Source organism: Girardinichthys multiradiatus, chromosome 2 (assembly GCF_021462225.1).
Source record: "Girardinichthys multiradiatus isolate DD_20200921_A chromosome 2, DD_fGirMul_XY1, whole genome shotgun sequence".
NCBI classification, from domain to species: domain Eukaryota; kingdom Metazoa; phylum Chordata; class Actinopteri; order Cyprinodontiformes; family Goodeidae; genus Girardinichthys; species Girardinichthys multiradiatus.
Window position 1 is genome coordinate 7,212,640 of NC_061795.1, and position 58,677 is coordinate 7,271,316.

General features: G+C 41.7%; 2 protein-coding genes across 3 annotated transcripts; one reads left to right on the forward strand and one right to left on the reverse strand.

Moving 5' to 3' along the window:
• Positions 1-2,622: 2,622 nt before the first annotated feature.
• Positions 2,623-18,783, reverse strand: LOC124879275 (bromodomain-containing protein 1-like). 2 transcript variants are annotated; one of them, XM_047383741.1, is made up of 12 exons: positions 18,478-18,783; positions 14,643-16,018; positions 14,313-14,472; positions 14,101-14,229; positions 13,214-13,342; positions 12,624-12,936; positions 9,019-9,750; positions 8,751-8,877; positions 8,470-8,600; positions 6,664-6,758; positions 6,220-6,374; positions 2,623-4,140 (listed from the first exon to the last, which is right to left on the reverse strand). In XM_047383741.1, the coding sequence occupies exons 2-12, from the start codon at positions 15,998-16,000 to the stop codon at positions 3,945-3,947; spliced, it is 3,525 nt and encodes a 1,174-aa protein (XP_047239697.1). In that variant the 5' UTR covers positions 16,001-16,018; positions 18,478-18,783; the 3' UTR covers positions 2,623-3,944. The 2 variants fall into 2 exon arrangements, with proteins under 2 accessions (XP_047239697.1, XP_047239704.1); XM_047383748.1 differs by lacking the exon at positions 6,664-6,758 and having other exon boundaries at positions 3,974-4,140.
• Positions 18,056-38,320, forward strand: ftsj1 (FtsJ RNA 2'-O-methyltransferase 1). Its single transcript, XM_047383761.1, has 12 exons — positions 18,056-18,073; positions 31,023-31,090; positions 32,153-32,280; positions 34,033-34,102; positions 34,208-34,328; positions 34,531-34,609; positions 34,695-34,747; positions 34,815-34,868; positions 36,269-36,371; positions 36,586-36,669; positions 36,965-37,068; positions 38,000-38,320. The coding sequence occupies exons 3-12, from the start codon at positions 32,160-32,162 to the stop codon at positions 38,171-38,173; spliced, it is 963 nt and encodes a 320-aa protein (XP_047239717.1). The 5' UTR covers positions 18,056-18,073; positions 31,023-31,090; positions 32,153-32,159; the 3' UTR covers positions 38,174-38,320.
• Positions 38,321-58,677: the final 20,357 nt, after the last annotated feature.

Genomic DNA, 58,677 nt, shown 5'->3' on the forward strand with positions numbered 1-58,677 from the left:
GAGCCGAAAACCAAAGTTCTCAATTTACCGGTCAATCTACGTTCCTACCCTCACTTATGGCCATGAACTTTGGGTCATGACCACGAGAACAAGGTCCTGGATACAAGAAGTGAAATGAGCTTCATCCAAAGGGTGGCCAGGCACTCCCTTAGAGATAGGGTCAGGCGCTCAGAGTAGAGCCACTGCTCCTTCACATCGAGAGGAGCCAGTTGAGGTGGCTCGGGCATCCCGGATGCCTCATGGACATCTTCCTTGGGAGGTGTTCCAGGCACGTCCCACCGGGAGGATGCCCAGAACACAGTCCAGGACATGCTGGAGGGACTGCGTCTCTCCTGGGAACGTCTTGGGCTCCCCCCGAAGGAGCTGGAGGAGGTGTCTGGGAAGAGGGAAGTCTGGGTGTCTTTACTGCCCTTGTGAGCCGGTCTCAGATGAAGCAGAAGACGAGTACGAGTAAATATTTATAATCAATAATGATAATTCCCTTACACAAGGGAAGTTAGTTTAGACCAAAAACAGGGAGCCTGATGTGAAAGCTAAAGAAAGGCTGAACCTTGTGCACACAGATCTTGCTGGCCCCATAAGCCCAAAGGCCAAAGATGAATTTAAGTACGCATTAGCATTTACAGATGACTATACAGGTGCAATGTTTATTACTTGAAAGCAAATAATGATGTTAAAGCCACAGAAAACTTCCATTGCTGATATTGTTCCTTACAGAAAAATGTAATGCTTAAGGTTAGATAATGGAAGAGTTCACATCCAAAGACTTCCAATCACTGATTTGCAGAAATGCCATAAAACATGAAACCATAGCACCTTATTCACCATATCAAATGGGACAGCCGAGAGAAGCTGGAGGGCATTATTTGAAATGGCGAGATGCATGTTGCTAGAGGGTTAAATATTTCAGTTAGTTTCCTTTAGCTTGCAGTTTTGGAATAAGTCTACCCAGAGGTCACACCCAACTTGTTCTCTGTGCGAAAATCTGAAGAAAGGATGAATATTTAATCTTGTCAATCATGGTACAACTGTGTGGCTGTTTAAGATTTGCCGCAGATGGATCATCTTCATGTTGTGTCCTGGTCAGTCTTTGATAGGCCTCAACACGCTATGTCTTAAATGAGGTGGAGCTGGAAAGAACCAGGAGCCAAGCGAGACCTAAATGGCTGCACATAATGAAACAGTAAAATACACCCTCACTCTCACAAGACAGAATTGAGAAATGAAGACACACACACAAATACAAGCAAAAGCATTTCAGAACCAAGGTGTACTAAAATGTTCTTCAGCAGCCAGAATGAATCAGTGTTAAGAGCAACCATTGTTCTCATTATGATGTAAACAGCTGCATGAATCCATGGCTTCATGTGGAGTTCCACATCCTCCTAAGGAGAGCTTGAGAGGAGCTGAATGTTTGGATTTTTTTCTGTTTTCTCTCAGCCTGTTTTTTATGTTATCTAATGAACATAGTTTGACCTGTGGAGCACTAATGGGCACAGATTTGTGGTTAGAAGTAAAGGCTCCATGTCTGATTTTAATTTTAGTGACAGAGCAACACCCCTCCCTTGTGGTTCACTAAAGAAATTCAGCCTGGATTGTACTGTTATATTTCAAGCTCTCCAGGTGTAACATTTTATAAACAACCTGCAGAAAATCTTGGACCATTGAAGACTTCTTGATGGTGAAAAAGCTCCAACATCGTTCCTGTAAAACAAATTATAAATAGCTGCTAGTAAAACTTTCAAGGATTTTATTTTTTTTTTGCAATGATGTAGAAAAGCAACTAAGCATGGTAGAGGATCTGTGATGCCGTGGGCCTGCTTTTCTTCCAAAGGCCCCAAGAACCCTGTAACAGGATACTGCTAGAGCACATACAGCCATAATCATCACAGATGTGCTCCACCAGCCATAACATCCACTTTCTGTCAAACTCCAGACCTAAACCCTGCAGAGAACCTGGGGAGAGTCTGGAATGGTCAAATATCCCTTTCTGCAGGGTCCAACCTTATGTGATCTTTACAGGGGAAGCAGTACAAGGTACTGACTGAGGTACTGAGGAGTTTGACTATAACAGTCATTTCTTAGATTGGGATTTTTCCACTGCTAATAAATTAGGTAAATTCAAGGGAGATTTTTCTAAAGGATCAAAAGATTATGCTGTTGCTATAGAATAAACACATCTTTACCAGTGGTGCCTTACAAGTGTGCCAGGATTGCATCCTTTTACAACTGAACAAAGAAACAATCAGGTGTAACTGGCTGATACCACCTGATTGAATCCAGTCTGTGGTATTCTGTTAGTATGCCAGATGTTTACTTGGTTATACCTGCCCACTCCACGTCTGTCCACAGGCCTCTTCGGGTGTTTATGGAATGGCCCAGGGGGAAGACTAGCAGAAACAATGATAAAAATAAACACCTAATAGTTTCAAACACCTATAAGAAAAAATTCATGCGTTCTAAAAATATTTTGATTAAAAGCTTAATAGCAAGAAAATATGTAAAAATATCAGTAAAAAAAAGTTGATAAAAAGAAAATGAAACCGCAAAAGTGTATTTAAAATGTTAAAAAAATTAATAAATACAATAAGTCAAAGTTGAGGAAACCCCAATGAGACAGGCTCAGTATTTCAATATATTTTATTTTTCAGTGTTTTAGTATAAAAATCCCAGCAGCCAGCTTTGGGCTGGGCTCTGCTCCCATTTGCTAGAACTGGGTGGGTTTTTTTTCTTCCCAGAGAATCGGCTAAAGTACCAAATCTATTTACAGCAAACATCCAGAAGGGCTGGACAATAAACAGGTAGTCTACACACTGCGACCCTGCCATGGAGATCTAGCACACCTCTTACATTTAATGCCATCAGTCCAAACACTAAAAACAAACAAGGAGGGCTCCGAGCAGCCGCAGTATTTTCTCACCACACCTTCTATATAAAGTGATGCATAAACATTTTCTGCTTTACAATAAATTAGTACAGGCACATTCTCTCCTCTCCTTCACTGCTGAGCTTCAGCTCCCCTGGAGAAGACGCTGATGTGACGTTTCAGAGATAGCTTGAATCCAACACAGCAAACCAACAAAGGCCAGAAACCTGAAACACGACTTCAGAGGGAAACGTGGGCAGCAATTGTTTTTTTTTTTTTTTTTTTCCTTTTGGTTTCGGTGTGAATGATGCACTTTAGACCTTTAAAACTTTAGGAGCTTTGATATAGATTTTTATATAAATATCTACAAACAAACAAAATAAGTAGTCCAGTAAAAACATTTAGATAAAAAAAAAAAAAGATGCACACTGAAATAATGCCATAAACAATAAGTTGATGCAGAACAGCTCAATAACTTAAAAAACAAAAAACAAATACAGTATGTATGTTTGTTTCTTCTCTCTGTGGAGATAGCACCAGCAGGAACACCAACACCATTGGTGGTAGTAGGAACTCATCAGGAACCACCTCTGAAGGTAGAAATATCAAACTGTGTACCAAATCAAACTGAGGAGTGAATAAATTAGTGTCAGGCCGTGTGTTAGAGGGAAATATTTACATGAGCTGCTGCTGTCACACTCACACACACTGACAGGTGGAGGACTTCATGGCAGTGATGTCATTGAAGCAGCATGTAGCACATTTAAAGTGGTCAGAAGTCAGGCTGTGACACATTCAACAGGTTCCCAGCTGACAGTGTTCAGTCCTTCCAGCTGAAGGTGGCCTCCTGGTGCAGCTGCTAACTGAGTTGTTCCATTGCATAGCTCTTTGACTAACTACAGTAAATCAGACACATGGTGAGGAGCTGTGGGACTCCAGTTTAGAGGATGTATAAAACATGAGTGTGTGTTGTGCGTATGAGGCAGAGTTTAGAACATCCTCTCTGCATGGACAGTGAAGTTGGAAGGTGATGTTTGATGGAGAACATTGGGTTGAGCTGGTGGGATGGACAGAGAGTTCAGCATGTGGCGGCGAGGCTGCCCCTGCGGTCCGGCTCCAGGACCTCACCGCCGCCGTTCAGTTGGTTCATGGCTCGATCGAAGGCAACCCGCACAGTTCTTCTGATTGAAGATGTGCGGGCCTCCATTAGCTTTATTCTGTCCAGGGTCTGGTTGACCCCAAACGGAGCTATTTTGGATCTAGGAAGCCATTGCCTGAAGAGAAAAAGGGGGATATTTATAGTTGAAGTTTAAAGGCATCTAATTCTACATTGGTCATGTTTTAAGGGAGGAAGGAAAGGAAACAGACTGATGGGAGGATGCTTCAGTCAAGCAGCCCTTCGTTATGGTAATACACATTGATGGTGTGATGACAATAGCAATCCCATCTACACTGCACACAAAAAGCAGGCTTTCAAGTGGAATTTATGGAAAACATAAAAGGTTCACTCTACGGCGATATTATATCATGAAAGCAGGGCATTTAAGTAGAAGCATGCAATGATAATTTCCTCATTTCAAACTAATTATTGAAACAAAAACCAACAACAGTGGCTGGTATACCACAACAAAATGTCTCAATAAAGTGTCATGTGCCCTTGAGCATCAAAGCTCGACAACAACGTCTCATGCTGTTCACAAGTCGACTTATTGTCTGCTGAGGTAGGGCATCTTCTCTTCTTGATGCCCTCAGGTCATTGAGGTTCTGGGGTCCAGAGTTACAGACCTCTAGATGGTGACTCAGCTGAGGTTTTCTATGGGATTCTAGTCTGGAGAACGTTCAGGCCATTCCTTTCCATTTACCCCAGTCTCCAGCAGTCGTTCTCTAATGATGCGACCTGGATGAGCTGGAGTATTGTCCATGAAGATGATATTAGGCCCGTGTTGTTCATGCAGGGACACTATGACTGGATTAATGATGTTATTCAGGTAGTACGGGCTAATCATTGTACCATTCACCAAGTGTAGGGCAGTTCTGTATTGACTAGACAACCTGTTCACACTGTGACACCACATGGCACAACATGGCTGTTCTGGTAACAACAGAGGCTGATACATAGAGATCTCCTTGACGTCTCCAACATGGTTGGCGGCCATCATTTCTGCTCAGTGGGAAACTTTTTCATCAGAGAACAGCACTGAGGCCCACTGGTCCCTCATCCAGCATAAATGCTCCACGGTCCAGGCAAGATGATGATGTCTGTGCCTGGTTGTGTGGTCAGGTACCCTTGTAGGTCATCTAGCATGCAGACTACTCTGATGTAAATGGTTTCTAATGGTCTGAGGTGACACTTGGGTGCCTCTCACCCCCTTATGCGCCTGGAATTCAGTGGCCTTCATCATCTGGTTCTGCAGGGCTCTGTTAAAAATGAAGTGGTCATCAGTGTGGGTTGTAGCCAAAGGACGTCCACTTCTATGACTTTCTGTGACTCTTCCACTCTCTGTTGCAACCTGCTGATGATTCTCAGTGACACTCTAAGCTCAGTGGTCTCTTCCGTCTGACAACATCCTGTTTGAAGCCTCGCAATGATGAGGTACTGTTGCTCATTTGTTATGGGTCATCTTGTTCTCATGATGTCAGAATGTGATGATGAGGAGAACTGTTTAAAACCCGGTTCTGATAGAACCAGGAAATGAATTGGTTGATTCATGCATCAAACATCTCCTGTTAACTTTGTCATTAAGCTCCTTGTTATAGAACAGCAAGTTGTGCAAATAGTACTGAAACGTTTAGAGAAGGTCACATTAAGCTGACCTGTAAAGTTTATATAGTGCATTTTAGCTTCATCCTGACATTTCATCTGAAAGCCAAATATCCCCAACTTTGTGTGAGTAGTGTTTTGTGCAGCAGCTGTAGAACCTTTCTACAAATACAGTTCTGTTGGCTTGATCAAAGATCATAATGTATTTTACAAGAGTTAACTGAGACAAACAGATCAAAGAGCTCCTTGCCCTGACATGTCAAACATCACTAAGTTTTTCTGTCTGCAGGATGCTGCCATGGAACAGCCTCTGTAATTAATCAAAATACCAAACTGTTACAAAAACAACCAACCGTGCCTTTTAAAAGTATTCATACCCCCTGAACTAGTCCCTCTTTGTTGAGTTACAACCATCAAAACAAATCTTATTGGGATTTTATGTGATGGACAAAAACAACACAGTGGATCATTCTCCCACGGAAATCTCCCACATAGTTTTTCCAAGCAACAATCGGAAAAGTGTAGCATGCATTTGTATTCAGCTATGTCCCGACAGCACCTTTACCAGCAACAAGTCTGGTAAGCTCCTCACCAGCTGCGCTTGCTGTCGAAGAAGCGGACGAGGAAGAGTTTCTCTGCGGACCTGAATTGCATCTGCTCTCCGGCTCTGAGAACGTCCAATGGCGGTATGGGAGGCTCCACCTTCCTGTGCCGAAACGATGTCCTCCGAACTCTGGGATTCACGATCTGTGAAAATCCACAATGAACAGTCAGAAAGAGGTGAATGAGTCGGCACATTTACAGAGGGAAAAAGTACATCATACTAAAGTTGCTTCACTGAAAACTTCCCATGAACAGAGAACAGCATGCAAGTCCAAGAGGAACATGAAGCGCTCAGAGCAAAACGACCCGCTACACACAGCCACGAGACAAACCCAGCAGTCCACAGCATGAACACACATCACAAGCTACAGCATGGAGAATGGCAAAGGGGCAGATGGGAAATGAGACACGGACGGGACTGACACGCACTCACCAGGGCGGGAAAGGAGGGATATCCACTACATTTAGCCCAAACTAGCTTAAGAGGCTCCAGAACAAATGGAGAAGCAGCGGTGGGATTCCACACTTCTACAGGAACAATAACAAGCAAGTTATGAAGGATTCAGAAAGGACAAGCTGTCTGCAGACACAGCCACACATACACAGAACGTCTCAGACCAAACACACAAGCGGTAAAATGGATCACAGTGGTGTGTTAAGAGGACCACTGCACTCCACTGCAAGGCCTGGGTGGCACTAATTTAGTCCTGTAAACATGTGAGTGTGTGCTCACCTGGGTCACAATCACATTCAGAAAAAGCAACAAAAAACACCACTCTAGACAAGTAAAAGAAAAGAACAATGCTGTTTTCCTGCTCCCTTTGTTCCAGTACAACCAGTAGGTGTGGACCTATTACTAGTATTCCATGGTTTCATCCAGTTACCACTTCAAAACACACATTGCTATGCATGGTGCATTAAAAAGAAATTTAACTCTGGAAATATCTCTGCTTATGAAAAACGGGGATAATTGAGGAGTGGAAACTAAAGGAACACCACTGTTGTCAAGGTAATGCCATTTTAGAATTACAATTGCTAAGCTACAGGCAATCATCTAAAGGTTATCCCTGAGCAGATAGCCTGACAAACTCAACAGCTAATATTAGTCTGTTACACCAGAAAGAGCAACACTCCAGGCACTCTCAAACTAGACAGCCCACAGCTCCAAGGAGAAGTATGATCAGAATCAAAAGACAACCAACTCGATTTACCACTCGGTTGGTTAACGGACCGTCTTAACATTTAAAGTTCCAGTAAGCAGCGTTTTGCTTTGCTCTTCACTCACTGGTGGTAGAGGTGAAACCCAACCTTTCCAGCAAGATTACTATTCTTACCATTTACAATTTCCTTCCAAAATCTAAGAGAGGAACCCACCAAGACATCTGAGGCCGGTTCCTGGAGAGATACGACTGACCAGTCTAAGGGGTGGCCTTCCTGGATCAACAACAGCTTTGTGTCAACATACCCACCCCCCTTCCCATCAGCAGCATACAAGATGGGAGCGGGACCTCCACCAGATGAGCACCAAATTCAGCTCCAACCACATAGTCTGACACTGGACCTAAGTTAGGAGTCATTTCATTAGTTTTAGTGTTAACTGATTATCAACTGATTTTTATTATCAGAACAACTGTTTATTTCTCTTTCCCTCCTACCATGACAGATCCCTGTGAGGGAGAATTTATTCATTCAGATAAGATTTTTGACCAATTACAGACTGAATTTAAGTTATAAGACTAGTAAGATTTCTGATACATAGAATTTTAGTAGCCATGTAACCTGTAATAATAATGTTACTACATCTGTAATAGAACTATGCTGAAGGATTTTTTTTGGGCATTGTCTTGAAGTAAACAGGTGAAATCATGCTGTATTTTCAGCTTGATATTTTCCCTCCTGGTTATCAGACCATGGGAATCTCGGACCGGTCCGAGCCTAATATGTCCTTATCCCTCCTCTGCTCCTCTTGAACCCATCTCAGCCTCAGCTGTCTCTCTGTCTTCAGCCATTTCACCTGTCCTTATTTTATGTATCATCATCAACCACACCGCTCAACGTCTCACACAGGAGAAACCATGGAATAAAGGAGATGTATCTGTGAGCAGAAGAAATTAAAATAAACTATACAGGTTTCCTAGCAACGTTACAGAAGGTAGGAATAAACAGATCCAAGCATGCAGTGCTGTTCAACACACACTTAGGAGGCTTATCTCAGGGATGCTGCTGGTAGTTTTCTCACCTGAGGAAATCGGAGCAGTTTTGGTAAACTCTCCGTTTTCAACGCAGGTCATCAGAGTGCTCCTGTCATCCACAGTGCTTCGCCGGGCCGCCGCAGGTCGCCCCTTAACACTTTTAGACACCATGAGCGTACTGAAAGAGATCAGATTGGACCTGGATGAGGGCAGCGTTTATGAAAACAGACGGGATGATATGATGAGTTTCCAATGGTCCCTGATCAGTTCTCCATTAAACTGCAGGTTGCAGAAAGGGCCTAGGAATTAAACTGGAACATAAAGCCACCTGGAGCCACATATAATGCTGTTGCTGGAGGATATGCTGGACTCTGAGGCACATCGGCGTCGTGGCTCCAATATGCGAGGTGACAGAGAATCCACCTTCTCCTCCACCACAAAACCATTTGTTAATCCTAAAGCAGTAACAGATTTAGAAAAAACACACACAGAACACCTGTTACTCAGTGTAAACATTGTGAAACTGAAGCTAAGTTTGTTTGGAATGAATGTCATCTTTTTTCCAACAGCATGATTGTGCTGCTTTGAATCTGAACCTGTGCCAAGACGTTTGATTGGCGTCCCCTCTTCTTCCTCATCCTCAGCGCTGCTGCTGCGCGTCCTTTTCTTCGGGAGAAGCAGGGTCTCCAGTCGGGGGATCACCACTGACAGGAAGGTTTTTGCGCCCAGGGGGGGTGGTGACACAGCAGGCTCCTGGGTCATTGGTGCTTTCTGAGGGCTGGCACTCTTGGACTTCCGGAAGAGGGTGTTGGTCTGTTGGTTGCAGTTTCCAGTTAACTCTGTGTGAAAGTCACTGTTAGGAAGCAGCTGATTTGGAAGGTGCTCGTTGGGGGTATATGGAGGTTTTGAGGTAGATGAGCTGGTGTTGTCATCAAGTTGCATGGGAGTCAGTTCTGAAACGGGGGTGACAGGCTTCGGAGAGGGGGGCACTGAGCTGTTTGGTGAGATCTCATGCTGAGATGATGTGGTTAAGCACTCTAACGTTGGTGGAGGTAAGGAGTCTGCTGGGCCTTCTGGAGATGGCTTCTCTTCAGACTGGCTGGGGGACGGTGGGAGATCTGGGACAGAGGGAGGTGGATGTGGAAGGGACTTCTTTAAGCTTATCTCACTGCGGACCTCCATGATGGTCTTCTTCAGTAGCTTGAGCCTCTTGGTGCGGGACGGGCTGTGCTTCATGGCAGTGCTCAGGTCCAGCTTTTCCAGAAGCTCTTTCAGCTGATCCTCCAGTGGTGTCTGCTGACGGTAGGATGGGGTCAGGAGTCGATCCACTGAGAAAGAACAACAAAACAAACACATAAGCTAATGCCAGCCATAACACTTTGACCCGTTATGACCCAACAGTATGGTCTGAGGTTCTATGAAAGATTAAAATAAAGTCTGAAGAGAGATCAGAAAAATCTAAATTGGTCCATTTATGACTTACATTCTGACGCTTCAAGCAGGAGGTGCAAAAATGATTAGCCACATGGGCTGATTGTCAGCTAATTCAACAAGCCACACGCAACGCTAACTAGCCACAACCTGATCACAGCGTTGGTTAAAAAAGAAACTTCCACAGTTTAACCTGAACACAAATGTGACTTATAACAAGCTTGTGCTAAATTCTGTAGACTAAAACAAGGAGTGTAGTGCTGATTGGGAAAAAAAAGTAACTCCTAAAAAAGTTCTTGTCACTGTGTCTTGTAAGTAGGTCCTGCTTCTCATTGAACAGCAGTGTTCTCTAGAAGACAGACAGTTAGGTTGGAGCAAGTATTACACAGATCCCTATTCCCTGATGTCACTGAGGAGACCATTTCTCACAATCTGAACTTGTTACTCATTCCATCTCTGTGAACTTTAACATAAGACCCATATCTGACTGTTTAAAACCCAAATTGTAATTTTGTCTAAAAAGCTAGTGACCTAAAAAAGTGTAGAAATAAATAAAACATTCATTTTCTTTAAATCGCTTTTCTACTGACAACAAATACATAAATCAACAGTGGAGAAGATGCCTTCACATTCTATAAAACACAGAACCCATCTTAGAACTAGAGTTGTATTAGATACTATTTGTACAAACAGCCATAACATTTTAATTCAGAGTTTCTCCTTCCATAAACAGAAAAATCCAACAATTAGTGCTAGCTTTAATTCAGCTCCTTCCTGGGTTCTTTCTGCTGCCTGATTGTTAGGAAAAAATATGAAGCAACAGTTTGTAGATATTTTTGTTACATTTTATAAAAACCAAGACGAAGACGAGAAAAGTCAACTATAACCAAACATTCCTACTAAAACTAAAGGCCAACCAATAAATAAGTTAAAGATCAGGTTTTCTCTAGTTGATCACTGTGTTGTTGCTGGTCTCACAAAAATATGGACTGAACAAGAAGAAACTAAGTGAGATTTTCAGCAGCTGCCATGTTTTTACCAATAAGCTGGATGGCGTGTGTGTGTGTGTGTGTGTGTGTGTGTGTGTCCTTGTACTTGCTGCTGAGTGAGAACCATTTTTCGTATTTTTATCGCAAAGTGAGGACATTTTGACAAAGTGAGGACATTTTCCTGGTCCTCACTTTTTCAAATTCCGTTCTTGGGACAGGGGTTAGGTTTAGGACTAGGGTATGAATTGAGTTATTGTTAGGGTTAGGTATTAACTGGTTAGGGTTAGTGTTTGGGTCAGGGTTAGGCACTAAAAATCAAGGAAAATGAATGGAAGTCAATGGAAGTAACCGAAAAGTCCTCATAAAGATAGTAAAACACGGATGTGTGTGTGTGTGTGGGATTAGCCAAGCAACAGTAATTCAAACTGCAGTAGCTCCTCATGACAACTGTGCAAACAATAAAACACTAAGTCTTCCTCACCTCACTGCTAGCTGAGGTCACTTAGCTAAAAAACTTGGATGTGCTGAGTAAAGTTCACAATCAAGTCAGCTGTGAACATATTAAACCTCAAGATGCTGTGCTTAAAGTGCTTTATACAGTGGTGTCGTATTAGCAGTGGTTCAGTGGTGGGCATGGTTCCGCTAATAGCAGAACAAATTTTCTGTTTAGCAGATTAGCGTTTTTGCTAATTTTGGAAACCATTTAGTTTCTGCTAAGTTAGGTTTCGCTGAAATTTAATTCAAATTCACAAGATTGTTCCTCTTTGTTGTGGGCATGTCTCAAAGAGTCTGTCAGGTTTATTAAGTGTACACGAACAAGATGTCATTGAGCGACGCAGCAGCAGCTAGCTAAACCAGTTTTGAATGACAGGCGGCTTAACGGTTAGCCTTCGCTTCTGCTAATTTGTTTTATCTGCTTGGCGTTAGCAAAGCTAAAATTTTAGCTAGTGAAATATGGGTTAGTGAATTCAACTTCTTGGTTAGCTGTGCCCACTACTGCAGTAGGGTATAGCAATTTGTCAATGCTTTGAGAAGCATAGATCATTGAGCCGACATGGATGATACAAACTTAAAAACTTAATTGTTATTTGTTAACTTTTCAAATTAAAATGTTAATTTATGAACCATTTTCAAAAGGCAAAACCCTAAATAATAAAAATGACAAACCTGGAAGGTTCCTCTGCAGTAGACAGAACATGACCTCAACTAGAACCACACCATATGCAGACTGAGTAACACTAAAAGTAAATCATATTACATAATAGGAATCATACTACATGCTTCCACCCAAAACAGAGAGAGAAAACAGGCGATCATTCTTGCTACCGTAAACCGCCAAACAAGAATCAGGCCTTTTTCTCTATGCAGTGTTCTTAGGAAATAAAACCCACCCAAGATATTTCACTGAAATCCTGATCTTCACCCTCTAGAATAAGACCCAAACAAAGCCAGGAGATCACTGAAAGCAGGTAGGATTTAGTTTTAGTTACAGAAGAAGTGAGACATTAAACTGATAGCTGTGGATAAGGTTCAGAATGTGCAGAGGAGCACCGTCCTATCAAGACAGGTGGGACAGAATGGGTATATATTCTTTGTCTAGATTTTTCTGTCTGGTTTTTTCCACTAAACATCTTGGGATCATATTGTATCTTTCTGAACTGTAACAGAATCATGAAGTGCCTAAAAAAGATAAACACTGCGTTCTCACTGTTTGGGTGACTTCATCACTTGCTTCCACAGCAATAAAAAAATTAATGTGATAACTAGATGGATTTCCTCACCTTCCTCCCAGGAGAAGGGAGGTGGTGGCTCCAGTTTTGGGGCTTCAAGTAATTGCAAGCAGCTGGGGAAGTCAAAGCCGATCCTTTCCACCTCTCTGCGAGCTCTCCGTAGGATGACTCCTCCGTGGTCCAGCATCCTCTGAGCTGCCTTGTAGAAAAACGTTTCCTTGGCATTGTACGTCATGCAGTTACTTATTATAAGGTTAAAATCATCCTCAAACTCATCCAAACTCCGGTAACTGTGAGAATCAATTTGTTTCCTCATAGTTGAGAAGTCCATGGGATTTTTGATGTGGTCCAGGTAGTCTGGGACCTGCGAGGGGCAAAGGAGACACAATAAGGCTTGATTACAAAAAAACTCAGTTTGATTAGAAAACTGTTTTAAAATAAACAGCTAAAATAAACTGTTATTTTGCCAAACACGCAGCAGACGGAAACATGTGTCCGTGGTTTACAGCGAGATGCCCACAAAAGCCACTGGCTAGCTCAGGTGTTCAGAACTGACTTATTTAAACTAAAGACTATAAATGAAACCTTCAGACAAAGAAAGCATTACATTTGATAATAAAGAATGAGCAACTGTTACAAACCTCCTTGATGCTGACTGGCTGTGCAAAGATACTGTACTGGTCCTTCTCCTGCAGCTGATTGAGCACAGCCCTCAGCAGGATGTTGAAAGGAGTCAGCTGCATCTCCAGCACTGACTGCTGCAGCTTCATCTGAAAGGGGATGAAAGAAAGTCACTCTGCTGTCCGACTGCAGCTATCTATTACTTGTACAAGTAAATCAGATAATGCAGGGCCTAACAAAAGTATTTACATCCTTAGAACATTTAGCCACATTACAACCACAAACCTCTTTGTATTTAAATAGGGTTTTATGGTACATGTCAACACAAAGTAGTGCATAACTGTCAAATGGATAGAACATGAAAAACGTTTTACAAATAAAATCTAAGAAATGTTTGCTGTACATTTATTTTCAGCTACCTAAATACTGAAATTTAAGATCATTCTTATCCTCATATGATGCTGTCACCACCGTGCTTCATAGTGGGAATTATGCGTTAATGGTGCTGGGCAATGTTAGTTAGAGCTTCTTCTCCCACATATTTTCTGTGTCCAACATGGCTGCTTAGGGTTTTCTTCTTTCTGCTATTCCATCAAGGCTAAATTTGTGGTGTGCACAGCTAACTGTTCTCCTGCTAAAAGACCCTCAGAAAAGCAGCCTCTACACTTTTTCTGCAACTGGTTATATATGTAAGGTTCCCTGAAACGGTGTGTTGTCAATTGGTTCTATATAAATAAACTGAACTGAATTAAGACAAATTAAAATGTAAGAGAAAATGTAGAAAAAGGGCTTAGAGTACTTCTGCAGATATTTAATCAGAAACGTGGAACTTAGTGAGCAGAAAGGCAACATAGCAACATTCATGCATTCCTGCTGCAAAAAAGACGGAGAAAGCTGAAGACTCTACCTCCTCCCTCTTCAGCTTCTCCCTCTTCCTGATGAGCTCCAGCAGCAACCGAGCTCGCTCCAGGTCATGGCGCAGACGGTGCCAAACTTTCAGCTGCTCCTTTAGCGCCTGGTTCGCCTCCATACGCTCCTGAAGGAATCACACAAGGGTTCTAATCAGTATCAAGTGGACTTGCGAACGTGAGCGGTCTCAGTGTTCTGGCCATCCCTGACCTTCTGCTGCTGTGCTTTTGAGGGCTGAGGGTTGGCCTGCAGTCGGCGGATCAGGGGCACATTGTTTCTCGACTGCCTCTTGAGAACCCAGTAGCTCAGCACCCGCTCAACAAACAGGCGCTTCCTCTGAACTGCTACCTGGTTCAGGATGGTGTCAAAACTGGACCACAAAGGAAGAGATATTTACCAATATAATACTTTGTACTGTGGATAAAACAGATTATAAACTTCTACTTCCCCAGATTATATTTGTCAAATTTTCACTCAATCTTTGGGCTCTTTGCTTTGAAAAGTTTCTATAAAAGAAACCAGAGGCGATGTGTCAATTACCTTGATGCAGTAATGCTCGGCCCAGGGTTAGCTTGTGTTTCAGGTTCAAGTTCAGGCTCTGATTCTGCTTTTTTAATCTTTTTCCTCTGCCAACCTTTGGACCGAGGCTTTGCCCTCTTCTCTGCCCTCTTGTGACAGCCTCCATTCTTGGGATGAAGCTCGTCATAAACATTGAGAGGCCGCCGGTCGCAGCCTTCTGGCGTGTGGCTGCAGCAGTAGGCCGTCTTTTTCACAGAGAAGGTGGTGGCGCCAGACTCGGTCAGCTCTTTGACAGGCTCCATCTTCATATAGAGGCCTGCCTTCTGGGCGCAGCTGACGTGAAAGGCAGCGTAACAGTTGATCTTGTCACACTGGATGCAAGCCCCAGCACCCTTGGCCTTGCACAGGTAACAGGTGAGCTTCCAGCGGGCAGGTGGAATATTGCAGACACCATCAATGGGCTCGATGAAAACTGTGTCAGAGAAGCCGACTTCCGGGACCCACATGGCGCATACCACGTGGCCCCAGCGGTCATCTTCTGTCTTTTTCAGAGCTCCTCCACGGTTCGGGCAGAATAGGCACTCGGCTGGCCGTGACGGACGCTGGAGGCAGTGGCGGCACAGCCACTGACCCTCTGGGATGTACGGCACGCCGTAACACTCTTGGTGCACGGCGATGTTACACGAGTCGCAGAAGAGGATGACGTTGCTATCGGCTCCATCTCCGTCCATGCAGATGCAGCAAACAGCGTCCTCATCCACCAGCGTCTGGAGGTCACTTTGGCCCTGCGTAGAGAAAAACGACTCCTTCTCAAAGCGGTCCATGAGGAACTCAAACAAATTGTGTGACACCTGGCCGATCCCCTCGCTCTTTCTCTTTTCGTTAAGAAGCTCGAGCCAGGCGTAGTCCTCCTCGTCCATGTCGTACTCCACCTCCTCATCCAGCTCCTCTGCCGTCCTCTCAGAGTATTTGTAATACACAGCCGGCCTCTTCGGCACCACTGGCAGATTGTACTCAACCATTCGAACTTTTGGCTCCAGGAGGCTGCCCGTGCTGCTGCCATGTGAAGCGGTAAGTGCAGCACTCTTCTTCTGCTGGTTAATTTTGAGGCGCACAGACCGAACCAGAACCTGCTGGGGCTTCTCGTTGTTTTCCTTGTTGCTATTGCACTCCAGGATCTCCTGAGCAGTGGGGTCGTCGTCTGTGATGACGTCGAGCTTGTCATAGATGCTAAGCCGGTGCACTCGGCCATCCACCTCCAGCTCCACCATCCGCTGGGCTTGTGCATAGGTGAGAGTCTCCCTGTTGGGGGAGGGCTTGATTGGAGAAGACTCCCTCTTTAGTGTAGTGGGGCGGCGATTTTTGCATTTTTTCTTCATAGTGAAGTTGGTAGAATTCTGAAAACAGAAGAGATCAGTAGAAATATCTATGTCAACGACTCATTGATCAATTGGTGTGGCAGGAAAAGCTGAATAACAACTGTGGCCGTTAACCAGCCTTGTCAAGCAATAACTCAGGCAAAGAGCCAAAGTATGAAAATATGGGATGACTGAACTGAATAAGAAGCAATGGTTAATTGCCTAAAACCTCGAATAGAATTCATCCTTGATGCAACCTTCAAAGAATAAAATCGACGTGAGAATGTGTTTAATAAAGACAGGCTGGAGATTTGGATGGGCTTCATTTATAGACATACAACTACGGTTACAGCTTCAAGCTTTTAGGGGTATGTGTTTACCAGCTTCGTGCTCTGCAAATTAACATCCATTAGAACAACAACTTTCAGATCGTACACAGACTAGTGCTGCACGATATTAGGAAAACATGCAACAATGTTGGTGAATGATGCTATGGCAATATGACTTTCATTTAACTAAACAGTGATGGTCTTTTTCACTTTGGGTTTATTGCAAACACAGACCACAGATATTGACTATCAAATTATTGGAAAATAATGAAGTTCATTAAATCCATTTGAACAATATTATTTCACTGCAAAAGCAGCATCTGACTACATCTGCTGTTTTGGCAATTTTAGTTATACTTTCTTAATGACTTCAGCAGAACATCTCAACGCCCTCAAATGTTTTTTGTTGTATTAATAAACAAAAATTAACAAACATATTGCTGGCTTTAGGAGTCTGAATGCATGGTACTCATTTAATTAGCGAATACTTATTGCAGTCTAAGCAGTTCATTACAATGTCTTGTGCAACCCTACCAGAAACTCAACAGGATTTAGGTCTGGACTTTGGTTAGGCCATTCTAACAAAATAATGTGCTTTGATCTAAACATTCCACTGGTCGCACGTTTAGGGTTGATGTCCTGCAGCAGGGGAACATTTGACCCAGTCTCAAGTCTAATGCAGCTTCTAAATGGTTTTCTTCCAGGATTGTCCTGGATCTAGTTAAGCAGAATTCAAACTAATTAGTTGAAATGAACACACATAAAAACATACATGAATACATCATCAAGTTGATCAGGTAAAGACTCAGCTCAGGTATGTCTGCATATCAGTCTTTGCTCATCGATTCACTAGATATATTAGTTAGAGGTTGCTCAGCTTCAGAGTCAGGGCAGGTTGCTACATCCTGACAAATAAAACATGCTTCCCTGATGCTTCTCCTATTTGAAACAACAAATGTACTAGATACATTAAGTAGTTAGCCTTGCAACAATCCATGACAAGAATAACCAAAGCACAGAGCAGGCTGCTGCAAACATGACCCTTTAAGTTCCTATCTGCGGCTATGACCTATTCTCTAGGAGGCTGTTTTTGACACAATCTGTTTGACAAGAGAGATCACAAGTTCTGATGTCATAAATGTTGTCTAAAACTCCTCTATACTGTCTTTCAAAAATCTGATTCATAAAAACTGTTTTATGAGGAGAATCCAAACTAGTTTATTCTTGTAATTCTCCTGTCAGGATCCAAACCATCAACAGTAGCTGCAAATTATAAACAAACGCTGCAAAGTTTTAAGCAAGATAATACTTTGGTTTGAGTTGTTCAATGAAATCCTGGCGCGATTTCTAGGATTTCCAGTTAGATGTTTCATTTTAAATAGGCAATGTACACATTTAATAGTGAAGTTAAATATTACAGTGAAAGTAAACAGGTGAGCGCTTTCAATAACAAAGTTTGGTAATTACATTCATAACAACTGCCTAAAACACAGTAAGCCTTCTAAAAACCCTCACATCACTTCGAGATGGAAGTTCCGCTTTAAAAGTACCGCTCCCATGTGTGCTCGTATACCTTTAACTTAAGGAATAAACAAGCTTTCAGTTGACTGCCGCAGAGTACAGTGGGCGGAAACCAAACGTTCACTGGATGAATGAAAGCCATGGAACCAAGAGCAGCCAGCCTCCAAATCCGCTTAAAGTGACCCTCCGGCAGGCTGCGGCTACCCTAACCAAAGCTGCTACGAGCTGACTGTTGCGGAATAACGTAAGCTAACAGCAATGTCTGCTTCACCTCCCAATTCTTCTCAGTCAGTTAACCACGAATAAATAAACCTCTGAATACAGCATCTAGAACATGTAATCTCTGTGAAAGGACAAACAAAGCTCAGAGTTAGAAGTCAGGACGCCTCGATATTGCCCTCCAAACAGTCAGTGGCGTCTCTGCACGCTACCTGCAAACATTAGGACACTCCGTCCATAAATCGGGCTAACCGTACCATGCTAGCAGCAAGGAGAAGAAATATGGCGACTAACACACAACAAGAGTCTGACTCAACTGAAGTAGTTTGTTTTCTTCACAGTAGAATGGATCTGCTTTGTTTTTTTCAGTTTCCCTGGAATATAACAGATACGTATAAGGATGTGATGAGGAAATGAAGGAAAACTTACCTCTGTGTTTTCACGAATTCAGTTTATAGAAACGGTAGTAATGGCGACGCGGCCTGCGGAGCACAGCAGCAGTTAAATCCACAGTCAGGCCGTTCCATCCAACGGTGGCCACGGCTCTTGTTGAACCGAGAGGAAGTGACCGACTGGTATCCAGGGCGACGGAGACTGTTTCTTTGGTTCTATGTATATACGGGGATAATTACCGACGGTCTGGACAACGAAATATCCGTTGGAAGTTGCACAGCTCAGCGGCAGCCTGGGCTTCTCTTCCCCCACAACAATGCGGCTGAGCCTCCACGCGCCTACGTCATCGCGTAAATGCGTATAGCAGGAAGTCTTTTCAAGATTTTATTTTTTTTTAATGGAACTTTATCTCAGTCTGTTTTGTTACAGACATGTACAAAGATTTATAATGCTAACATTGCACACACAAATAAATCACTCCTTTAAAAACAGGACGAAGAGAGTAACAGAGCAAAAAAAAAAAAAGGAATAAAAAAGTAAAAGTTACATAAATGCGAGTTACGGAGATGGATTGTATGCATTAACCGTGTTTAAAGTTTTTATAGTTTTTTTATTAGAGTCCGAAATTGCACCTAGATACAATTTTATATCTTTTCCAAATAGTTTAAAATGCTGTTTCCTCTTCATTCATTTGCTCTAAAGAATATGAAACTTTGCAAGAAACACAATAATGTTGGTATAGGGTTAGGGTGGCGCAGTTGTTAGCACTGTTGCCTTGGAGCAAGAAGGTCCTTCTGCATGTTTTCCCCGTGCATGCGTGGGTCCTCTCCGGGTACTCCGGCTTCCTCCCAGAAGCATGGCTGTTAGGTTAATTGGTCTCTCTAAATTGCCCTTAGGTGTGTGAATGAGTGTGTGCATGGTTGTTTGTGTGTTGCCATGCGATGGACTGGCGACCTGTCCGGGGTATATTCCGCCTCCCGCCCATAGACTGCTGCAGATAGGCACCACCAGCTTCCCCGTGACCCACTATAGAAGAAACGGTATCGAAAATGACTGACTGACTGACAATCAGGTTGGTAAGTATGGGGTTCCATTAGCGCCAGAAATATGTTTACGTGTCTATGTAAAGTGTATATGTAGTGTGTCTGTATAAGGTAAAAGGTGTCTATGTAGTGTCACACTTAATGTGTTATGCTGACCTATAGCAATTGTAAATAAGGACCCATGCTGTACACTTTTAAGTCTGTGTGAAGACTTAAGGCGAAGTTCAAGTGAATCCCCTCTTCTCTATACAACTGGAAACATTTTGTATTTTTGTGTGGTTAAAAACTACTCAGTTCAGTTCTTGATAAAATAAAAACAAAGGGAGAGCAAGTCATTACAGGTTTTATTCACTAAAACATGTAATTTGGGTTTCCCTGTTAGGGAAACCCAAGTGGAGGGATTGAGTCCAGTCCTGAAACGAACACTAAGATTTGTGTCACTGGTTACATTCCCTCTAAAAAACAGAAAGTAGAAAAAAAAAATTTATATTATAACTGTACCGTGGCTTCTGGGTATCCTTAATCCTATTCTTAAAATGGTCTTGTTACAATAGTTACATACATCAGAAGGACAGGACAATAAAACCAGGATGGCAACTGCAACAAGTTAATTATTGATCTTTTAATTCACTTAGTCTTGAAATACCATCTCAGCAAAGGAATAAATGTATGTTGCATAAGCAATAAAACATTTGAACAAGGGCATTTGGTCTTAAGGAGTTAATATATCTACTACATTAGGTCAAAATGTCATGTTTGAGATTACATTGTTATTTATGTTTATAGGGTTTCCTAATGTATTACACCCTGTAATACATTAGGAAATGCACACAAAACATTTACATTACAACATTCCTGGTGAAAGCAGGACATATAAGACCAGCGCAAGAAAGGGTCACATCCAGTTTTCCCACTTTGTCCATGAAACAAATATTCAACTTAAAGCCTAAAAATTATTTGTTTACTGCTACAAAGCTTTCTGCGTCCTTCCTTTGACATATGATGTAAGAGCTTGTTGCGTAAATGATTCCTTGACATCCACTCTTCAGAGACCCGAGGGACTGCCCACAAGACATAGAGAACCTGAAGCCTCCATTATGGTGTTCTGAGCTTCTTCCAGAGTTTCTGCAGCTATTAACTGTAACAACAAAAGAGACATAATGGACACTTAATCAGAGTAATTCATGAAGGCCTTAATAATGACTTGCTTGGCAGGACAGATGATAAAATGTGCCATTTGTGAACAATTTCAGTTCCAATCTCTGACTCCGCAGCTTATAAAAACTTTAGTACCCTCCTGATTTCACCTAATTCACCCAAAACTAAGAGATTACAGTATTACTTACCTTTCGTAGTCGCTTCCGAAGTTCCTGTCATCCACCTCCTCAAGAGTGACGAGAGGAGTGGGAAGACTTGCTATGCTGTAGTATAAACGCCAGAAGAGAAAATTTGTTGTCATCAAGTTGACATAGTTGGACCGGGGAGCTGTCCCTTCGTCCACCAAGAGTCTGTAGTATTGCAGCGGCATCTAGCCTGAACAAGATAAAACATTTAGGCATTATTATATTTGCATGCAAATTTTAATCACAGCTGGACTGGTGACCTGTGCAGGGCTGACAGCTTCGACAGACTCCTGGCCCCAGGGACCCTAAATTGGAATGTGTAAGAATAAGGCGACAGTGGCAACAGTGGTAAGGGTTTGTCCTGTAACTGGTGGGTTGCTGGTTGAACCCTCGCTCTGTCCCCTTCAGTCATTGTGTCCTTGGGCAAGACAATTCACCTGCCTTGCCTGCTGATGGTGGTCAGATGGCCCGGTGGCGGAGATTGTATGGCATCCTCACTTCTGTCAGTCTGTCCCAGGGCAGCTGTGGCTACATTGTAGCTCACTTCAGTCAGTGTGTGAATGTGTGTATGAATGGGTGAATGACTGATTGTAGTGTAAAGCACTTTGAGGTCCTTGAGGACTTTGTATTTTATTTTATTAGGTTTATTTGATAGGGACAGACACACAATGACATAGACAAACCGAATAAAACAGCAGTCCCATGTCTGTATCATGGTGCTTATAGCGTAAGCTAATTTGCACCACTTGTCCCTAGATGGGGTTTGATAGACAGTATATTTAAAGCCATTAGAAAGTGAAATAGTAATAATATTGTAAAATAAAACATGGTATTGACAACTTATGCAAAATCATATATATATCAATTAAGAGATAAATTAAAAACATGACAATATAGTTTGGTTAGTCTGTGACCAGACAGTAACTCCATAGGACAGATGTGAAAGAATCATTGAGTTGAAGAACATCTCCGTAAAGGGAAGTGTTAAACATTTTTTTTAATAATTTTAAAGCAATTTATGTTTGATCTAACAGTTTTGGAGATTTTATCAACATAGCTTTTAAAATTTAAAGCATTCAAAATCATTCCTAAGTATTTTTCCTGTTATACTTGTTCAATTGGATCCCCTTTGTTCCAAAGGACTGTGATGGAGTTTCTGTTTTTTTGAAAAGCAAATACACTTCATTTTCTTTGTATTAAGAGTTAAACAGGAGTCATTTAACCATGATGATATTCTCTGTAAGCTGTTTTTAAATTTTTTGCTAACTAAAGTACTGTTTTTATCCGACGCGTAGATGATAGTGTCATCAGAGTACATTCGCAGGTTAACTTCAGGACAAACTTCCGGCAAACTATTAACATATAGGCTGACAAGGATGGGACCTCAGATAGTTCCTTGAGGAATTCCCATTGCAATTTTGTAATAGGAAGATTTACTGTTATTGATGACGGCACATTGTTCACAATCTTTTAAGTATGACTGAATCCAAGACAGTGATCTTTCTGAAAAATAAAATAATGAAAGCTTTGAGATTAGTAAATTATGGTTCATGGTGTCAAAGGCCTATTTAAGATCAAGGAAGACTGCGCCAACAGTTTGTTTCCTGCCAAGTGATTGTTTAACCCATTTAAGCAACAAACATATGGCAGTCTCTGTCGAATGATTGTGTCTAAATCCAAATTGGAGAGGATGCAGAAGATTTTTATTTTTCAAATATGATAGTAATTGTTCTGAGAAAATCTTCCTCAACACCTTTGACATGACCAGGAGGAGGCTCATTGGCCTATAGTTGCTAATATCATGCGGGCTTTCTGATTTCAAAATTGGTTTCACCACAGCTCTTTTCCACGCATCCAGAAATTGTCCTGTTCTAATGGAAGTATTAATTATACAAGTTAAAGGTTCTATTAAAATATTCTCGTCTCGTCGTCTTCCGCTTATCCGGGACCGGGTCACGGGGGCAGCAGACTCAGCAGAGACGCCCAGACGTCCCTCTCTCCAGACACCTCCTCCAGCTCCTGCAGGGGGAGCCCAAGGCGTTCCCAGGCCAGCCGAGAGACATAGTCCCTCCAGTGTGTCCTGGGCCGTCCCCTGGGCCTCCTCCCGGTGGGACGTGCCTAGAACACTTCCCGAGGAAGGCGTCCAGGAGGCATCCGGTATAGATGCCCGAGCCACCTCAACTGGCTCCTCTCGATTGGGAGGAGCAGCGGCTCTACTCCGAGCCCCTCCCGGATGGCCGAGCTCCTCACCTTATCTCTAAGGGAGTGCCAGGCCACCCTACGGAGGAAGCTCATTTCAGCCGCTTGTATCCAGGATCTTGTTCTTTCGGTCATGACCCAAAGTTCATGGCCATAGGTGAGGGTAGGAACGTAGACCGACCGGTAAATTGAGAGCTTTGCTTTTCAGCTCAGCTCTCTCTTCACCACAACGGACCGGCACAGTGCCCCCATTACTGTGGCAGCCGCACCGATCCGTCTGTCGATCTCCCTCTCCATTCTTCCCTCACTCGTGAACAAGACCCCGAGAAACTTAAACTCCTCCACTTGAGGCAGGAACTCCCCTCCAACTTGAAGAGGAGAAGCCACCCTTTTCCGGTCGAGTACCATGGCCTCGGACTTGGAGGAGCTGATCCTCATCCCAGCCGCTTCACACTCGGCTGCGCACCGCCACAGCGCATGCTGTAGGTCTTGGCTAGAGGGGGCCAGCAGGACCACGTCATCTGCAAAAAGAAGAGACAAAATCCTCTGGTCCCCAAACCAGACCCCCTCTGGCCCTTGGCTGCGCCTAGAAATCCTGTCCATAAAAGTCATGAACAGGACCGGTGACAAAGAGCAGCCCTGCCGGAGTCCAACATGCACCGGGAACAGGTCCGACTTAGTGCCGGCAATGCGGACCAAACTCCTGCTCCGCTCATACAGGGACCGGATGGCCCCTAATAAAGGGCCCCTGATTCCATACTCCTGGAGCACCCCCCACAGGGCATCACGAGGGACACAGTCGAATGCCTTCTCCAGGTCCACAAAACACATGTGAACCGGTTGGGCAAACTCCCTTGAACCCTCGAGCACCCTGTAGAGGGTATAGAGCTGGTCCAGTGTTCCACGGCCGGGACAAAAACCACAATTCTCCTCCTGAAGCCGAGGTTCGACTATCGGTCGGACTCTCCTCTCCAATACCCTGGTGTAGGCCTTACCAGGGAGGCTGAGGAGTGTGATCCCCCTGTAGTTGGAACACACCCTCCGGTCCCCCTTTGACCACCACCCCAGTCTGCCAATCCAGAGGCACCGTCCCCGATGTCCACGCAATGTTGAAAAGGCGTGTCAGCCAAGACAGCCCCACAACATCCAGAGCCTTGAGGAACTCAGGGCGGATCTCATCCACCCCTGAAGCCTTGCCACCAAGGAGCTTTTTAACCACCTCGGTGACTTCAGCCTGGGTGATGAAAGAGTCCAACCCCGAGTCCCCGGCCTCTGTTTCCACCACGGAATGCGTGATGGCAAGATTGAGAAGGTCCTCAAAGTACTCCTTCCACCGCCCAATGACGTCTTCAGTCGAGGTCAGCAGTCTCCCACCCCCACTATAAACAGTGTTGGCGAAGCACTGCTTCCCCCTCCTGAGGCGCCGGACGGTTTGCCAGAATCGCTTCGAGGCCAACCGGTAGTCCTTCTCCATGGCTTCAACGAACTCCTCCCAGGCCCGAGTTTTTGCCTCTGCCACAGCCCGGGCCGCAGCACGCTTGGCCTCATGGTACCCGTCAGCCGCCTCAGGAGTCCCACAAGCCAACCACAGCCGATAGGACTCCTTCTTCAGCTTGACAGCATCCCTTACTGCCGGTGTCCACCACCGGGTTCTGGGATTGCCGCTGCGACAGGCTCCGCAGACCTTACGGCCGCAGCTATGGGCAGCAGCATCGACAATAGATGCGGAGAACATGGTCCACTCGGACTCTATGCCTCCAACATCCCCCGGGATCTGGTCGAAGCTCTCCCGGAGGTGGGAGTTGAATACATCCCTGGCCGAGGGCTCCGCCAGGCGTTCCCAGCAGACCCTCACTAAGCGCTTGGGCCTGCCAAGTCTGCCCGGCTTTCTCCTCCTCCAGCGGATCCAACTCACCACCAGGTGGTGATCAGTGGACAGCTCAGCCCCTCTCTTCACCCTAGTGTCCAAAACATGCGACCGAAGGTCTGATGATACAACAACAAAGTCGATCATCGACCTCCTGCCTAGGGTGTCCTGGTGCCAAGTGCACTGATGGACACCCTTATGTTTGAACATGGTGTTCGTTATGGACAATCTGTGACTAGCACAGAAGTCCAATAACAAAACACCACTCGGATTCAGATCGGGGAGGCCATTCCTCCCGATCACGCCTCTCCAGGTGTCACTGTTGTTTCCCACGTGGGCGTTGAAGTCCCCCAGCAGAATAATGGAGTCCCCGGGAGGGGCACTATCCAGCACCCCCGACAGGGACGCCAAGAAGGCAGGGTACTCTGCACTACCACTCGGCCCGTAGGCTGAAATGATAGTCAGAGACCTCTCCCCAACCCGAAGGCGCAGGGATACGACCCTCTCATCCACTGGGGTAAACCCCAACACAAGACGGTGGAGCTGGGGGGCAACAAGAAAACCCACACCATCCCGCCGCCTCTCCCCGTGGGCCACTCCAGAGTAGAAGAGGGTCCAACCCCTCTCAAGGAGATGGGTTCCAGAGCCCACGCTGTGCGTGGAGGCGAGCCCGACTATTTCTAGTCGATATCTCTCGACCTCCCGCACAAGCTCAGGCTCCTTCCCCCCCAGCGAGGTGACATTCCACGTCCCTAGAGCCAGCCTAAGCATCCGGGGATTGGGCCGCTGAGGTCTCCACCTTCGTCCGCCACCCAATCCTCTTTGCATCGGTCCCTCACGGTTCCCCCTGCAGGTGGTGGGCCCACTGGAGGACTATTAAAATATTACTGTATTGTTTTTTTTTTTGAGAAACGTAGCATCTAAATTGTACGTTATTTGCAAAGGAATTGTTCAGCTTTTTTAAACACTGAAAAATTCAACTTCCCTAATCTAAAAAAAATCTGAACTATTTTTAGTTCGTTTTCTATAATGCAAATCTGTTTGAATTGATAAAAACTGTAATGCTAAGTCTTTAACCAATGAAAGAAGAAGTCATTGAAAACTGCTTAGCATGATCAGTTATAATTGTTCCAGATATTAGAAGTTCATATTTGTAATTACTACATGCACAGGGGTTTAGTAGGTTATTTAATTGTTTCCAGATAATTTTACATTTTCCTCTAGCTTCTGATAAAATATATAATAATTAGCTTTTGATTTATACATTTCTTTCAATACTCTATTTCTCAAGCTTCTAAAGATTAGCCAATCTGTAATTTTTTTGTTCTTAAGAAAAGATTTTAGGGCATAATCCGTTTTTTCATTAACAACCAAATATTATCCGATAACCAAGGCAGATGTGTTTTTTTCTGCCTCTTATTTTGTTTTTTGAGAAACTTGTTCATGGTATTATTAATGCTAAGAGTAAATGTATTGCAACACTCATTTGTCTGATTCTTCACAATGCCAGTTGAAAAACTAATATTATTCATTGCATATGTCATTAACTGCACTAAACAGGTCACACATAAAACAGAGAAAGTTAAAATTACTGTGAGAGGAGCAAAAAGATTTCTGGGTTTCAAAACGGGATCTTAGGAGAATATTACAGCATTACATCTAATGCTTTCAAGCTCTGCTTGATATTTATAAAAGAAACTTTATCAGAAACTGTTTTGGGATTGTTTCAATTGCAAAAATAAGCACGGAAGAGAGAAAGGATGGGCAAAAAAGGGAAAGGGGAGAGAAGGAGAAAAGAATGGAGGAAAGAAAGAAGGATGAAGAGAATACAAGATAACACCCTGCTTGCTTCTACACCTGCAGAAACATTCATGTTAACAGCTTTTTTACCAAAAAGTGCACAGTACTTATGAATGCAAGATGTGTTTAGTGGTAAATGCGGCTCAATATAGAACATCTGTGTATCTGTTAACACCTGAATCTAAACACCTGTGGGAGTGGGAGTGTGCTTGTGTATGCAAGGTTTCTCCATAGAAATATGCAATATTTAGTGTGAGGAGCCACAGACCTGCCCCTCTGGACCTGGGACAGATACGGAGGAGATCCAAGCCATAGACACAAGCCGCCACAGGATGAAACAGTCCCAAACCCCCAATGAATTCCGATCCTAACCCCTTGAGACCCCCACCCACAATGAACGCCAGCATGAATTTTCCCACAGGGCCAGCCCCAACCAGGACACAGATATCGAACACATGCCCCCAAACTAAAACGCCATGAATACCCTCCCCAGAGCACAGGGGCACACCCCACAGGTGAGCTCCATCCCCAAAAAGCTGATGAAGCCACAGCCACACAGCGCAAGCTCCACACACAGCTCTGCTCAAAGCACCCAATCCTCCCCCAGGTACGACAGCCTGCAGAGCAGCACACCGCCAAGCCGCCTGACGCCCGGCCGCAGAATGAAGTATTGGAGAAAGGCCATTACAGCACACCAAGGACCGGTCACCCCGCCAACCCCACACCCAAACCCTGGAGGTGCCCCAGCATACGGGCCACCCAAATGCCCCTCCACCAAAGCGAAGCCACATCCCAATCAACACCGCACACTGCCCAGTCAAGAACCCCTTGCCGGAGCCCTGTGCACCCCCATCCGACGGACCAGGCACCGAAGCCAGGGACCAAGATCCAAGGAAATCCAAGCGATCCCAAGAGAGCCGAAACGCCAGCACCAGACAACCCCCAAGACCCAAACCCAAACCACAGCCCAGATCCCGACGAGAAGGCCCGCTCCCTCTCCCGGCCTCCGACCCCAGACGGCAAACAGTGAACGGGGGTGTGAAAAGACCCCAAGCCTACCTCCGCCCACTCAGATTTGATGTTGATGCGTGTTGTTGTACAGGTCCTTCTCAAAAAATTAGCATATTGTGATAAAGTTAATTATTTTCCATAATGTCATGATGAAAATTTAACATTCATATATTTTAGATTCATTGCACACTAACTGAAATATTTCAGGTCTTTTATTGTCTTAATACGGATGATTTTGGCATACAGCTCATGAAAACCCAAAATTCCTATCTCACAAAATTAGCATATCATTAAAAGGGTCTCTAAACGAGCTATGAACCTAATCATCTGAATCAACGAGTTAACTCTAAACATCTGCAAAAGATTCCTGAGGCCTTTAAAACTCCCAGCCTGGTTCATCACTCAAAAACCCAATCATGGGTAAGACTGCCGACCTGACTGCTGTCCAGAAGGCCACTATTGACACCCTCAAGCAAGAGGGTAAGACACAGAAAGAAATTTCTGAACGAATAGGCTGTTCCCAGAGTGCTGTATCAAGGCACCTCAGTGGGAAGTCTGTGGGAAGGAAAAAGTGTGGCAGAAAACGCTGCACAACGAGAAGAGGTGACCGGACCCTGAGGAAGATTGTGGAGAAGGGCCGATTCCAGACCTTGGGGGACCTGCGGAAGCAGTGGACTGAGTCTGGAGTAGAAACATCCAGAGCCACCGTGCACAGGCGTGTGCAGGCAATGGGCTACAGGTGCCGCATTCCCCAGACCTGGGCTACAGAGAAGCAGCACTGGACTGTTGCTCAGTGGTCCAAAGTACTTTTTTCGGATGAAAGCAAATTCTGCATGTCATTCGGAAATCAAGGTGCCAGAGTCTGGAGGAAGACTGGGGAGAAGGAAATGCCAAAATGCCAGAAGTCCAGTGTCAAGTACCCACAGTCAGTGATGGTCTGGGGTGCCGTGTCAGCTGCTGGTGTTGGTCCACTGTGTTTTATCAAGGGCAGGGTCAATGCAGCTAGCTATCGGGAGATTTTGGAGCACTTCATGCTTCCATCTGCTGAAAAGCTTTATGGAGATGAAGATTTCATTTTTCAGCACGACCGGGCACCTGCTCACAGTGCCAAAATCACTGGTAAATGGTTTACTGACCATGGTATAACTGTGCTCAATTGGCCTGCCAACTCTCCTGACCTGAACCCCATAGAAAATCTGTGGGATATTGTGAAGAGAACGTTGAGAGACTCAAGACCCAACACTCTGGATGAGCTAAAGGCCGCTATCGAAGCATCCTGGGCCTCCATAAGACCTCAGCAGTGCCACAGGCTGATTGCCTCCATGCCACGCCGCATTGAAGCAGTCATTTCTGCCAAAGGATTCCCGACCAAGTATTGAGTGCATAACTGTACATGATTATTTGAAGGTTGATGTTTTTTGTATTAAAAACACTTTTCTTATATTGGTCGGATGAAATATGCTAATTTTGTGAGATAGGAATTTTGGGTTTTCATGAGCTATATGCCACAATCATCCATATTAAGACAATGAAAGACCTGAAATATTTCAGTTAGTGTGCAATTAATCTAAAATATATGAATGTTAAATTTTCATCATTACATTATGGAAAATAATGAACTTTATCACAATATGCTAATTTTTTGAGAAGGACCTGTATAATCACCTATTTTATTTTCACAAAAATGGGTGGAATGGATTTTCTTTTATTTTGTGACTTCAGTGGTAATTCTTTGCAAAGCAAACTTTTTGCGTTTCATCAGCAAGTATTATTATATTGGAAATTAATTTATAAACATAACTTCACACAACATTACTGAATCTGACTGCACTGTTCAATGATTAGGATTAATTGGAATGTATGTACCTGACTGTTGTGAAGTGCCTTGAGAAAACATGTGTTGTGAATTGGCACTATATAAATAAACTGAATTGAATTGAATTACCATTTAGAACAACAGATATGTATTGGTCAGCAGGAAGTCAGTGTTTGAAAGGGAGTGGTATGTCAAAGGCATCTGGTCAGTTAATCATTTAATGGATTCGGAAGAGTACTTTTAAGATTATGGGCGTTTTTGTGCCCAGTGCAAATTAAATTGCCCCTAAAAACAAATAAACTGTTGAAATCTGTTCCTAGTTTGTTTCAGTATCTTGTAAAAGAATATTTATTGTACTCAGACACAACCCCAGTACTGGGGTCATTGCAGAGTAAAGGAATTTGGCTCCATGATGATAAATGTAACAACAAAATGTTGAGGATTTTCCTCTTAAAAGAATGCTTCCCGAACTCAATTAGAAGACACTATATTTTAAAAGACTTTACAACAGATCAGATTATTAAAATAATAGCAAGTTTCATTACCAATCCACTCCCTCCAATAGCTAAAGAGATGCAATTCAAAATAATAAAATAAATATATCCAACCAGTGAGTTTTTGACATCTAAGTTCAGTTTAAATACAAAATATTGTGTAATTTGTCTGAGAAAAGTGGAGAGTTTCAAACATGTATTTTTTAATGTGATCCAATTCTTCAATTCTGGACAGATCTCCAAAGCTGGTCCAGCTTAAAGAACATCATACTGTCTCCACTTTCTGACACAACAGTATTATTTGGATTAGAAAATGAAAACAAATCATTTGAGTATTTAGGAAACTTTCTTATATTGATGGGAAAATTCTCCGTTCATAAATGTAGGTATTTCAAAACCAAGCCCACTTTTAGACATTGGAAAATGATTTTGATTTATATTCTGAGTCTCTGAGACTGGTCAAAACTAAACTTGCAGTCCAATTATAATCACTGCTGGAACAATTTAACCTGATATAAGAATGCCCTTTGTCTAATTTTATTTAGTTGTTTTTTGTTTGTCCTTTTTATATACTTGGTACACTTTAAATGTACAAAATATATGATGTTCAATGTTCCTAATGCCCTGGAAAGTATGCTTTATTTTATTTTTTGGCTTTTATTTATTTATTTACTGCCTTGTTGGTGTTCTGTTTTATGGTTGTGCGCCTATTTTTGACAGAAAGTCATTATCTGGCTTAATGTGAGCTGATGTTGAGTTAATTCGTGTTACATGTACTATTTGCCTTGTTTTGTATCTTGTAACTTTGCAATAAAAAAAACATTAAAGTGGCGCCATCTTGTGGACACAATTCATAAACAGGAAAACAAAAAAATATTTAAAAATGTATAAAGTTTCTAATTTATAAAATCCTTTTATTTTTCTTAGACGACTATAGCTATGCTCATTTACTATATTCATTGTCATTTATTTATATGTAAATCTCAAAAGTCTAACGGTTTAATACAGGCGCTGGCGCGGATACTATCGGAAAGGTCCTTCCGTTGGCAACAGACGAGTGAAAAAGGACGTGCACGGTGAGTAAAACTGTATAAACGTTTCCAAATATTAAAACGGAAATGTTTTTTACAACAAAAATCTTGTGTGAGTTAGCATACACGCTCTCCAGACTGAATGAAGTGAACATACATGAGAATGAAAAGCAACTATTAACTATTCGTGTGAATTAAAGAGAACCTAAAGCCGAATGATTTAATCTAGTGATAAAAACAAGTAGTAATTTGCTAATATGACGCAGGCTTCTTATGTTCCTCTATCCGTCGGTGCATGTAGAGTGCACTGAAAACGTTTTTACCCCTTACAGATTTTTCCTGTTTTTTCTTACATCATCCAACACATTTTAATGTCAAGCAAAGATAACCGGAATGATTACAATAAGCTGTTTTCATGTTATGATTTCATTTTTTAAGGGAAAAAAACTTTCCAAGCCAAGTCTGATTAACAATATTTCTGAAAGCTGACAGTTTCAGTTGCCACACTTTGAAGCCAGATATCTAGAATCAGGAAATAATTTTCTAAACAGTTGCCAGCCTACAAAAATTTTGTCTGAATAATTAAAGGAATTCTGCAAAGCAGAGTGGGTCGCAGTTCATCCACAGTGGTGCCATAGACTCTGCCAGTTATCACAAACACTTAATGACAGTTGTTGCTTCTAATGGTGGGACATTAGGTTATCAGGTTGAAGGGTTAATTTGTTTTTTATGTTGGGCCAAATTGGTTTGGACAGCTCTTTTTCTTTAATAAATGAGAGCCTATCTGTATTTACTCGTTACATTTGTCTGATTTTAAAATTAGCTTGATCTGAAACGTTTGACAAAAAGCAAAAACAGAAGAAATGTGTTAGACGGCAAATACATTGTCCCAGTGGTGTAACACATTTATTCAGAAAGAAGATTGTTTGGATTAATATAATAATGCTATCATCATAGATGTTACTAAAAACAACCGATGTACACGGCTGTGTGAAAACCCTCTAGGTTTCTTGTAGCAACTGCCATCCAGTTACCTTTGTGGTTCTGATGTAACAGGACAGCACAATCTTGGCTGAGGTGTTTCTGCTTCTGTGTGTCTCACAACAGGTCCAGGATGGGTCGCTCCTCCAAAGACAAGCGGGATATTTACTACCGTCTGGCTAAAGAAGAGGGCTGGAGAGCGAGGAGCGCCTTTAAGCTGCTGCAGCTTGACCACGAGTTCAACCTGTTTTCAGGTGAGACCCACAGGACACCAGGTGCATGCTTAAAAAGAATATACAAAGATAAACACAGGCCTTGAACTGCTTTACATTTTGTCCTATTTCAACGTCAAACGTTTGTGGATTTGTGTTAGATTTTATGTCATTAAACAACATTAAGTAGCATGTGATTGTAAAGTGAAAGGACAAGGAGCATTTTTACAAATGCAAATCTGGAAATTCAGAAGGGTATTTGCATTGAGCCACCTTTCACCCCTAAATAAACCCCAGAAAGTCAATTTCCTTCAGACGCCGCCTAATAAGTAAACAGTTTCCAGCTGTGTGTATGTTAATCTGAGTCTAACTGCAAATGTTCAGTGAAGTTCTCATAGGTTTATTAGAGAACACCAGAGAACAAACAGCATTGCGAAGACCTAGGAACACAGCAGACAGGTCACGGAGAACATTGTGGAGAAGCTTAAAGCAGGGTTATGTTCACACAACAATTTCTCAAGCCTTGAACATCACCCAGTGCTCTGTTCAATCCATGATCTGAAGATGGAGAGAGGATGGACCAATTGCTGACCTACCAAGACATGGATGTCCTCTTAAACTGGCTGACTGGACAAGGAGAGCATTAATCAGAGAAGCAGTCAAGAGGCCCATCGTAAATCTGGAGGAGCTGCAGAGATACACAACTTAGGTTGGATAATCTTTCCATATGAGAACTATTGTTTGTGCACTCCATAAATCTGGTCCTAATGGAAGAGAGGCAAGAAGAAAACCATTCTTGAAAGAAAGCCAGAAGTCCCATCTGCAGTTTGCTACAAGCCATGTAGGAGACACAGCAAACATGTGGGTGAATCCTAAGGGCTTAAGATGGCAAATGGACTTCTTCTGTTGTTTCTTGACAACATTTAGGAGGATGATGTCCTGGATGACTGAGAATCTTCACCAGCGCATGTGGAAGAAGGTGCACTGCTCAGATGAGACTAAAATGTAACTAAATGCAAAATGGCATATATGGCAGTTAAACTAAACATACTATCCCTATTAGGTCAAAGTGTATTCCTGCGTGAGAATGGCCTAGTCAAAGTCCAGACCCAAATCGAACTGAGAATCTGTTGTAAAAACTGATTTTTACAGATGCTCTCCATCCAGTCTGACTGAGCTTGAGCTATTTTCCAGAAGAATTGCAGAAATGTAAGTTTGTAGATGTGCAAAGCGGGTAGAGAAAGACCCCAAAGACTTGCAACTGGACCTGCAGAGAAAAGAAATATACATGATGTGAAGAACTGCTTGAACTGCAATAAATGTTAGCTAATAAAGTATCCAGCATCCAAGCTCTCCATGCCTGTAATATATTTCTTACCACTCGTTTAATGCAGCATGAAGATGCTTTAAGAAGGTAAAAAGGTGATAAGGTGCTCCAGGCAAAAGTGCTTCAATGCAAAAACAGCCTTTGTCAGCCTAATGCAGCTTTTTTCATCAACTCTTGTTCTTGAGATAGAAATAATCTATGTTTGCTATGAACTCAATGCAGAACACTATTAATACTACTTACTAACCTGTCCATTTATCAAAAGTGGTATCGTTTTTTTTGGGGGGGGGGGGTTAACTTAGCATCCACTAACTTTATCACATATAACGGATGGCTAACGTCCAAAATGTCCTTTATATCTGATCTAAGCAGATGTTTGATATATAAGGCTGACTGGTGTGTTCTAAAGACCAGCTGACTAATATGGAACCTCTGCTGTTTGTCAGTAACTCTTGCTCCTCTTCCAGATGTGAACAGAGCAGTGGATCTGTGTGCAGCACCAGGCAGCTGGAGTCAGGTTCTCAGTCGAAAACTCAGGTCTCCGTTCCTCTGTGTAGTAGATCTTTATAAAACTGTAAACTAGCAATAAACAATGAAGTCAATGTTTATTCTACATTTGATTGCTCATTCTTTCCAATGCAGAGGCAGGGAAGAGAAGGGTGAGAAGGCTAATGGGGGTGAGGAGGTGAAGATTGTTGCAGTGGACCTTCAGGCCATGGCTCCTCTGCCAGGAGTCACTCAGATTCAGGGAGACATCACTAAGGTCGTAAACAAATCCAGATGTTTGCTTTTATTTTTTGCTCTTCCAAACATCTGTTCCACTGACTGCTGCAGGAGTTCTGGACTGAGCACCATTTTGGTTTTGAGACTTATTTGTTTTGTGCCAGGGGAGACAATAATCCTGAGACTCATTATGCCCTCCCTCATCCTGAAACAAATGAGTCTCATGTCCTTCCTCCTTCCAGGTGTCCACGGCTCAGGAGATAATTTGTCACTTTGAGGGGCAGCCGGCTGACCTGGTGGTGTGTGATGGAGCTCCAGACGGTAAGCTCTCCGTCCTGCCTGTCCTCGCTTTATTTTAAGTCTCCACTGTCTCCTTCTGATTTTTCTTCTTGTTTGGTTTCCATAGTAACTGGACTGCACGATGTGGACGAGTACATCCAGGCTCAGCTCTTATTGGCTGTGAGTACAGAGGTGTTTACCTTTGTGGTGTTTCATGGTGTCACGCTGACAGCTATGTCTCTTACAGGCTCTAAACATCACCACTCATGTCCTGAAACCTGGAGGAACATTTGTAGCCAAGGTTGGATCACCTTGTCTTCCTAAGCTCACACTGTATCTACTGCCTCGATTTCCAGAAAAGCTGGAAGGTTTATTCAGAAAGGAACAACTACCCCTCCTGTTTGTTAAAGTTCGAATACAACAGAAAAACATTTTAAGTGTCAGTTTTTACTGTTGTACATTGGTCTTGGTCTCTGCACCGGTTCTTGCTCAGTCCCTGGCATGGTCCACCTCAAGTCTTGGTCTTGGTTTAGGTGGTCTTGACTACAAACACATCAGTTTTATTTGCAATTAGATCTTCTTTCAATAGTGAGATTGTATTTATCGGAATGTGAAGTAAACCTAACCTGGTGGTGATGGGGTGATGACCTTCAGACCATGACCTTGTTCTCCTCAGTCATTATTTTTGCTTCATTAGTCCACATGGCACATTTTATTTACAAAGGTTGGAATTCAAATAGTTTTAGCTCCCCTCTTTGCCCATTGGGGACAAAAATGTGCCCTTTCATAAAATGCTTATAAAAACTTAACAGATGAATATTTTTCAGCTTTTTTCTGCGTCTTTTAAACTACTTCAATCCTGATCAAAACTATCAAACATTAAACAGTTCTCAGGCCAGTTTGATTCCTTGATGTTACTCCTGTTATTTATGCAAAAAGCACAAAAGATGAGCCGTTTCCTGCATGACATGTTGGGCAGCTGGTGGATGTTTCTAATCAGCTTTATATAATATAATATAATATGACAAGAATTAGTCAAAATATTCACTCTGATGCCTTCTTACGTTTTGTAGCATTTGATTGGAAATGTACTACCTTGTTGAGGACAAAAATGTCCTCTTCCAAAAACAGTTTTTTTTTTTTTTTTTTTTTTAGGAAAGATCTATTGATCAACTTCAGTCCTGATCAAAGCTATCATATATTGAATAATTATAGGAATTTTAACATTTTAAATTCCTGTTCTATGACATGATGCTAAGATTATTTGGGGGGGGGGGGGGACTAATAATTAGTTGATTTTTCATATAATTAATGTTGGGTATCTGGGGGCTTGTTCTGATCCGTCTCGGAAGTGTCGAGGATTAGCTAAACTAAATTTTAAATGTACTAGCCTCTTGTTATTAAAAGTTTCATTGACTCCAATTAAAATCATGATTAGTTACGTAACACATATTTCAAAATATTAATTCTACGTTATAAGAGGTTGGGGTTGGATTTTTGCCTAAATAGTCATCTATTCTTTTTGTCAAAGTATATTAGAGGAGGTTTTGCCTATGTGATACTTACAAAACCAACAACGATGTTGGTATGAGTCGTGCAAACAGTAGCTCAAACTTTGATAAGCTCAGATTCCTCCAGTGTAACTCTGGAGTCTGTGAGTGATGCGTCCCTTGAGACATCGGCCTGTCCGTCTTGTTTCAGATTTTCAGAGGTAAAGATGTAACTCTGCTGTACTCTCAGCTGAAGATCTTCTTCAGTAGTGTGACCTGCTCCAAGCCTCGCAGCAGCAGGAACTCCAGCATTGGTGAGCCATCACATCTCCAGTCTGGACCAATCACAGAGCTCCAGTAGCAGAAAACCTTTCCCTCTTATTTTTTGAGTGAATTGTAAGGCTGTAGGTTGCTGAAATTAACCTATATTATCATTGTTAAAGGTTTGATTTTACTATTGTTTCTTTTTAACCAACTCTGCATGTTTTCCTCACTGATAAAGTGTGTTTTGTTGTTTTGTTTGTGCAGAGGCCTTTGTGGTTTGTGAGAATTATTCTCCTCCTGAGGGCTATGTCCCCAACATGTCCAACCCTCTGCTGGACCACTCCTATGGTAACTATAAAGAATGGGAGGAATGGAAATGTTTGACACTGGTATGGTGCTGTGGGGCGTCTGCATGAACAGATCCGTGTTTGTGTGTGCAAGAGAGTCAGTGTGAGGAAGTAAAATCTGTAGGAACCACATACAGTTACATTAAACCTGATTCATAATTATCTGTTACATCTGGTTGAAGCTCATGGCTTGAGATTCTCTATGTCTTTGATGAGTTCTGGTTCTATATCTATATAAAAAATATATTGCTTGTATTTGTGTGCCTTCAGTCTGGTTTCTGGTCTTTGCCCTACAGATGTGGACTTTAACCAGCTAGAAGGACCAAACCGTGTTATTGTTCCCTTCTTAGCATGTGGTGACCTCAGTGCCTTTGATTCGGACAGAACCTATCCCCTACAGGTGAGGAACTACATTGTGTCAAAGTGGCTGGATCAGATCTGGTGCATACATCTTTAACTACAACCATGTATGAGAGGAGGTCCAGAGAGGATGAACATGTGCATAAGTCTAAGGTCTTAGTCTCACATGTGAATTGTTTCTACAAATACATCTCCAGTCTTCAATAAACTCACATCTGTGATGAGCTAATGCTAGCATGTTTTCTCTCTGTTTTGATATGGCTCAATGATAGTTTTGGCTCATGAAAGTGCTTTGCTTTGAACATCATATATGTTATTGAATAGTGTTTCAGCTGCTTTCCAGCTGACAGACAGCTATCTGGGCACAACATGAAGAGAATGTCACAAGATAAACAGACAGACAGGGAGCTGCAAGGTCCAAAACAGTCCGTCTTTTACTGTGAACATCATTGTAGAGGATATGCAATGCTTGGATCATTAAAAACATAGATTTGTTGATTTTACAAACCATTTTCTGCTGAGGTTTGCACATGGAAATAGGCCATGATTCCTCAAAATAGGCTGGACAAGACGTAGCCGCGGAGCTTTCTGGCTTACAAGATGTAAAATCACAGGGGACCCACTAATGGATCAGTGTCTCCATACCGACCATTTGGCAATAGCTGGGTCAAACTACTCATGGCTGGCATTAGATCCACACATTTCTGAAGATATTTTATGTTTTTACTCTCTTACTGGCTTATTGTTTTATTTCTTAAACATGCATTCTTAATTTTCTGGATGAAGTACATTCTAAATTTCACATTTTGTTTAATCACTTCCAAAACTCATATCTTTACAACCAATGTCTGCACGCTGAGAGCACATGAAACACATCAGATTCCTGGTTTGGGTGGCCAATAAAGTTGATTCTGATCAGGATAATTATCTAATGTATGTAATTTCTCTTTCTGATTCTTATCTTTGTGCAGCTTGATTCTGGTAAAGAGTACCAGTACATTCCCCCCACGCAGCCACCTATACGGCCTCCTTATGAGCAGGCCTGCCACCTTCGCAAACACAACTTGCTTTCCAGAGAGGATGCTCCATCCATCGGTCCCACCCAGAGCCGAGTGGAACCAGAACCATCAGCCAAGTCGTCATGACTCTTGACTTCTACTTAGTGGAAATAAAAACCCCGCACATCTAACAAATTATACGCTACTTAATCTTACTGGTTTTCCAAGTAGAAGGATGTGTTTTTAATGATTTGACATTTAAAAAAATAAAGACTATGTTACTGATGATTATCAGATACTGATTTTGTTTTAATCATGAACCTTTTTATTAAAAAAACTTTTTAAAGAGAAATGGAGCAGATATTGCAGTTGTTGTAATTATGAATATGAATATATAATTTAATATTAATACTTTAATATTTTATTAAATAATATTTCGGTCTGTTAAGGGCCTGTGAATACCAGCCCAATAAGGTGGTGGTATTAGGACAAAATTGAAAAGGGATGAGCCAAGCTCTGACATTATTGAACAGCAAAACTCTGCACACACATGGAATGAATTCACACAATTTCTTATAACACGAGTTTATTAACAAAAATAAGTAAATTCAAAGTCAAACATATTTAAATCAACAAACTCTTCACCATGCTATAACAATCCAACTACCAGGCAGAATGAAGGAATTAGAAAGATTAATGGGCTATGTACAATATAAACAAGTTGAACAAAGATGGTTGAAAACCATGACAAAAAGAGTGATGCAATATTACCATGCAATGTTTATGTTTGAGAACCAAGGATTATCTTGAAGAATCTGGAAATGAAGTTAAGTTTGTCTTGGAACTAACCCAGGCAATAATTGGTATACCTTAAGGCAACCATTCACAATGCAAGATCAGATAAAATATTATTTTAATAAAATAATATTTTAAAAAATGCTGAATAAAACCAATTTTCTGGATGACCAATTCTCAATGGTGTTTAATTAGCTGCCTTTATTTATCAAAATGATATTTAAATAAATATTATTAAGGAAATAGTAAAATAATACTTAAGGAAATATTTTGAATAAAAACCAAATCCTTCTTGAGAAATGGGGCTTAATGGTGTTTACATAGTTATCAAGTTTAGTAAAATAATATTTAGGGAAATATTATTTTACTAGATTGAAAACCTTTTTGGGTAAATGATCTTTAGTAGGCGAGCACGTGTTTTTAGCTGTTAGCGGTTGAAGCTAACAAAAGAAGGTTATAGCTTATCATCAGAATCAAACACATACAGGGGTTGGACAATGAAACTGAAACACCTGTCATTTTAGTGTGGGAGGTTTCATGGCTAAATTGGACCAGCCTGGTAGCCAGTCTTCATTGATTGCACATTGCACCAGTAAGAGCAGAGTGTGAAGGTTCAATTAGCAGGGTAAGAGCACAGTTTTGCTCAAAATATTGAAATGCACACAACATTGTGGATGACATACCGGAGTTCAAAAGAGGACAAATTGTTGGGGCACGTCTTGCTGGCGCTTCTGTGACCAAGACAGCAAGTCTTTGTGATGTATCAAGAGCCACGGTATCCAGGGTAATGTCAGCATACCACCAAGAAGGACGAACCACATCCAACAGGGTTAACTGTGGACGCAAGAGGAAGCTGTCTGAAAGGGATGTTCGGGTGCTAACCCGGATTGTATCCAAAAAACATAAAACCACGTCTCCCCAAATCACGGCAGAATTAAATGTGCACCTCAATTCTCCTGTTTCCACCAGAACTGTCCGTCGGGAGCTCCACAGGGTCAATATACACGGCCGGGCTGCTATAGCCAAACCTTTGGTCACTCATGCCAATGCCAAATGTCGGTTTCAATGGTGCAAGGAGCACAAACCTTGTGCTGTGGACAATGTGAAACATGTATTGTTCTCTGATGAGTCCACCTTTACTGTTTTCCCCACATCCGGGAGAGTTACGGTGTGGAGAAGCCCCAAAGAAGCATACCACCCAGACTGTTGCATGCCCAGAGTGAAGCATGGGGGTGGATCAGTGATGGTTTGGGCTGCCATATCATGGCATTCCCTTGGCCCAATACTTGTGCTAGATGGGTGCATCACTGCCAAGGACTCCTGAACCATTCTTGAGGACCATGTGCATCCAATGGTTCAAACATTGTATCCTGAAGGCAGTGCCGTGTATCAGGATGACAATGCACCAATACACACAGCAAGACTGGTGAAAGATTAGTTTGATGAACATGAAAGTGAAGTTGAACATCTCCCATGGCCTGCACAGTCACCACATCTAAATATTATTGAGCCACTTTGGGGTGTTTTGGAGGAGCGAGTCAGGAAACGTTTTCCTCCACCAGTATCACGTAGTGACCTGGCCAATATCCTGCAAGAAGAATGGCTTAAAATCCCTCTGACCACTGTGCAGGACCTGTATATGTCATTCCCAAGATGAATTGATGCTGTATTGGCCGCAAAAGGAGGCCCTACACCATACTAATAAATTATTGTGGTCTAAAACCAGGTGTTTCAGTTTCATTGTCCAACCCTTGTATATACATTCAACCTAACAGTCCCCCCTGTTTATCATGAAAGATGAGAAGAGAAGAGAATAAAAATAATTATTAATAGGAAATCACAAACATAATCAAAAGATATAAAATGTGATATTGGCTTATCTCAAAAGAATAACCTCCCTCTGTGTGAGCGAAAATCCTGTCAGATGGAAAACCAAAACACATTGCTGTATTGTGACAGACTATCATGCAGGAAAATACTCACACAACTCCCATATGTCATCACTTAAACAGCCTCTTCTTATCAGATTTTTAGCTGTAAGATCATTATTATGGAGAAGGGATGTAACAGAATTTTATCATTATTTACACTTTGGTATTTGACACTGAGACACAGTCACCATAGTCATCATCATCATCATCATCACTGGCAGGGCTGATTTCTTCTTGGTTCAAGGAGGCATAAGCAACTGTAACAGATTGGCTTACTATCCTGTTGATCATTATTTTACAACATGGTATGATACAAATTGAGAGGAGGCAGAGGGTTAACACAAAAGCTATCAGTCAGTCAGTCATTTTCTACCACTTATTCCATAGTGGGTCACGGGGGAGCTGGTGCCTATCTCCAGCAGTCTATGGGCAAGAGGCAGGGTACACCCTGGACAGGTTGCCAGTCCATCGCAGAGCAACACACAAACAACCATGCACACACTCATTCATACACCTAAGGTCAATTTAGAGTGACCAATTAACCTAACAGGCATGTCTTTGGACTGTGGGAGGAAGCCAGAGTACCTGGTGAGAACCCACACATGCACAGGGAGAACATGCAAACTCCATGAAGAAAGATCCCCAGCCAGGAATTGAACCCAGGACCTTCTTGCTGCAAGGCAACAGTGCTACCAACTGCACCACCATGCAGCCCACAAAAGTTATCATTGCTACAAAAAAGATTTTTATCCAGTGAGGTGCTGCATCCTGCTGTAGGCAGAAAAAAAGTCAAATTGTGAGTGCAAGGCTCAGCCCTATGAGGCCTGTCCACATTTTGCAGGAAGCCATTCTAAATGAGAGCAGGTTAGTTGGTTTCTTCACCGGGTTTGACACGCTGGGCCCTATGGGTCACCAGCCCCTTTGTAACTGGACTTCTCCCTGCTACTCCGTCAGTCGAGTTGGCTCCTGCAGAGGCAGGACTGACTTGCAGTGGCTCTTATGTATCCAGGATGGTCTCTAATGCTGTAAGTGTGGTCAGGAGAACTTGGTAGGGTCCTTCCCAGCGAGGGGTGCTCCAGTCCTTCCTTTGGAACGTTTTGATCAGGACCTGGTCTCCAGGCCTCAGGTTATTCTGTGGAACGGGAGCAGAGTTTACCGGCAGACTACTGGGCAACTGTGTTTCTTTCATTTGTAACATTTTATTCATCCATTCAGCTAATGAGGTTTCCTTTTGTGCTTTTTCTATGTCATTCATTTCTGATGGCAGTGGAAAGGGCCTTCCATGCACTATTTCAAATGGGGTGAGCCCAGTGTGATTAGGTGTTATGCTCATCCACAGCTTTACTAGGGAAAGGCAATCTGGCCATGGCCTTCCCGTTTCTTTCACTGTCTTTCTTAGTCTGTTTTTAATTGTTCCATTTGTTCTTTCCACCAGGCTGCACTCTGGGGATGGTAAGAACAGTGATTTTTAACTGAAATCCTAAAGCTTTAGAACATAGTTCTATAATGTTATTCACAAAGTGTGTTCCATTATCTGACCTGATGATTTGAGGAATGCCATAATTGGGGAAGAAATGTGCTACTAGGTTTTTTGCTACTGTCAGAGCATCACAGTGTTTTGCTGGGTATATTTCAACCCATTTGGAAAAGGCATCTATAACCACTAGACAGTATTTCTTTCCTTGTGACCATGAAAGTTTAATGAAATCCATGTGTATGGTATGAAATGGATGTGCTGCTGCTGGGAACTGTCCCCTTTTGGGTCTCATGTTGCCTTGTGAGTTATGTTTACAGCAGATGATACATGACCTACAAAAGGTTTTTGCATAGTCGGAAAAAATTATAGTATAGAATTGATGATTTACTAGATGTTCCATACCTCCCCTTGACACATGAGTATTACCATGTGTCACCAACGCGGCGGTTTTGTATAATTGTTTTGGTAGAATGGAATCTATTTTTATAGATTCCTTCTATTTGTACTGCTCCTCTGGAGAGCCAAGTTTTTATCTCTGTTGCTGCTGCAGTGTGCTGCGAGTCTTTCAGCACGTCCGCATCTATAAATAACAGATCTGACATGCTCAGAGTGAGGGGAAGTTTCGCAGCTGCGTTTGCAGAAGTGTCTGCAAAATTGTTTCCTCGTGCTTCTTCTGTTGCATCTGTTTGATGTGCTTTACATTTACAGAGGGCAATGTGAGATGTTAGCTGTACAGCAATGATTGTAATCTGAAAGTAATCTTTTTAGCAGGTTAAAATGTGTTAAAAAGGGAAGTGAGGTCTGAAGCTACACGAGCGAAACTGAATGAGGAACTTTCAGTGTAAGTGGGTGGCATAATACTAACTCAGCAGTTTGCTTTACAGCTTCTGCAGCTGCAGCACAAGCCTGCAAACAGGCTGGAAACCCGGCCGCCACTGGGTCCAGTTTCTTTGAATAAAATGCAAGTGGTCTGTCTTTTGAACCAAACGGTTGGGTCAATACTGGTTTCATATAACCTTGACAGGCATCCACACAAAGTGTGAATGGTTGACTATAATCTGGTAATACTAGTGTGACAGTGGTTTGTAGCAAATTTTTCAAATCAATAAATGCTTCTTTCCTCTGTCCAGATGATTTTGTCTCTTAGTGCCATGTCCTTACCATAAATCATAGACTGTAATAGCTGGACAATTGCTGCATAATCTGGCAACCATTCCCTGCACAAATTACATAGGCCCAGAAAGTACATCATTTGTTGTTTGGTACGGGGTTTGGGGGCCTCTTGTATTGCTGTCTTTCTGCTATTTAACAAGGAGTGGCCATGCTGTGATAAAGTGTGTCCTCAATAAACTACAGTTTATTCTTGGAGGCTTTATCTCCTGTTTGGTGTAAATGTTGTAACACTGTTATTGTTGCCTCTTTGCAGTTTTGTTTTGTATCTGAGGCAATGAGAATGCCATCCACATATAACAGGACTTGACTGTGTTCAGGTATTATGCAGGTACTCATTGAATATCTTAGTGCTTGTGTGTACACATGGGGACTTTCACTAAAGCCCTGTGGGAGTTTTGTATAAGTGTACTATTTCCCTTTAAATTGGAACACAAAAAGATGTTGTGATTCATCATGTAAAGGTACTGTGAAAAAGGCGTTACTAAGGTCCACTACTGAGAAATATTTTTTATCTGGTGCCAGAGAATGTAGTAGAGTATGCGGATTGGGCACATCCGGGGCTGCATGCTCTAGTACCGTATATCATTTATGGGTCTCAAGTCCTGAACCATTCGCCACTTTCCTGTATTAACTTTCTGAACTGGAAAAATGGGTGTATTGCAGGTTGCATCTGGTGCTTCTCTTAATATTCGTGACTTTAACATGTACTGGATTACTGGTTTAATGCCTTCCTCAGCCTCTGGTTTAAGTGGATATTGGCGAACCAATGGGCGTTTTTCTGATCTTAGTTTTACTTTGTATGGAGGGAAGCCTTTTATGAGGCCTACATCAGTAGATGATTGTGACCAAAGGTCAGATGGGACCGTATCTAAGGCACGGTGCATGTTCATTTCCTCACCTTCAGGCAAACCCTGGAGTTGTCATTCTGTATCATCTAGGTGTGTTTTTGGGTCTACCTTGATTCTCCACCATGGGGTGAGTTTTAGTATTCCAGTTCTGTGACCTATTTTCCACTCAGAGTTACTCAATGGTTCATATTTTCCTCATTGGGCATGTTGTACAAAGTCTCCTGATTCCTTCCGTTGACCCTCTGAGGGTTTGGTTAATGACAAATGGGGTGTATCGCCCCTGAACTGTTGGAGCTGTTTTTCAGACAGTATGACAGAGGCAAATGATTTTCCTGTACTGGGATCAACATACAAATGTTGTACAGTTATTGCTTGAATTTATTCTCTATGGAAAACTGTATCACATTTATGATCTGGTCCTGGAGAGTATTTATACCTCATAGTTACATGAAGATCAGAATCTGGCATGTATTGAGTTTGTTGGAAAGTTTGCTTTTCTCTTGTTTTTCTTAGCAACTCTCGTGCTGCTGATGTGGGGCCTAGATCTAAGGACCAGTAATAGTGTGGCTGTGAGGGCCCATGCAATACTAGGGCGCCCTCCTCAACCACAGCATTCATGCCTACTTCTGTAGAGACAATGTTTATGCGTAGTTTTTGCATGAGGTCTCTCCCTAATAAGTTCACTGGGCATTTTTGACTTATTAGAACAGGAACTTGACATGTCAGCCCTGTTTCAAGTTCTTTCACTGTCACGGGCGTAGTTAGATAATGTATCTCTGAGGTTCCTGCTGCAGATCTGACGTGCATTGCATCATTTGAATATTTCACTTTTGGTAGGGGTTCAATCAGCACTGTTCTACATGCCCCCGTATCACATAAGCAGCTGTATATGTTTTCATTGATTATTATGTTTTTGTATGGCAGGTCTTGTGTTTTATGAACTGCTATTAGTTCTAGTGCTGCTTGAATGTCTACTTCCTCAAATTTGATTTAATCCGTGTCATTTGGTAGAAAGGATGTGTGGGTTAAGGGAGGAAACAGTGGCTGTGGCTTTAATTGTCAATTCTGCGTGGCGTTGGGGTTATCTATTCTTTTTCCCCTACATTCTCGGGCGAAATGTCCTGGGTTATTACACTTCTAGTATGCATCATCGCGAGCTTCGCGGGTTGTGTGATTCTGGAGGTTTGTTCTGCATTCTCTAGCATAATGGACCAACCTTCCACACCTTAAGCATGCATTGTTTTGAGTCTGGCTATTTTGTGAGCCTCCTCTTCCCTGTCCACATCCTCTAAAGCCTCCCCTTCCCCTGTAGTTATTTGGGTCCAAGATGTGCAGTGCTATTAAGCCATCCTGCACTGCAAATGTATCTGTCTTCCTGTGTCCATGGCCTATATACCAATATTGTTGGTGGTTGTGGGTTGTCTGCAGCAACGCGGTTTGGATTTGCTACTTCTATCATTGGGAAGGAATCTTCATGTCTCCCCAAATATGCTTCTGTGTGTGTGTTGCCTGGATGATAAGTTATCTTGTGTTGATCCAGATCTGGCATGGGATAAAGTCCCTCTGCACCTTTTTCTGTTTCAACTTTGCTTCTGGTTCTCATGGGGTGGTGGGGGAATCTGGTCTAAGTGACGCTAGTGGGACACTATGTTTAATAAGGGCTTTAGGCATTTTCTGTTGTGTCTGTGGAGGGCCGGGGGTGCGGGAGGTTCAGGCTGTGGTTGCCTGTGTGTCCGCATAGTTTCATCATCTGGTCCCACTAGGGCAGTTGCTGTGAGCTTCACCTTTCTTTTCTTTCCCTTCTCTTCTCTTTGCATGTCCCTTAACTTGCTTTGTTCCAACCATTTTTCTGAGAGTTTATACTTTACTTTTGTCTGTTCCTTCTTACGTGGGTTCTTGGTTTGCATAATTTCTAATTTTAAATCTGCTTGTAGTTTTAGAATATTCTTTTGTGTCTAATCTCCCCAAGAACCTGTGTTTGTTATTCCATTTATGGCGTATTCTTCCCGCTCCTTCTACATAACCTTCCATGAATTTTACATCCCCCTCTAAGTCCTTACATTTACTTTGTTCTTTTTCCATTTCACAGTTTTAGTTTCTGTCTTTTAAGTTTAAACTATGCGTGTCCTGATTAGAAATTGGCTGGCAAGAGATTAAGGAGAGGACACTAACACGGCCTTCTACGCGCACTAATAACGCAACGTGTTAGTTTTCAGGGATGAAACCCATCCTTTACCTCCCAATCACCAGTACATCTTTCTTTTCAGGCAAAACAAAAAACACAGGACCAGTAGAATCTTTCTAGGATTCTTGTAAGATACTTAGTCCTCCGGTCATACACAGTTCATTCATACACGGTTGATTGCGGCCAACTCTAACCAAGTTTATATTTTAAACCCTTTTTAGATGTAACTACTACACGGTTGATTGCGGCCAACTCTAAACTAGTTTATATTTTAAACCATTTTTAGATGTAAATACCACCTAATATTAAGATTTTATCCTATTTCATTACGGTGAAATATAACCAGACGTCTTCCTATTTTGTTACGGCGAAATATAACCAAATGTTTCACCTCTGTGTCAACAATGACGAATGTGATAATCAGGACCCCTTAGGCACCACCTGGCGTCAAGCGCAGTTATACACCACCGGCCTGGCATGAATTCACGTTCGAGGACTTTGTTCTGCCCGTCCTGGCAGACAGCTGTCAACAAACTTTCAGTGTCGCTCCTCTCGGTGTCAGGCGATGTCCTCAGGGCCCTGGCCAGTCACTGTTAAAAATAAAACTGGTTTTTGTTTTAAGTAATCTGGCTCGAAGGACCAAGTTAATGTCAGGGTGGAATGAGTTGATCAAGTCAAACCACAGTTGAACAACAGAAAGTGAGACAGAGACTCTGTTTTACTCGCTGCGAGGGCAACCACACCGTTGAGTGTGAGCGACAAAGGTGAGGTCCCTTGACAAGGTTTATTTATACTGTGTAGAATGAACAGACATATCAGGTTACAAACAGAGGTGTGAGACATATCAGGCAGAGTTAGAGAGTGGAAAGAGGAACAGCTGGTTCTGCTTTCGGGTGTTGCGAAACCAGCTGCACATAGACCAAAATAACAATTGAGTGCAGGGTGTTTCAAAACACTGGGTCAGAGCCGCAGATCTGACCTTTTAGAATAGAGAAGAAATACATGTGAGTGATAATGGTGAACATCAATGTATATACATTCAACCTAACACTCCCGTCCTGGATCCGCTCGTTGATCAAAGTGACGAAGCAGCCTCGAAAGAAGGTCACATGCAGTTTTATTCCTGCGCTTCCCATGCAAGGGTATTCATCAGTAGACTATGTGTCACCGTTCTGTTGTCTATCTGATAGAGTGTGTAATAGCAGGTGTCCAATCCTTAATCTAAGTGTGGCTGCAGCATTCTTATCAACCCGGTATGAGTCTTCCACAATCAAACCCAATGAACTAAACTTTATGTCAAACTGTAGGTCATTTGTGCTTGTAATTTACGTCAATGAGGATTCTTATCCATATCCTAACAAAAGTGAAAATATTTATACTTTATCATTATGGAGTGTGTGTGAAAGCTCATCTATAAGTTATAGTAAGCAAGGTTATTCCTATCAATCCCCTTGTTGAGGTGTCATTTAAAGGCACCTCACAACTTAAGATCAGTTAACCCCCCAGGCACTAGGTAGACTGTGGAATGCCGGCAACAGGGTAACCCCGAAAGAATCACCCAACCTTGTGAGTGTGTGCTAAACCTATATATGACCAGGAAATCGCCTTCCAGTTGTCACGGGGTCTCCCCCCCCCCCCCCCCCCCCCAAAAGGGGGAACGTCATCTCTCCAATAGATTCCTGGTGGTGATGCACCTAGTGGAGATAAATCCAACCCCATCAAAGCGATATGTGCATGATTAGGAGAAAGGAAAGAAAGGATAATAGCCTTAAAGCACAGTTGAAAATACTGTCTAACATCGTATGAATCAGTTACTGTAGAGTTTAAACGTGGATTCTCCTCATCCACCTTCGCTCCCCTCAGATCGACATCCATCCCCACATGTCCTTTGGCAGGATTATCTATTTGAAAAGGTTGGTCTTCTAATAAATGGAATTATATGCAGTACTGGATAGATTAAGTCAAGTTGTAGTTAATTAGCACCTATTACTATTATCATCAAAGTAGGTCACATAGTGGCATAATTAAAGCAATCAAAGTTAGAAAAAACAAATTCTATCCAGCTCTACTGAGCTTAATAAGCTGCATTTTGGGCTTGTAATAGCTGCATACCTCTATGTAAATTATGATTTAGAAAAACATTAGCCCCATTTAACAAAAATAAATTTGTGGTCTTCCTTAAAGCAGCATCCATTTATCCTTTGACCATATTGAAAAACGACCTTCTATCACATTGTTTCCTGTGGAAGAGGTTAATACATAAACAATGAAAAACAATTTCTTCATATTTGGACAATCTAAACACTCCCAGCTCTGTGGGGTCCTAAGTAAATGCCCCGTTCATAAATTCAACCCCATATCAAATATAATCCACCTCCATTAACCGATATCTGAATCTTAATTGAATCTGACTGCACTGTTCAATGATTAGGACTAATTGGAATGTATGTACCTGACTTTTGTGAAGTGCCTTGAGACAACATGTGTTGTGAATTGGCACTATATAAATGAACTGAATTCAATTGAATTGAATTATCTTAATAATTCCCATTTTAATCTGTCCTATCCCATATACCCTTATACACAGAAAAACTGACACACCAACTAAGTTATGACATATTTCATGTGACATTACATATTCTATTGATTTTGGCTCCAAATTTGTATTATTTATGAATTTTAACATAATTGAACCAAATCTTCATTGCTGTTCTTCTGTTCAGCTCGGTTTAACCTGCAACACATTTACATATTAATTTTAAGTAAGATTTGCTTATCCTCTAAACACGAAAAACCCCCTTTGAACTGCTACTCATAAGCACTGTCCCCTTATCCTGTTTGAAAACATCATTATCCCAGATGTAAATTTTGGCCTTAATACTGAACCACCTTTCTTTCTGTTAAACATTGGATCTATTATGAATACCACTAACTTCATTGGTTCACTTCATCCCCCATCATTTAATCAAATTAGCCAATTTCATCAACCATTATTTATTTCAATGTATTTAAACAGCATATTATTTTAGTATTCTCCATTACTACAAATTTCGTCTGATCAAAATTTGGGTCCAAATTCCGGTTGCATCTGATTGGTTAATTTATACTAAAACCTTTAATTCATTCTTTCATTCATGACATTTACAGTGCTCAATTTACATTTTTCACATTACCCAATCCTCTTGCATCCAGGGTGCCCACGGCTGAATCTATGCACCTAAAGATGAGATCTCGAATACATGGTGCACAACAGCATGCGATAGGCATCCCCATTTTCCAAACCACGTCTCAAACATATTTGCAAACGGTTAATCAATTCCTGAGTGCAATTTTAATTCAATGGATAGTGATTACAATCCTCTTAGGGGCTTCGTGAGGGATCCATCAGGTGTTGTAATGTTTGGAAAAAAGAACAAGACTCTCCAATAATGCTACACACACCTCCATCTTTTTTTTATGACAAGAAACCAAGGAGGTGGCTGAGAGTTGTCCATGCATAGCATGTAACAATCTTGCCATTTGGAAAAATCACATCATTGTAAGAGTATGAGCAAACGACGGTAGCACCAACAAAGAGATCAGATCACCTGCCAATAAGTTCAGAGGACAATGTTTCTGAATTAGAAATTCATGCAGAAAAACCATGCTGGTTTCTTCAAAGGGAAGCATACTTTTAACTGGTCTGGAAAATAGCATGTCTGTCTGTTAGTATACTGTACCTCACGCCAGTATCTAGCATTAATGAGAAGCTTTTTCCCTCAATGAAAATTTCTAAAACTGGAGCTGGGCATTCCTCTGAAACAGGACCCTGAAACCCCTAGTACTGCAGCATCTGGTTGTGGCTGGGAGGTTGGTAGGCCTGGTGCTGAACTAGTGGAAGGTTTTGTGCTGTTTGTGGTTGCTGTGGTGGGGTAGGCTCCAAACGGTGGTCTGGAGTACGGTGGCGCAGCAGGGAAGCAGTTTGTTTGTATATGCTCTGCTGTCCACACCTCCAACAATAGAACTCGTCATCATATTGTTGGTTTCTGGGTCTTCTAAAGTTTCTACCCCTGTTACCTCTGAACTGGGCTCTGCCTCCGTTGGGGGGTGCACCTGTGGGACATATTGATACATCTGATACGGATTCTCTGGAAGAGGAAGTACAATTGGTGGTACTGAGTTGTCCCAGGTATTGGAGTTCTATCATTTTGGGTTTTAGCAGCCTTAATCTCGTTATTTCTCTCAGTGTTTTTGTCCCTTACCTCGTGCAGCTGTTCAGTTAAGAGCTGCTACTGTGATTTTTTGCAACCCTAAGCCTGACGAAGTGGGCCAATCGGTGTCAGGGCATCCTGGATGAAGAGGGTAACCAGGACACAACTTTTCTGTCCAGTCCACATGCAGTCCCCCCCTCCCCTCAGCATTACCATACCTCAGTGCTGTCCTACAGTAAGAAAAAATTCAAGGTCTTAAATCAAGTTAATTTACAATCTTAAGTTGCAAACAACAGTATCTATGAATAAGTAACTCAGAAGCACACAGGAATTTATAATTTTTCTTCATGAAGTTATTTGAATTGACATATAGTTAAGCATACCTTCAACCCCTCCTGCAAATTGTTTCACAAGTTTTTTGCTGACGCACTGAAATACACATTTGTTTGTTGGTTATTCACACTTTAGAAATCTTTCTTTCCTTTCTGATGTTTGTACCACCAGGTTCTAAAACAGAGACCTTCTTTCAAATTCAATGACACCTGCTCCTTCAAACTCAACAAACATAATTTTTTTAAATTTCTCTATTACGATGGCTCTACCATAGTTTGTCCCTCATCCAACCAAACCTTCACACCATATATGGTGGAGCTTTACCACATTAAAATTTCTAATCCACCTGGGGTCCTTCCAAGATCTGTGAAACACCTTTCCGTACATCCACTCCCCAGGTGCAATCTGCTCCAGAGTTTCTCTCCTGTTGTTCTTTGTTTGGTGCCTCCTGTGTGTTATAAGACAAAACACTTCACAGCAGATTACACTTGTTGAACATAACATAATAATTCCTCTCTCTGTGTATCCAGCTTGGGTGCATGGTTCTTCCTGTCAGCAGGTCATGTGGTGTTAAACCCATGCGCTCAGTGGGTGATGATCTCATAGAAAACATCACCAAGGCAGCGCCTCCAGCCATGTCATGTTGGAATCAGCACAAACCTTAGCCGATTGTTCTTTATGCGTTTAGCTCTCTCAATCCAAATGGTGAAAGTGTCAACTGTTATAAATGGATAATCTAATAGATTCATCTTCTCACCGTTAACCAGAATCATATTTATTTTAGCCCAATAAATTGATAAGTTATTGTCCTTTAACAACAATTTAATGTTAGATATGTCCAAACCGTTATTTTCGATAAAATCTTTTAAAATCATTACCAGAACAAAATATTTGCATTGTTTTCTATGAACGTGTCTAGTTGCATCTACCTAAATAAGACCTTTATGGTCCTTCCCCATAACATCTACCCCTAATACTAGATAAAAGTAATTTTCATATTCTGGACAACCTTATTCATACCATCATTTAGTTATTCATTCCTATTAAATATCTGATCACTGTAACCAGTCATTGCCCCAATCTTTCCATTTTTTCTTTTTCCATCATAGGATTTTTTTTTTTTTTTTCTTTGTTTTCACTGAAGTTTAAAGGTTAGTCAGACAAAATTTAAGACAAATATTGAGACAGAACTTTAGACAAACACTTAAGACACACAACACATGTCGGCTTCGGCCTCCCTTCTTAAAGAAGATTGGACGGCCAAATCTTTTACCATCAAATTATTCAATCAGAAACGTATGGCAGAATGACAGGTTCTATTGGGTTCTGTTCCCACCTCAAACAGAATTTGGATCCAATTTAACTTTAAGAAAATTCACAGGAAATGTAAGTTTTCACCCTCTGAAACTAAAACCCAGATAATTATTTCAACTTGCGAGCATCCGAACACATATAGTGAACACCTAGAATACAGAAAAAACATATAAAAACCAAATTTGGTGCACTCCAAAATGTTCATTAGTTGTCCTAACACAACCATGAATCAAAACCCAAAATGAACAAAGAGCTCACAGCAACCAAAACATGCCATTTGATTCATGAACCTTTCACTCATGTGGCCTACATCAATACATCATTCATACCTTGGGCCTTCATTCATTCCTGTCACACCCAGCTCAAACACACTGTTTTCCTCCTCCAACCCGAATCTTCCCAGCCATACTATTTCTGAATCCCAGAGATCTTATGTCCTAACTAATAACGTATCAATGGACCCATTTGTCAGGCTGCTCCCAGCCACCTTTTCTTCACCTAGGAGAAAAATATATGTTTAGGGTGAACCCTCACATCAGCAATTTTTCGCGCTCTTCATTTCACAACACATAATCATAATTTTACATTGTTAGCTCCACTATTATTACATACAAAGAAGACAAAAATAAACGTCATTCAAGCTTAGTTGCATACCAGTTCACGACGTGAAAAGGAGATGAACGGGCAGATAGATTAGTTATAAAGGGAATCATTCCCTTTAGAAAAAGGAAAGGGTGTTCTGTCTAGCAGTCGTTAGTATCTGGTGGTCTGACACAAACGCTTTGGATATGTGGCATCTCGTTCACCTTTGGCCCCACCAAGTGGTGAAAGATGAAAAATTAATTTGTACTAATGCCTGCCACAAAAAAATGTACAATTGTTTTTAATGCCATCAGTTAAATCAAATGTATAATTTCATGCACCTACCAGTTTGGGTGAAAAGCCAAGTCTTAAATATAGGACATTGTTTTTTATCTGGTCAGACGGCAACGGTTGTTGTATTCTTTTTGAAATTATAGAGAGTTAACAGCATTTTTCCTCCTATCTGTGAGCCTTAAATGGGTGAAAATCTAGCTAAGTTTAATCACTGTAATTATTTGTCTTGAGGTTTTTGAAAAACCTAACTTTTGGAGTGGGATAAAGCTGAGGCAAACAGGTTTTGCTGAAATCCTAAATTTAATATTGTCTGTAAGCCTGTGGCCTTAAATTTTTAACTTTTTCGTTCTGTAGAATGTTTTTCCCTTCCAGTTCATAAAAGCGTTGTTACACAACTTGTGCTGCCAGTTCTAGAACATGCAGATGTTACTTATGGCTATACTAACCTTTATCTTCTCAATGCTTTTTATCATAGTCTCTGTAGATTTATTTTGAGGTGTCCATTTAGGATTTATCACTGCCTTATGTATGAGTCCTTGAACTGGTTAGCTCTCAAGGCCAGAAGAAAACCTCATTGGTTGTTATTTACTATTAAGTGTCAGTCAGTCATTTTCTACCACTTATTCCATAGTGGGTCGCGGGGGAGCTGGTGCCTATCTCCAGCAGTCTATGGGCGAGAGGCGGGGTACACCCTGGACAGGCCGCCAGTCCATCGCAGGGCAACACACAAACAACCATGCACACACTCATTCATACACCTAAGGGCAATTTAGAGAGACCAATTAACCTAACAGGCATGTCTTTGGACTGTGGGAGGAAGCCGGAGTACCCGGTGAGAACCCACACATGCACGGGGAGAACATGCAAACTCCATGCAGAAAGACCCCCAGTCAGGAATCAAACCCAGGACCTTCTTGCTGCAAGGCAACAGTGCTACCAACTGCGCCACCGTGCAGCCCACTATTAAGTGTATCTATTTAAATTTTTCTCCATATTTAAAACAATGCTTAAGCCCATTTAGTTCAGAATATAGCCTGGGAAATACTAATCAGTTATCTTTTTGTTTTCTACACCAATAATTTAAGAGAGAAATTGGGCCTTGTGCATTTCAGTTAAAAGCTCCATCACCTTGGAATAATTTGCCTCCACCTTCATGCATCCATTTTCATTTTTCTAAGCTGTCTTTACTGGCTTATTGTAAAACATCTTGCTCTTGCTTTCAATAAGAACAAAGATTTGTTTATTCTGGACTTAATCCTAACAGGGATATGCATTGTACTCTGCATCAGTATGTATTGCCATATTTTGTGTCTTGATGTACCAAGCAGTTGATGTGTGGTTGTAAGTATGTGAGTTGTGAGAGTGTGGGTGTTCTTGATTGTGGTGTGGGTGTTTGTGTGTTGAATGTATGATTCGTATTACTGTTTATATTTAAGGCGTTGCCCTTGAAATAAACTACCTGTATCAAGTTGTTATAGATAGAATTAGATGAAGTTAGGCACCAGGCCGAAGTGACATGTTTCATTCCTATAAATATTTTTGTTTGGCCATTTTTCAAGGCTGCTGACACATTAGTCCTTTCAATCCTGGAGATGTTCTTTAGGGAAGAAGGCTGACCTTGTTACTGTCTGTATGTGCCTCTGAAGGTTAAGGCCTGAGTCCATCACTAGTCCATCAAGTGGAGAGAGGGTAGAGTTCTGTGTGGACTGGTACGGGGTCTGGGCTGAGGGGGGTTTAACGAGGTGGTCGGTCTGGGTTGAGGTTTGGGGGGAAGGGGGTTTAAAGGGGGGGACCACCTCCCCTGTGGAATTTGACTGAGAGACCCTTTGTGATGACCTCTCTCTCTCAACCAACTGCCTGTTTATCTTTATCTCTGCTGGAGCTGTTGGCAGTAGCCTTATAATTGTTTTTAATACTACATGTTCTCTGCTGGTTGCGGCTGCTGGCGGATTATTTATTGAATAAATGAGATTAGATGTGAAATGTCTGGCTGCCGGCTTGTTCAAACAGATATCTTGCTTGAAAAAGTGTCTTTTTTCCCAAACAATATTAAAGTGTTTGATGAAGTTCCCCAGATGTAGTAGAACATGCTTTTTTCCACCATTTATTAATCATCAGAAGTCTCGAAAAAATCTCATCTCCACAGAAAATCGGTCCAAAGGATCCGCTGAGAAACACCTTGATATTGAGATCTCCAACTTATTCTGCTTTATTCTGCTGAAATCCACCTTCAATACTTCAGATTTTTTCTTAGCTACGTCATCCATGGCTCCACAGTATGAGTGCAGTCAACAGCTCCGATCGCATTTGGAAATTGGCTCATTGCTGCAAATCGCAATTTAATTTCCGCCTGGTCAGCCACAGTGTAGGGGAACTTTATATATCTGGGTATCATACGGATGATGCCATCCCATACAGTTGGCATGGCTCGGCTCAGGGAGGACTGTGACATACTCTACCTGTCATCCAGCTTCTGCTGAAATGCTCCGGTTGCAAGGAAGCCCAGCGTAGGGATGACTTAAACCGGCACCAGCAATGCACCACTACTCCTGGTGTCCCTCTGTAACGCTGAGGCCAGTTCCGTGCAGAGTTCCAAGATAATTGGCCTGGGCAATCTAAACCGGATAATAAGCCACTCATCATCAGGTGCCAACAGGACTGCAGGATCTCTGAACACACGCTCCCTTCGAATCCCTGCATTGGCTAAGTCCTCCAGTTGTGCCAAAGCTGGCATCACTTCACAATTCCGCGCCCTTTATGGAGCTATTTAAGGACAAGTATGATTGTCTACAGCTTGTTCACCATGGGAATTGTCACACCTGACTGGTTGGGAATTAATCTGCTGGTCCCGCGCACAGTTTTCTGTTTTAGTGAGAATGACACTACCCCTTAGATGATTCACATGCATTTTATGCTCCTCAGCGCACAGACTGATGAAAATGTTCATTTACAGGTGACAGAAACAGAGGAAGTTTTAGGGTTTCCATCCGACTGAGGTTGTTTCCATCATTTTCTGAGGTGTGTTACATTGTTGTATGAAGCTAAACGTATTTCAGTTTCATCGCTCTGGTTTAAACCATAAAATCTCAAACTCATGAAAAAAAACATCATGTTTGATGCTTCATGAATTAAATAAAGCTGAATAGAGTCATATTTCCATGGATTTGGTTGAGTTTTAGTTTTTTTGTAGTTTATTATTGTCGATGAAAATAGTTTCCGCACATTTTCAAGGCAAGGTCAGAAGTATGCATGTATTTACTCACACTTTCATGCAACGTTCATTTTTCTACATGCTGAATTGTGTGTAAAACATTGCGCTGCAAGGTTTTTGTGCACTTCGTACATGAGGCCCAAGATGTGGAAGGGGCAATTGTGGTCCCAGGGTTTGGAAGTCCCCTAAAAAGATCACGACATGATTTCCAATTTTTTATTATAATTATTATGAAAGACACATATACATACAAGTACAGTCATGATAAAAATTCACAGTTATCCTATATAAATCTCGTTTGGCATCTGTTAGTGGCACATGCCTGGCCTGAAACCGACTGGAGGAAACCTTGCATTGACAGCTGTTTTGCTCCACAACCATTAGATAGGTGCCCAGCTTTAATGTCTGTTCCTGGAGGGAAAAGAAATATTACAAAATAATAGAATACATTTCTGTTGCCACTTATGTACTATGTGTAATTAGCAAATTATTGTGTGAGCTAATGAATGCAAAATATGTAAATAAGGTTCTCAAACATGTATTTACATGTTAAACTATTTTATTTTTTCTTGCAAAATAAGAAATTGTTTTCTGGAAAGTTTTTTTTGGGGTAACAGAGTGGTATTTATGAGGTGGCCAGTGCTCTTAAGCTACCTTTGCCTTCCAGGTTTTGCAAGAAGTCCTTCAAAAAGTTGATAATGTTTACTTCCTTTCAGTGTTGTTGTGATTATCATTATGATTATATTATGCCTGCACTGAATTTTAATATAAATATTTTATTAAATAATAATTCAGTCTGTTAAGTGTTGTCCTGTGAATACCAGCCCAACAAGGCATTGGTATTAGGACAATAGAGAAAAGGGTGGAACAAGCTCTGGCATTACTGAACAACAAAACACTGCACACACATGAAATAAATTCACACAATCTCTTAAAATAGAAGAATTTATAAAACAAAAAAATAAGTCAACTCAATGTCTAGAAAAATATACTAGAACAATCCAACTGAACTACCAAGCACAATGAAAGATTAAGGAAGACCAATAAATTCTATATTCAACATCAACAAGTGAATTAAAGATGATTAAAAACCATGACCAATAAAGTGACATTACCATTCAATGTTATTTATGTTTGAGAACCAAGGATTATCTTGAAGAATCTGGAAATGAGATTAAGTTGGTCTTAGAACTAACTTAGGTAATAATTGGTACCTTTAAACCACCAATCACAATGCAAGATTAGATAGAACATTATTAAAAAATATATTTCAAAGAATGATTTGCTGAATAAACCAGCATTTTAGATGACTATTAAAATAATATTTAAGGAAATATTATTTTTCTATATTAGAAACTAACAATCTTTTAAAAAGACCTGGAAAACATCTTTTAGAAAAGAATGGACAACTTCAGAGTTATTTAATAGTGTCACATATATTCTCCACTTTGAAAATTGTCAAAATACAGAGATATAACACGTCCTTTGAGTTTTTTTTTTTCCAAACCTGGCCATGTTTTGCTGAATGGGGGTGGAACATGAGGGTGCCTCACTATGTCCCTGTCGTCCTGTCACCTGTCTCCAACTTCTACAGCAGGGCTCTGTCCCTAAACTTGATGTTAAAATACATTATACAATAATAATATTAGCTGTAACAACAGCAGCAGTACCATCTACACAATATCATAGTAGAGCAGTGGTGCAGATTTCAACAGTTAATAATAACCATTTTGTGTACAGTGCTATATATTACAAACCAGCTGGGTCACTTGCTGAACGCAGCATAGTTAATAAATTTACGACCATGCTCCGCAACTGCTCCTGAAACAAAAGTACGTAATTAAACCTACATTCCCAGATATTTACCTTAGTTCCCAGTATATGTAGTGTAATTACCTCCTTTGAATCAGTCATTTCCTTAAATATTCTAGAAAGAATAAAAAACAAGAGCACAGAGATGAAATAAAAGTACAAAGAAACAAAACATGAAAAAGGTATATAATTACAATGCAAAATTAGCAATATTTGTTATGGGTTTGATCTATTAGCTAGTTTGTATGAATATAATAAAACTCTGTTTAATATGTGGAATACAATGCAGAAGTAGAATTGATTATATTTAAAGATGTAGACCAAAAATGCCTATCCCGTGTGTTTTTTGGTTGATATTATTTACTAACAGCAATGTGTGAAAAAACATGCCACGGGGTTTCAGCATATTATTAACGACTTGCAAAGATAATTTCTGTATTTGTCACACAATATCAAAAGGATTTTTGGGAGGCTGTAGCCCTTATATCCCCTGCAGACTCTCTTAG

Bases quoted from the DNA above. Each gene is read 5' to 3' on its own strand.
- LOC124879275 (XM_047383741.1), bottom strand. From the start codon at position 16,000: ATGAAGAAAAAATGCAAAAATCGCCGCCCCACTACACTAAAGAGGGAG. The intron at 13,343-14,100 runs GTAGAGTCTTCA...ATCCCCTTTCAG, and splicing joins AGAAGCTGAAGAGGGAGGAG to ATGAAGCTGCAGCAGTCAGT. The intron at 8,878-9,018 runs GTTCAGATTCAA...TTACTGCTTTAG, and splicing joins AATCAAACGTCTTGGCACAG to GATTAACAAATGGTTTTGTG.
- ftsj1 (XM_047383761.1), top strand. From the start codon at position 32,160: ATGGGTCGCTCCTCCAAAGACAAGCGGGATATTTACTACCGTCTGGCT. The intron at 34,329-34,530 runs GTCGTAAACAAA...TCCTCCTTCCAG, and splicing joins TTCAGGGAGACATCACTAAG to GTGTCCACGGCTCAGGAGAT. The intron at 34,869-36,268 runs GTTGGATCACCT...GTCTTGTTTCAG, and splicing joins GAGGAACATTTGTAGCCAAG to ATTTTCAGAGGTAAAGATGT.